Source organism: Prosopis cineraria, unplaced genomic scaffold (assembly GCF_029017545.1).
Source record: "Prosopis cineraria cultivar Desert tree isolate PC_DT_omini unplaced genomic scaffold, ASM2901754v1 PC2, whole genome shotgun sequence".
Taxonomy (NCBI): domain Eukaryota; kingdom Viridiplantae; phylum Streptophyta; class Magnoliopsida; order Fabales; family Fabaceae; genus Prosopis; species Prosopis cineraria.
In genome coordinates this window covers 14,260,907-14,332,995 of record NW_026555333.1, presented here as the reverse complement: position 1 = coordinate 14,332,995, position 72,089 = coordinate 14,260,907, and the positions used below count along the sequence as shown (strand labels likewise).

Genomic DNA, 72,089 nt, shown 5'->3' with positions numbered 1-72,089 from the left:
ATGAAAGTGACGCAATATAAGTAAAATTACATTTAAATATATGAAAATCATGGACATGTAGTCCAAACATTTGAAATGTAAAATTATTGTAAATATTTATGTGAAAATTATTATGAGATATATGACCATTTATGTAAAAATAAAGATTTTTACAATGGTCTAATAATGATTGTGATCATGTATATTATCTTGTGGTGAATTTTTTTGTATATCATTAATCTAATAGTGTATGAAATTAAAACATGATATGTCTATTGGATGTTATAGTATATGCATATGATCCACTGAATAGTGAAATTTATATGAGAATTTTTAAAAGATAAACAAATGCTAGAAACATGACTGAGACAATTATTTATTGTATTAATTAAAATCATCTGAGTAGATATAATTAACTCAGTAGATATGCATTAAAAAAATATGTATAATTTTACAAATTTTATTATTAAACATCCTATTGACTTCAAAATCATTGTATTTCTATGATAATTTTGTCTTCAAAATATATCAAATTTAATGTTTTATAAGTACCATATATTCTATGATAATATCTACATATTTTTCTAATGTTGCATGTACTATAATTTTGTAAGAAAAATTAAGTTTTTGTACGTGCATAAATGGATATTGAAATATAGATTAGGTCTAGTTCTATAAAATCATTATATCATATCATTTTGTTCAAAGTAGCAAGATATACCATGGTAATTGTAACATTTTAAGTTTTAAATTTGGATGCTAATAGCTGATTAAATGATAAATTAGTAAATTAATTAAATTAATAATGTTCTCAGGTTATTAATTGATGTTTTGGTCATTGGCCAACTTTAAGATCAGGCTAGGATGGATGTGGAGTAGTTTAGGATCAGAAAGGGGGAGCTGTAGCTGGGAGTATCTCACTGTATGACGCATGAAGCAAAAAGTTGCCAAATTAAAAAGGGGACCAGCTAGAAAATTTGAGAAAAAAGAGGAAAGAAGGACTAAAATGATGAAGAAGAGAGTCTCTGTGCTAGTGCATTGATTTTTGAGTACTTAAAAGTTAGTTTCGACATATCATCTTCTGAGTAAGCTTCATATCCCTTTTCTCTTCTGGTCTACCCAATTTTCTTTTGGTTTGAGAGGCTAAGAAATTTATTTTTTGAGTTTATAAGGGGTTATTTTTTGGCCCAATACTTGTTATAGGATTGTTAGAAGTTAAATTAAAAATTTACAATAAATTTGGTGGTTGTTGATGGAATTTTAAGGTTTTGGTTGAGTTTTAACCTCAACTAGAAGGTTTAAAATTGTGAGAATCTTATATGAATCTTAATTGGATTAGTAGAAGTTGTATGGAGCTTGTAATGATTGAGTAGAACTTAGAATTGTCTTATGATAAAAGTTAAAAGTTTAGGCTAGTTTAATAGTGTTAATAAGTACTTGTAATGAGTTGAAAATTGGCCTATAATGCTTAATATTATATATTTTAATGACTTGAAACCTCTCTGAGGTTGAAGGAAACTTGAAGTTCTAAGAGTTTCTATAGGTAACCCTTCTAATAATAAAAGTATTAAGGTAACCGGATAATTCATACTATTTATTAATTTGTTTAACTATTTATAAGTTGTTTGTTAAATTAAACATGATATTATTTGTTGTGTGATTTAGAACTTGTAAAGTGAGAAAGGAAAATGATTTTTGAGAAATAATATATATATCTCATTAATTGTATTTGTAATTAAAAATAATTAATAAAAAATGTGAATATGACAAAATGAGTTGATTGCATTTTATGTTAAAAGTATAATCATGATAGCAAAGGTGAGAATTCACCTTAGGTGGAGTAGTGTTGAAATTCATGTGGTTGGGAATTTGTTATGGACTGTTACTATAAGACATTTGGATAATTATAATATGATTATGTGCTCCTTAGCACTCGAAAGAGTGTGGTATTAGAGTAAATAACACCTCAATTGTATGTGTAATAGGGGGTTTGTAGTTCAAAAGTAAGATAAAATAGTTTTGGTTGGGTAGTTCTCCGATGGAAGGTGAATTTGAATCTGCTTAATCAAAGTTGGTTTAGTATTGTAGCGTATGGATTCAGTCTGAGGTTGATACAGAGGTGCGAATAGATTGTATATTCATGCATGTGATATTGATTATATGTATTATAATATGGTGGTTTAGAGTTCTGCTTTACATACTTGTTTGTAGTTATACATGTTAATAGATAGATGTGAATTATTTCAGTTATTGAAACTTTATCTTACCCCATGGTTATTATTTTTCAAGTACAGAGATTGATAGAAGTTGAGGGAAAAAGCTAGGTTAGGAATAGTCAGATCACTATTGTAATGCCCTGTTACATGATATTGAGTAGTGAATTTGTATATATGTTTATATTTATAACTTGCTAAGTAGGAACGCATGAATATTTTGGTTGCAAGTCTGAGTTTATGTGGTGTGTATCATAGCTCAGTTACATGTGTTTGTGGCATATCTGGTAGAGGGCTTACTAGTACAAGTGCATAACTAATGTGTTTTGAATGGATAAAATGTAAAGTATTTGGCCAAGAAGTAAATTATATGAGAATGTGAGAAGTGGCCCTATTTTGTAGGAATTTGGACATTTATATGGCCAAATTTAATTTGAAATATGTGATTATTGTAATAATTGCTTAATTAAGTACATGTTAGTCCATTAGATGTGACTGAAGCCTTAATTGTAAGTAATGACACAGGTTCGGTGTTTGAGACGCTAGTTTGCTTGAAAATGACATATAAGTGGTCATTTGGCATTTGGGTTTTCAAATTTTAAGCAAAATATTGGATTAAAGTGAAACTCGTGTCATTAATTAGATTGTGACATAAGCTACACGTAAGCACTTAAATTATTCCAATTAGAAATTATATGTGGAAATGATGCACATAAAAAAATCATTTATAGTGAGCCATCATGACAATGTGTCATGGTGTATCATAACATGCCGCGATGCATAACACAGAGCGAGAATTATCTTCTCAGCAAGCCATGGCAGATGTGTTCAAATGGGTAAAATGACCTTTTTTCCCTTATTGTCTTGTGTGGTTTTTTTTTTTTTTGTTAATTAATGCTCTCATTGTTTTAAACATGTATCGGTTTGAGCTCAAACCAATGATTTGAAGGGTTTTGGGATCCCAAACAATTTTCAAAGTTTTTAATTATTTATTTTTTTAACCTTTCAGTGATTAAGGTAAGCCTTGTAGTTTAATAACTTCTAATTATTAATGTGGATTAAGTAGTGAAATGTTGGTAATGTTAAAGCGACATTACAATGATTTTCATAATAACATTTCTTTCATGATCTTTTCATTTCATAAGACAAATAGAATATATATTGATAATTCAACATATCCAAAATATATGTTAAAAGAATATGTATGATGAAAATACATCATGAATAATTTAGCTAAAAAGAATATTTGCAACAATCAAATTTGAGAAATTAGTATTCTTTATTAAGATGCAATAACAAGAAGTGATGTTATTATTGAGGGGAGTTAAATTGATGTCATCGTTAGAGTAAATAAAGTTCATGTTGTACTCCTTTTTCTTTAACAAAGGTTTTATTTCATAGGATTTTCTTGATAAGGTTTTAATGAGACAATTGGAATATATATTAGATACTCTTTTTCCTTGATTAGGTTTTTGTCCAATTGAGTTTTTTTCAAATAAGGTTTTAACAAGGTATAGTATTTGTTTATGGATTTCCAAGGGAGATTATTATGAATATTATAATTTGTGGATGTTCATAACTTCGTAGTCTTTCAGGATTTCATCTCATAGTTAATGCCATTTACCATATTGCTCTTAAATAGGTGGTTAGGTGGTTTTTTAATATTTATTCATATAACCTTCAATTGTTTCATGTCATACCATCATGTAGAATAATTCTTTTGTTTATAAAATTATAATTTTTGTATAGAGTTAGAGACCTATAAATAGATATTATCTACTACATATTTGTGATATTTAAGTGAATGAATATTATTTCTCCTTTTTCTATAATTCTCTCGTGTTCTTCTTCTTTTTTTCATCTCAATTTGTTATATTTTTCTTATTTTCATAACAAAATCCCACTTCTCTACTTTTTTAAAATTTAATAGAATTGATCTACAAATAAGGCTTTAGTCAAAATCAAGGTTTGGCAAAATTGAGGTTGGCCCAAAGCAAAGCACGCACTGTTACTTCTTTCATAAATGCTAATGGTTTTTGGGCTTAAACATGGTTTGAAAGGGGGGAAACCACTATTTAGTTTTAAAGTCTTCAATTATGGCTTTAGAATTTGGTCAAAAAAAAATTGTGGTTTTAAAAATTGTACTGTTTGATGATTACTCTCAGCAAAACATAGTTTGAACTTTAAAATCATAGTTCCCAGCCCTTCAACGCAAAAATCAAATAGGTCCTCATGCGTTTTGATTAAATTAATTTTACTAAAATCATGCTTAAGAATCAATTTTATCCAAACTCTATTTTACCCAACATTAATCCAAACACACCTGATTTAAACTGAGATCGAAATTGTAAACGACAAGATATTATAGTACTAGAGTAGTGGAGTATGTAGCAAGCACTGTTCCGCAAAAAAAAAAAAGGAATATATACCTTATATATTTTAAATTATTTTGATATACATTTAAAAAGAAGAAGAAATTGAATTGAACTCTCAAATGCGTGCTCATATAAATAGACAATAGTTAGTTGCGTGTTCTCCATGAAGATTATCGAGATAACTTTTTACATTAGATTCCAACAATTATTTATAAATTTTCACTTATCTTTTAGTTTGAATGGATATGTATACAAAATAAAAATAACAAAATATTTTTTAACAGAAAAAATAGTAAAATATTAAAAAAAACATCATTAGTCAAACTCAGCATCTGAATTTCATAGCATTTCGATGCTGTTGTGGATCGACCAATAGTATCAAAGGTTGGTTCGGCATTAAAAGATATATGGATGGAGAGAATGACCCAAGTCACGTGCCCATTTGCAGGGGGGGAAGTCTTAAGTAGAGGAGGTGTGCCCAAATCAATGAAATATAATAACTACTTTGAGGGAAAATTGCCTAACTAACCAACAACAATTAGTCTAAGAATTTAGTTTATAATCTATGAGATCATCAAATCAAATCTCATTGTCAATGTAAGAATCTAATCTTGTTAATATATGATTTATAAATATCTTTATAAGTATTTTTTAAATTTGAAGGCATGCCCTAATCTTAATGAGTCATTAACACCCAATTCATTTAAATTTTTTTTTTATAAAGTTTTTTTGTGTAAGTAGGTCAAAGCCAAGAAGAGTAGGTGGACTTTGGTGTACCAATTAAAAGCTATATAAAAATGGGCTTCTATTTTCTTAGCAAATTATGATTATATTTTTTAAAAAATAATCAATTTAATATTTATACCTCATCACCACACCAAAAAAGGCAATAGAGTACGATTGTCTTTCTCAATAGAAGATCGTTGACAACGATCCTCTATGACACCGTCCTATATTGTGGAAATAGATACTTGAAGACAATTGTAAAAACCGTCATGTATGTGTGATACCTATGTAACTTTGTTATTATTAAAAAAAAACAAAAACAATTCAGCATATTGCCTAGTATTTTTTTTTTAAAAAATTGCAATATGCAATTCCAAGTAGGCACATGTCATTTATAAGGTTTTCTATCAAAGTAGCATCATTACATTCCAAGTCATTGAGTAGGCCACTAGCTGTACTCTTCAGTCAAGTTATGTTCCCATCCATATCACTCAAGAATATTAACTATAAAAGCAAGAAATAGCTTGAATGAAGAATACTGATATAATATAGCAAGCATATATTTAGAAATTCAAAAGTAGGTCTCATCTGTCATATTACCCAGGAAAACTATTATAGTTAGCAGCAAAACGAACAACAGCTCGCGGTAAAATATATATTCCAACAGCAATGCTCGCTACAAGTATCCTAATAGACTCATAAATTAAGGGTTAAAATATACAAAACTCTCCTGAACTTTGAGAAAGTTGCATGTAACCCCCTCAATTTTAAAAGTTTAAAATTAACCCTCATAATATTTAATTTTATTTTCAGAATTCCCTATTATTAATTATGTTATTTTTTCATGAGAGTTAAAATGTGATTCAACTAAAAATGTCATTAAACAAAAATATTATATTATATAACTATTTATAATAATTTTTTTATATTTTTTGGATAGTTGAGGCATTGATAGCATAAAAAATGTTATTATAACTATATAAAACTTTAAATATTTATATTTATATTAGTTTTATCCATGCTTTTTTGTTATCAATGGTTTATGATTTTATTATTTTAAAAGATAAAGTTTTATTTATTTTTCATGTTAGATTAATGTAATGCACATGACTAAAATATTTAAAATTTTAAATATTAAATATTTAAATATTAGATAAATTTTAAAATTAATCTAACATGGTAATATTAGATTAAATTATAATATTTTTTAATTGAATGACATTTTAACCTTCATGAAAAAATAACATAATTAATAATAAGGAGTTTTGAAAAATAAAATTAAAGGTTAGGGGGTTAATTTTAAACTTTTAAAGGTGAAAAGAGTTATATGTAATTATCTCAAAATTCAGGAGAGTTTTACGCATTTTAGGCTAAAATAAATATTCCCTATCCTTGTCCAAAATAATCAATAATAAAATAAATATCAAACACAATATATGTTTCCAAGTAAAAAGACCAAGCATAACTTACGAGCCATTTCTAGAATCACAAAATTAATTATTTCAACCTTTGGTCCATGTGTTATAGATCTGTAGGCATTAGCTTCAAAATTCTAAATAAATCAAGCAACATTCTTGATAAAAGAAATTATCAAATACAACTAAACCTTTTATTACCTATTCTTTATGTAACTTATGTTTTCAAAATAAATGGAATAATCAACGCGAACAATCACAATTGTAGTGGATTCAAAAGCAACTAAGTAAATCATAAGCTAACTACTTTTTACATAGAGCCAATTTTCAATGTCTTATTTCATCAATATAAACTCAACCATGAAGAAGGTCTATACTGAAAATTTAAACCAATGAGCATTCAAGCTATAAGATCAACAACAATAATAATAGGTCTTATCCTAATAATACATGAAACCAACTCCACCAAATCTAATCTCCATCAACACGTTTCAAGTTGAAAACATTTTACCAATAATCCAAGTTCCCATAATTTGAAAATGATTCTGTACATACATAAAAATCATTTTTATAGTATTTCCCTCACTTTACTTGAGCAGAATAGAATCCAACCACCACCACAAGACAATAACACAGAAAGTAAAGTAAACAAAAACTATAATGCAATCCGCATGAAAAAATATAAAAGCACTAAAAGGTGTTAGCATGTGCAGAAAAGATGAATGATCATCAACAAACATGCATTGAATATAGACAATAGCCTCCACTTCTTTATCTACACCAAAAAAAAAAAAATAGCAAGCAAGGTTCTAGACAACGATTGACCAATAAAAATATAGACAAGATATTTTAATAAAACAATAGTAAATCACAATTAATATGAAACAAGCGAAATCTATATAAAAACAATCAAGACCATCATTATAACCACTCGTGACATCATTATAGTAAATTATAAAAGTCTCATTCATAGATGAAATTGTGATATTCCACTTGCGACATGTGCGACTCCCTTCATAATCCACCATTACTTCATTATAACCATTCAAGTCCATCAATTGCTCATCTCGTCCATACTCAATAGTCCTAACTCCTACCAAATAAATTAATTATTTATTGTTGGATAGCAGATATTTTTCACAATAGAGCAAATCATTCTAATCTCCTTTCAAAAATTTTTACAAGCACTAGATCATTTATTTTTCTCATTGAAAAAAAATTAAAAACATTAAAAAAAAAGAGATTACCTCACGTGGCTTCAAGGTAAATTGCTTTTCCTCGCATGTCTATATTTGGTAAAATTTTGGACATTAGGATCAAATCATAAAGAATGGTTCTGAAGTGGTCGGGGGAGGCAAGCTTCGCAAAGTTAGAAGTAGTGAGCAAAAGAAGAAGATGGCAAAGATGTGAAATCGGGGAGCCATTAGAGAGTAAATAAATTTTTTAATTATTAATTGATAATAAAAGAGAAGATTAATGCTCCGTGTGAGTTCATTTAAGGTAAATGTTACCTTGATGCTCCAATATTAAAGTTGACTTCGTAGCACACAATAAAAAAAAGCATAGAAATGAAGAATGTAAGAACGTGTACAAAGAGCAAGATTCAGAGAATAAAAAGTCAGAAATCGATCAAGGAATCAAAGAAGACGCACCTAGTTCAGCAGAATGAAGCCACAATTTAAATCCTATCTCAGATTCCTTCGTAGATTCGAGCTCTCCTCATCATTGCACTCTAAAATCCTAATCTCCATTATCACAAACCTTCTATCTAACCTTAACCATGGGCTTAATGAATCTTTCCACCAGGCTTGAAGTCATATTTTGCTCCAAAATCCTCTTCCTTCGACGAACTAGGCTTTTTCCATGATCATTCAAGGGGAATCTTAATGATAAATTACACTTAGGCCTTCTTCTATTTTATCTGAAGGTTCTGTTTTCAATACCAATGCTGCACGAGCAGGCAGAGGCCATGGCAAGGGAAGAAGACGTGTTTATTCCCTAGATGAATGCTCCTACTGTTACAAGAAGGGCCATAAAAGGGAAACCTGTTATTAACTTATTGGTTTTCCCTTAAATTTTTCTTTTAGTCGTGGTAGGAGGCCATAAGATGATAGTGCTAGCCAGTTAAGTAGAGAAGCTATAACAAAGAACCCCCCTGGACAAGAAGAAAAATTTATTTTTTACTCCGGAACAATACAAACAAATATTGGAGATGCTAAAGAAAGATTCTACTTCTAATGAGGCCATAGTCAGCATCATGGCTACAAATCCAGGTTTGAATTCTAGCATGAGTAATGATGAATGGATCCTTGACTCTGGTGTTAGTTGTCATGTTGTTAGCTTTCTAACTCTCTTAGATAATTGCAAACCCTATTTAGGACCACCTAAATGGGTTAAGATACCAAATAGTCAGCGCGTTCAAATAACCCATATAAGAGATGTTAAAATATCCGATCATATTTTCTTAAAAGGTGTTTTATATGTTAAGAAGTTTTGTTACAATTTGATTTCTATCTCTAGACTAGCCTTGCATAATGCTTGTGTTGTTTCTTCCTTCCTTGATTTCTGCTTATTACAGGATATGTTGAGTGGGATGATCAGAAAGACTGGTAGACTTTCTAGGGGTTTATACTTGTTGAAAGGAGAAAATAAATCACATTTAATGGTTGTTGTGTATAGAAATAATACTGTAACTAGTATATTATGGCATCTCAGATTAAGCCATACATCAATGGATGTTTTGAGACATTTAGAGCTTGTGAAAGCCAATATTCCTTCTGTAATAAATGACAAATGTGAAATATGCATTCAAGCTAAACATAATCAATTGCCATTTGTGCCCAGTGTTTCTAAATCTACTTCTTATTTTCAATTATTACACATGAATGTATAGGGACCCCACAAGACACTTACTCATCAAGGTTATAGGTATTTTTTGACTATTGTTGATGATTTTTCAAAAGGAACTTGGATATTTTTAATGATTAATAAAACTAAGACTTTTAAATACATAAAAACATTTTTGGTTTACATTTGAAACCAATTTTTTGCACAAGTTAAGACACTAAGTACAGACAATGGAACTGAGTTTGTTAATAAAGAAGTACAAACTTTTCTTGATAATAAGGGTATTATTCATAAGAAAACTTGTCCCTACACACCGCTACAGAACAGGGTAATGGAAAGGAAGCATAGACATATCTTAGAAGTTGCTCAAAGCATTATATTTTATTCTAACATGCCTCTTAAATTTTAGGGAGAAAGTATTAGGATAGGTGCTTTTTTAATAAATAGAACTCCTTCAAGATTGTTAGGATTTTTAACACCCTATGAACAACTTTATGGGAGGCCACTTGATTTGACTAACCTTAGAGTTTTTGGTTGTTTAGCTTTTGCTATGAATTTGCATTGTACTAATAAATTTAAACCCAGATCTGATCCTTATATTTTTTTAGGATATCGCACAACACAAAAGGAGTATATACTATGTAATATAAAGACCAAGTCCTTAGTTGTTGGTAGACATGTTACTTCCATAGAAAATAAATTTTCTTTCATGGATAATTTGCATTAAGGGGAAGTAAAGAGTCATATGCGAGATTCTTTTATTTATGATGATGAGGCAAAACCATTGAGAGTTAACACCAAACAGACTCCTACAACACCTCAACTGAGTAGTAACACTAACATGGATAATCAAGAAGAAAACTGCAGTGATGATGATCAATTGGTAGAACCAGAACCTCACTTCAGACCTATTAGACATAGAAAGACTCCCACATGGCTTAATGATTATCAATATAGTCAAATTCCTTCTTTGTCTTGTAATAAAAATGTTTCTCAAATAGAAACAGAAAATAATATTGAGTGCATTCAATTTGATCATCTTTCTCTATCATATCAAAATTTTATTGCTGCTATTGATAATGTGATTGAACCTACATGTTATGGGGATGCTATTAAGCATGATAGATGGGTAAAAGCCATGTAACAGGAAATGAGTTCCTTAGAAGCCAACAGAATATGGAAACCAGTACCTTTACCTAAAGGAACAAAGGTCATAGGTTGTAAATGGGTCTTTAAAGCAAAACACAAGGTAGATAGAAATCTAGATAAACTTAAAGCAATATTAGTTGCAAAAGGATACAACCAGCAAGAGGGTCTAAATTTTTATGAAACCTTTTCACCTGTAATCAAGATGGTTACTGTCAGAGCTGTACTAACTTTAGCTGCTATGAATAATTGGAACATACATCAAATGGATGTTGATAATTCTTTTTTACAAGGAGATTTACATGAGGAATTATATATGTCTGTCCCACAGGGGTTTGAAACAAAACCAGAATATAAATCAAAAGTTTGTAAACTTGAAAAGCCTCTTTATGGGCTAAAACAAGCATCCAGGCAATGGAATCAGAAACTTACTCAATCATTAATAAATGGGGGCTTTGTTTAAAGCAAACATGATTATTCATTGTTTTTAAAACAACATGGCAGTAATTTTGTTTTTGTGTTAGGTTGTGTAGATGACTTGCTGATTATTGAAAATAATCAAGAATATATTGATGAAACCAAGAAATATCTATATAGCTAATTTAAAATAAAAGATCTTGGGGAAATGAAATATTTTCTTAGGATAGAAGTAGTAAGAACAAAAGCTGGAATTCTTCTTAGTCAAAGAAGTATGCTTTAGAACTCGTTGACGAGACAGGTTTGGATGAAGCATATGAAGCAGCAACTCCAATGGAACAAAACCTCAAGCTTACTCTCGATGAGACAAATGAAGACAAGTTCCTTGAAGATGCTGGGGTTTATCAAAGATTGATGGGTAAGTTATTGTGTTTAAGTTTAAGTAAACTTGATATCACCTTTTCTGTGTAGATTTTGCGTCAATACATGCAAACTCCCAAGTCATCACACATGGATGCTGCATTACGGCTGGTTAGATACTTGAAAAACAGTCCTAGATAAGGAATATTTCTCTCATTTACAAGTAAAATGAGGCTTGAATGTTATTGTGACTCTGACCATGGAAGATGTACTGAGTCAAGGGGATCTGTAACAGGATTGATAGTAAAGTTAGGAGAATCATTAATTTCTTGAAAATCTAAAAAGCAGACTACAGTTTCTAGATCATCCGTTAAAGCAGAATATAGAGCTTTTGGGTCAACAGTGGCAAAAACAATTTGGATATTGGGCTTGATGAAAGATTTAAAAGTGAGCAATTTAGAGCTAGTACAAATACATTGTGATAGCAAGGCTACCATTCACATTGCTTCTAATCCTGTCTTCTATGAGCGTACGAAGCATATAGAGATCAATTACCACTTTATTAGAGAAAAGCTTGTACAGGGAATAACTTCCCTTCAACATGTTAGATTTGCACAACAGTTAGCAGATATTCTTACAAAAAGCATTAAGAAGAGAGCAATGTGAATACCTTCTCAGCAAGTTAGGAATTAAGAATTATGGAGTTCCAAACTTGAGGGGGAGTGTAGAACATATGTACTAGGTTGTTTAATGTTATCTGTTGTAACAGCTTGTTATTCTCATGTTACTTGTGCCTATATATATATTGGGCCATATGCCTCATTGTAAAGTTTTTTAGTTATTCAAATTAATAAAGATATTTTTCCCTCATATTGTGTTTTAGGCTCACATGTTCAAGAGTGAATATTTGTGAGGGAAAAAACACATACCTAATGTCCTGAGCAGTTTTGTTGTTTATAAGCCTTTATAAATACTATAACATTTAACTTAGAATCTTCAATACTTACTATTTGCGTTTTCTTTCTTGCCTATGTGAAATACATCTTTATAGGTAATCTTAGTTGCATGATGTAAGATAACATTCTCACACAAAAAAGATCTAATGCATTGCATATTGAGTTTGAACTCCCTTCCTATGTAGACTCAATATTAAAACTAGTCATGAGCCCTACTGATTAAGGTGAAGAGGGTTTAGATTAGGTTAATTGAAAGAGGTCACATTCAAGATTGAGACGCAACTATTTGAAAGAGAAGAAGAAAGAAAGTTATTTTTTATATTTACAGGGCAATTTTGGTAAATTTACATTTGTGAATTTGTTAATTGTTAGATCAAATTAAAATCTATATAGATGGTTCAAAACATTCAATTCATCATTTTAACAATTGAATCATTGATTCATTACCTTAATGTAAGAGTTATTCCATTCACCATTTTGCCTTTGGTTTGAGTGTTTTTCATCTTCTTTTTCCTGCTCTTTTATAAATTTGTTACTTTTATATTTTGGCTAGTTGTTTACACTTGTTAGTACATCTTATTGGGACTTTCTTATGCCTTATTTTGATCATAATAGAGTTGGTTTCATTGGTCTGGATGACCTATGATTTTTACTCATGTATTAGAAGGTTTTCTATGTTAATAAATTGTTGTGTCTTTTGTTAAGTTGTATTATTTAGTGTCTACTATATATTTATTTATTTATTAGAAAAATTAATTATTAGATTTCTATAGTTTTGACTCACTTATAACTCAGTCCTGAACTTTAAATTATTATAACTCAATTCTTATAATTTTAATTTAGTCCCTAAACTTTACCTCTTATAATTTAGTCCCTATAATTTGAAATATTTTGAACCTTTAATGTTTATAATATTTAAAGATTAAAAGATTAAAATTATGATATTTTAAACTTTAAATATTTACAATATTTTGAAACTTTGATATTTATAATAGAAAAAACATACATTTTGATCCCTGCACTTTACTCATGTTTTGCTACAGGTCCCTATATTTTTTTTTTAATATTCTAAATCCTTACACTTTTATTTTTTGGTATTTTATGTTCATTCAAGGTCCCTACACTTTATTCATTTTGTTCATTTAAGGACTTATAATACTAAAAAATAAAAGTGTAAGGACTTAAAATATAGAAAAAAAGTACAATAATCTATAACAAAATATGAGCTGCAGGGACTAAAAGTTATGTTTTTCCTTTATAATATTACTAATAAAATTATAAAGATTAAAATTATTTTAAAATTTATTATTAATATTTTAAATTATTAAACTCTTTTAATCTTTATAAATATTATAAATATTAAAGGTTTAAAATATATTTAATCTTTGTAATTATGTTTTTTAAAATATAAAAATTAATATTTAAGTAGTTAAAATTATAATAACTAACTTGAAAATAATAAAATTCATGGATTAAATTATAACCGAGCTAAAATTATAAGAACTGAATTATAATGAGTTAAAATTTAAAAATTGAATTATAAATGGGTCAAAATTACATAAATTAAATGATTAATTTTTCATTTTTTTTATTTTTACAAGTAATAAGCATTTATTTTTTTCAGTATATAAAATTTTGGATTGTGCCCTTATCGTCATTGCATTCAATCACAAAAAGAAAAGGAATAAAAGACACATGCATGTCTTCCCAAACGAAAGAAGCACAAGTGTGATGAATGACATGACAATAGCGTCCATGTGCATGTTTGTCTTGTCTGCCCTTGCTCGGTTCATTGCATCGCTGTCTATTCCTCCTTTTGCTGGCCCAACATATCTCAATATAATTGTTACCACATGACTCACAATATTCCATCTGTCATGGTTTAATAAAAGACATCGATCATACATTAAAAATTATCCTCTTGCAGCGAATATCTGAAAAAAAATTCTCCCTCTTAACATGTATGATGATTTCTATCAAAGTAACTTTATCACATAATCATCTAATATGCTTCAATCACCTGACATTAACATTTCTTAAAAAACTAACATTAATATTTTAAATTAAAAATTATGAAAAGTTCACCACAAACGTATTTTTACTGAAAACGTTGTTATTAAATCTTCTTTCCTTATATGTGTTAAAACTATTGTGGATCATATTTATAAGTTTTTTTTCTCTTTAAAAGCCTGGTGTAATTGCTTTTTACTTTTTTGTACATATTACATATATAGTTTTTAATGAATTTCCTTTTCATTCAAAAATATAACAATTACCAAGGATAAAAATCTCCAAACGAATTTTAGTTCAATGATTTTAATCGCATACATATATGTCAAATGCTACTAAAAAAAATCATGGCATACAAATATATGTGATAGATTGGACTTTTTAATGTAAATTTAGTTCAATAAACCTCACAATACAATGAGAAAATTTATTGTTCAACAGACCATCTTATATTTGATATAAATAAAAGGGTTTTGTCAGACAGCTAGCTAGGCTCTCAAAAATGATCATTCAATAGCAAAAACAATTATCCTTTTTCTATGAAGCCTATGTATAGTTTGATGGATAAATGAGCATGACATCCCCAAAGGAAAATTTACAAAATTGCTCGCATAACGTTGCGTGGAACTTTCCTAACATTTTCAATTTCACATAGCTGTCATTTTTGTTGAATGCGCTGGCCTTGTTATCTTAACTTAACCTTGCTTTTGGTTGCTACATTTAATAATTGGGGATACGAGCCAACCTTAAACCTGTAAGTTGACTCATATTATTTCAAATCTTACTTATAAGTGACTTTTTACATGTTTTATTATAAAAAAAATTTAAATTTTATTAATTTTATTTTAAAATTTAATAAGTTTTCATTTCTACTCCCAATAAGGACAAAAAAAATTATTTTAAATAACTTTTGGGTTAAATCCCTCTCCATTAATGGATTATTAATGGAGGAAATTTTTGCTCCTCTAAAAATAATTTAGGGAGAAAAATGATATATTTATTAGTACAAAGTACCTAGCACTTTTTGAAAGAAAATATAGGAAAAAATTCAAGCTTAAATTATGCAGTTAATGAATTATGCAAGCCAACCCATCAACTTAAACCATTGTCTCTGAATAAATTTGAATAAATTTAAAATTTTAAATCTAATATATATAAACAAAGGTGAATGAGTAAATTAGTCTTTAAATATAGTTCTAGAACTTATGAAACCCTAAATTTATTTTTTATGTAATATTTTCCTTTAAATTTTAAAAGTGGTACAATCTAACCGTTGCATTTAACAAAAATTAATTTTAGCAGTTAGTTAACCCAAAAAAAAGTCATTAAAAATTAAAAAAAGAATTCAAAAATTATAAACAATGACATAAAAATCAAAGAAAATCAATAATTTTTTTTTGTAATCTTTAAATATTTTTCATCATTTTCTAATTCACTAATTATTAAGATTAATTTTTATTAACAACAGAAATCATATTGTATCGCTTTGTTAGAGGGGTCAATCAATTTAACTGGAGCCGTGTTCATGACTATATTTACATTTTCATTTCACTCCCTCGTGGTGCTTGGGGCTTCATCTTCCGAACGTAAATTTGGTTGTGTCGTTTCGCTCATGTGTCACGTGACACTGCTAAGCTTTTTAATCTTCACTCGGGCCCACTGTCACTCTCACTTTAGCGTCTCATTCAGAAATGGCCAAAAGCAAGGCTGTGACTAATTGACTCGTCGCTAGATGCATTTTTAAGAACGTTAGTGATTTCTGGGTCCACTCTCGACCATACATATATTTTTTTAAGCTTTAAAGCAACGTGAACTCAACGACAAGAAAGATTAGGGATCCACATGGCCACTGTACAGTTTTCTTTGCTGATGGTTCCAAAATAAGGTTGTTATCCGCAAATCATGGAATCCCAGGCATTTGCTCCAAATAATACTCTCTCCGTCTTAGATATTTTTTTGACAAAATTACACGTCTCTTATCTTTTTTATAAATCACATTTTACAATTTTTTATATAAATAAATTTTCTTTTTTAAATTTTGATATATAATTTTAAAAATACCCTTTAGCAAATTCTAAAAAGAAATATGATATTTTAACTTATAATTTTTTTTCCACACATCAAATCACTCTTTTTTAAATATAGGGACAGAATTGAAAAGTGATGTATTTTTAAAATAATTTTTGTAATTTTTACCAACTCACGTTAGTTTTGGTGAGTTAGTTAAAACTTAGAAGTGACTCATAAAAAAAATTGAAGGGAGTGCATATTTTTTGGACAAAAACAAACATATCAACAAACTTTATTAAATACAATTTATAATTTTAATTTTTTTTATAAACTGTTAAAAATACTCTCATTAATAAGAGAGAGGGAATGAAATTAATTTAAGAAGTGAAACAATGAGGAGCAATATTGAAATAATAATCTTTAATTAATTTTTTTAAATAGAATGGAATGAGTAATACATACTAGACGAATGGTATCCCAATATTATCCTAATATATTCTACTCCTTAAATATATTCCATATCTTATTATGAAGAATATTTTTAAAAATTTATAAAAAGTTAAGATTATAAATTATATTTAATAATTTTATTGATATGTATATTTCAATACATGTAGGTGTGAAAAAAGCTCCGAGGGTTACTTCCAACATTTGACAGACACACGTGTAGCTTCACATGTTTATCCTTCAAGTAGCTACAATCCAAACAATATAATAGTGTATCATCAGTGTTATGAATATTATAATAGTGAATTTTCATAACTCTTAATGCTTAAAATTTTTATTTTTAATGACCTTTTAGTAAACAACTTAAAAGGAGTTTTTCATGGTTAATGTCTTATAACCATCAAAAATTACATATTATATTAGCATGCCTTTCTTTATTCTCTTGTAACATTAAGGTTAGATTTTAGGGAGAATTTCATTTAAGGATTTGGGTAACAATATATCTTCTGGTAGGTTTCAAAAAATTTCAAAACCTCAGTTCAGTCCTTAGAGACTAAATTAAAATTAAAAATAAGTTGAATGTAGACAAAACTAAAATACCCTCAATTCAAATATAAAAAACCACTAGCCACCATCGCCAGAGCACCACTACTGATGATCGGAGCCTCGCCGACAACGGCAGCCATTAGATCTTCATCACTAGAGCTCCGACTGTTGACTGGACCATTGTCGATGGTGGCTAGAGAATTATAAAGAATTAATCTCTCTAAAGATGGCCAAAAGTAGGTGTAGAATCCAAGACTTCTTGGTTTACCAAAAAGTTTTGGACTACCAAGCCACTCAACCTATTCAATTATATAATGCATAAAATTATATATCTATATATATATATATATAATAAACCTTATTTCAAATCATTTGATTATTATGTTACTTGTTAATCACATAATTTTATTTGTTAATACCTTAACAAGATTTATTAATTACTTAACTTTTTTTATTAACGCCACGACTCCTGCAATAGAATTAAATTACTTGTTAATCGTTAAACAATATTAGTTAATACCTTAACAGGACTTGTTAATCACTTAACTCTCCTTGTTAAGTTCGTGACTCCCACAATAGAACTACATTACTTGTTAATCGTGTAACTATCATTGTTAATACTTTAACAAAACTTTTTAATTACTTGAATTTACTTGTCAAATGTATGACTTCTTCAACTGAACTACATTACTTGTTAATCATGTAATTTTACTTGTTAACTACGCAGCAATACTTGTTAATTACGCAATTTAACTTGTTAATTATGCAACTTTACTTGTTAATTTCGTTACTCCCTCAAAATTATTTGTGTAATAAATCTTATTTTCATATCTCTTGAGTATTATGATAAAAAGTATACTTGTTAAAAGCCTAGTATAACTTGTCATTTCTTTAATTTTAATTGTTAATATTATATTTGCTTTTTAGGGTACTGCTCTTTCTCTCTCTTTCTATATATATATATGCCTATATAATTGAGTATCTAGTTTGATGAATAGTGATAAGAAAAACTCGACTGTCATCGCTTTTGTTATCTGACAAACTCAATTTTTTATGTAAATTATATATATATATATATATATAACAAGTGATAATAGATAATTAATAAATATTGTTGAGGGATTAACAAGTAAAGTTATGTAATTAATAAGTAATTTAGTTGCTTTTTTGAAAAAACAGTTAAACAAGTCTTATTAATGATATTAATAAGTCAAGCTATGCAACTAACAAGTATTATTGCGTAATTAATAAATAAAGTTACATGATTAACGAGCAATGCAATTTAGTTGAAGGAGTTATAAATTTGACAAGTAAATTCAAGTAATTAATAAGTCCTGTTAAGATATTAACAATTACAGTTACACGATTAATAAGTAATGTAGCTTTGTTGTGGGAGTTATGAACTTAATAAGGAAAGTTAAGTAATTAACAAGTCCTATTAAGTTATGTACTATAAATTAATTTGTTGTGATTCAAAATCTTTTGGTGAACCAAGGGGTCTTGAGTTTTATAGTACCTTGGCCACCTTTGAAGAAATTAATTTTCCATAATTCTTCAATCATTGTCGACAGTGGTCCAGTCGGAGGCCGGAGCTCCAACGATAGAGGTTCAGTGGTTGCCATTGTCGTGAGGCTTCGATTATTGGCGGTGGTGCTTTGGCAACGGTGGCTGATATATTTTTTTTATATTTAAATTGAGGGTATTTTGATCTTTTTTACTTTCAACTTATTTTTAATTTAGTCTCTAAGGACTGAATTGAAATTTTAAAATTTTTTAGGACCCACTAAAAAATATGTTGCTACCCAAGTCCTTCAATAAAATTCTCCCTCAATTTTTTTAGTTGAAAGTATATAAATAAATGTTATATATAAAGCATTAGCCACTTAAGTGAAAAGAAATATACTCCTTTATTTCTTTTTCCAAAGCTTCTCTTACTGATCTCTTTTCTTACTCTCTTCCTCTTTATTTTCATAACAACAATTTTATTCATGATTCATCTTTTTTTGTTTTAAATTAATTTGCACAATGAATAATTAAGCGTCGTGGGTATATATCTAACGTTATTGATATGTACTATCAAAATTATCAATTTTTTCGTAGAATCAATTTACAGTGGTGGTAAATTAATAAATACAAATATTATTGAGATTTTTTTATTGAACAAATGCATTACAAAAATTTGTCAAGAACAATAACGTGACAGCCGTCAAATAATGAAACATGTGTTTTTGGTAATAAGATCAATGGAAGGGCATTTTTTAGCACGGAAAAGTACTATTATTTATTATATTAGCATTAGTATTTAGAAGTAATGGTCGTGATGTGTTATCATTTTTTGTCAAAAGATAAAATATTCTTAAATAATGAAATTATCATTTTATTAATTTATTTGAACGACTAGTGAAACTTGAAAAGCCAAGGCGTCAACAGCTGATGTAAATAAACAAGATGGAGGAGGATCCATCTTCATTAATTAATGGTCTGTGTCAGAATTGTTAAAGTCGCAAGTTTCAATACACTTATAACAAAAATGTAAACCCGTTTCGTAAATTTAAATTATAAATTTGTAGGAGTTTACTTTTATTAATAAATAATTATTAAAATATAATTATAATTTAATTTAAATATATTAAAAATATAAATTATTAAAATTAAACTCATATGCATTAATAAATTATCATATACAAGACATAAAAATTTTAAAGTGAGGGAGCTTATTTTTTGGTTTTTTTTTATTTTTTTTATTAATATTAGTTTTTGCATTTTAAGTTTTTCTTTTTGAACCAAGTTTTATAACTTTTATAAATTGAATTCTTCATGGTATATATTTAATTTGTTCAACTAAAAAAAATGACAAGCTTAACAAGTTTAACCAATTTTGTATTTAGTCCAAATTTATAAATTAGTTGATATGATTTTGTAAATTAAAAATGTAAAAACAGTAAACTTAAAAGTAAACTCGTGAGTTTAATTGAGTTTATATTTAGTCTGAATTTATAAATAAATTAATATAATTTTATAAATTAAAAATATAAAAATATTAAATTTGTAGAGTCAATTTAAAAGTCTGATAACTATGATATATGTAACTCATACTCACTTTGAACCCCATCGTGCCCCAAGCTTGAGTCAATGGTCTATCGCTGCCGAGGAGGTCTTTCTTTAGAGAATTCCCAGGGGGAAAAAATTAGAAGTGTCCCCCAATTATTTACTCACTAGTGTTTAGTATTCTAAATTTTAATATAGTATAATTTTATCTTTTAATTTTAAAAATGGTGTACTAAACATCCTTCCATTAAAATAAATTAATTTTGACTTCAAAAATTATAAAAAATAAATAAAAAATAAAAAAGATATAAAATTACAAATAAATACTTTATAAAAAACTAATGTAAATTAAATTCAAAAAATAATGGTTAGCCAAAATCATATTTTGAGCTTTTAAATGGGTAAGAAATAACATTTTTATGATTTAGGAGGCTTAATTGGTGTTAATTTTTTATAAAGTATTTATGTGTAATTTTATAAGTCATTTTATATAATTTTTGATATCTTTTTGTTAATTTTTAAGCTAAAAGTTAACCTTTTTTTTAATGTAGGGTGACAGTGCACTATTTCAAAAAAATGAAGAGCAAAATTACACCATATAAAAGTTTAAAATAAAAAGCACCTGAGTGAATAATTGGAAGATAAAAATGCTTTCAACCCAAAATTAAAAATATGGAGATGTATAATGTTTAAACTTGAAAATATAAATAAAATCAAAATAATTATTTTTTTAATTTCTTTTTCATTTTAATATACTTCTAAATTGTAATTTTTTAAATCCAATTTGCAAATTAATTTCTGTTTTTTGTGGACTAATGGAACTAGAAGCTTGGCGTTGTTAGATTTCAGATGAAGTTGTGAATTACTTGTTGACTGCTCCTTGAAAAATTAGCGTAGTTGGTTCTATTTATAGAATGAAGAAAAATGATTAATTTTGATCATAGAATATTCATTTTTATTTTTTATTTTTTATTTTTTGTCCTTATTAAATAATACAAAAAAATATTAGAAATACTTTGCTATCCTTGTTAGGGGTATAGAGGTGGAAATTCATTAAAATTTTAATATAAGATGAATGATGTTTAATTTTTTTTTAATTTTAATCAAATATATTAGAAGTGATTTATAAATAAAATTAAATAAAATATATTCTATGCCTGTAAGTACCAAAGTAAATGTTAATCATTTCATGATTTCAACCTAAACTAAAAAAGGTGATGGCAAAAAAAGACCTTAAAATAGGTAATTATTACTATTATCATTATTTTAGTTAGTTATTACTAAAGTTGGTAATTTAGACAGGTCGAGTTTATTTGAGCCAAGCTTAAAATACTCAAATATATAAAAAAAGCCTATATAGCAAAATCGTCTCTAACCCCATGAACTTTCGGGCTTATTTGGATTGGCTGAATATCGAAATTGTTAAAATATTCTTTTATTTTAAATTTTTTATCCAATTCTAATATTATTTTTTTAAAAAATGAATATTTTTAATTTTTATCTTATTTTACTATTATTCTATTAATAATAAAAAAGGACTTTCGGTAGTCGGGTGAAGCACATTTAGATTTAGACTTGGCCTAAATTTTTTTAGATTTACTCGGGTAGCCTAAATAAGGTTGGAGTTGAAAAAATCTTTTAAACTTGATCCTAAGATTTTTTGTGTTTATTTGGATTGGCTTGAATTACTACCTCTAGTTACTACTTTCTTTTGTTCCTATTTATAAGGTAATTTTAGCTTCTTTACTAAGACTAGTGAATGATAGTTAACTTATTAAATATGTCATAAAATATTTTTTTTTTTAGCTTCACCCCTATTGAAAATAGGAAGAGATAAACACACAATATATTTTTGGCCAAAATAAATACATAATATATGATGAGACAAAAAATTAAATTTATAATAGAGGTAAAATTGGGTACTAAATAACCATCCGCATACATTATATTAAAAATCAAAAAATCTTTTTACGAAGTGCCGGTGCTGTGCAATACATAAAAATGTTATAATAAATCTATGCATAAAGATATCTTTAATAAAAAAAATATGCTGTATATAAATTTTTAATTTATCTTTTTATAATAATATTTTTTTCGTTAAAAAATATAATGCATTTTTTTGAGGAATTAAAAGTTAAAAATATAAAGTATTTTTAATATTTTAAGGTATAATCATTGTGTGTTTTTTTTCAATAGTTCTCCTAACGAAAAAAAATTACTTTATATTTATTTTTGAGTGAAACATTCTATTAAATAGAGATAAATATAAAAAAATAATGTTAGTTTAAAAATAAATAACTATTTTATTATGAGTGAAATTAAATTAAAAATTTCTTATATTTTTAAACAGAAACAGTATATAATTTGGTAAATAATAGCTTATGTTTCAAAAAATAATTTATTGTTAAGATAAATATTTTGTTGAAAAAAATTATCAATAAACAACTTGATAAACATGTTCTAAAGCATAAGATTTGCTTTTATTAATTTATGTTTATGAGTGCACTAGACTCAAACTCATTTAATTTTTTATATGCAAGATAAATAAATAAATATTTTACAAAATTAAAAATTTGAGAAATAATAATTTACTTAAGATTCATTTCTCCAATAATAAATATATTTAAATATTTTTCAGAAAAAGTATATCACAGGACAAGATTCGTTAATGGATAATGTTACTCTTCTGATCTCTATGAATGGCTTTAGCAAGTCCTTTGGTCTTTGGTCCAAAAGCTAGCATATCATGATGGCATTGGGCCATTCATCACCTAATATGAACCCTACATTCTTCAAGTTTGAAGGAAGGTCGGTGACAGTGAGATGATCATCAATATATCATGAAAGGTTGAAGATTATTTTTATCCTTCAAACGTGCATAAAAAATTATAAATATTTTTAAATTTAATTATAAATTAATCTTATCTCTCAATTTTAAAAATTTTTTTCATTATCACCTTACTATTAAAAACACTTAACATTTATTAATTATTAATGGGTCTCATTATTTTAAAATATTTTTTTATTAAATTAAGGGCTATTTTGGTCTCTCAACTCAAATGTTTTATAATAAAAAATTTTAAAAAAATAATTTGAGATCCACTAACGATCAATTAATAGTGAAAAAATGGCAGAATAATAAAACAAGAAATATTTAAAATTAAGGGATAAAATTGATTAATAATTAAGTTTAAAAATATTTATAACCTTTTATATATAATTTAAAGATAAAAATGACTTTAAATCTTATCGTGCGCGCGCTTTTTAACATCACATAGTATAATTTTTGACTTGGTCGTCTCGTGTCTGAAAAACACGGCATTTATATCCACCTTCGTTTGAAAACGCCTTCTTTTAATATGATCACGCTACAATATTACAAAGTCATGAATGCTGATTGTGATGGTTACTTCCTACACTACCCTCGACATGTGTCTGACGAGTGACAGCAATATTAAGCCCCACTCAGAACCTTCGTTCTTTAACCTCGTTTGCTTTGGAAACACTTGGAGTATTATAGCCAAAATTAAATCACCATTTTCTGATGAAGAAGAACGTCGAAGACAAGGTACGAAAATCATTGCGATGATTGTAGGGGTGGTATAAGTCCCAATTATGTTTCGCTGAGATACTTCCAATTGCTCGAGGTTATACAGCTCTTGCCCTGCCTTCCTTTCTCGGGTGTAGACTTTTCTCCATGGACGTCCAAATCTTATCACGACTTTATTAACACGCGTTTTGCTTGATTGATGGACAGCATACTCCATACTCCTTGCCAAAAGCTTCTTGGAAAAGTAATTTCTGATGGATTCGATGATTGAAGAAGAAAATGCAGTCACATGGTCCTGTAGAATTTTAGTCTTCCATGTTCTATATAAACCCACATTGCTGTAAGCTTGTTAGGTCAGTACTACTAGACGAACTTCGCAATGGACAGCAAATCTTCTGCTTCTCTGTTGATTTCACTTATTAGCTTTGCTTCTCTTCTGCTCCAATGTCACTCTTCTTCCTCAGATGACCTCAAGGTCAAGCATGTTTTTGTCTCTTTGTCTTGTTTTTTGAATTCCCAGGATTCAGTTTCTGGCTATTAATTATGTCTTCTGATAATGCAGACTTACATTGTCTACACCGGTAACAGCAATTCCGATGAAGCTTCTGCATTGTTACAGTACACAAGCTTGCTGCGAAAAGCTGCCGACAGGTAATATACATCAATCCTGTAAAACTGGGAATTTCAAGGTTGCAAGTACGAGTTTGTCATAAAAGCTTACATTTTTTAAATGTCGCACATAAATAATTTATTATAGTTTTTAACACACCTCACACCATAGGAAAGTTCAACTCACAAGCACGCGCGTGAGAGGAGACTTTTGCGCGCGCGCGCGCATATTTGATGAGAAGTTGACTTTTAAATTTTCAAATGATAAATCACTCTGTGGTTGATTTTATTAAATCTGTATCTGTGATTTCAGCGATGCTGCGGCCAGGTCAGTTCTCCATCAGTACAAAAGGAGTTTCTATGGCTTCGTTGTGAAGCTGACACAGAAAGAAGCTGAAAGAATGTCCGGTGAGCAAGAAGACTATTGGTTTATCTTCTTCAGAACTTAAATGCTCTGTCTTCGATACAGAGTTGTTAACCCGGAAAATTCACAATAATGCAGGACTTGATGGTGTGGTCTCCGTGTTCCCTAATCGAAAGAGACAACTCCACACAACAAGATCTTGGGATTTCATCGGCTTCCCACTGAACGTGCAAAGAGCCACGACCGAAAGTGATGTCATCATCGGAGTTCTCGATTCTGGAATCTGGCCAGAGTCCGAAAGCTTCAGTGACAAAGGATTGGGTTCACCACCTAAGAAATGGAAGGGCACATGTCAATCCTCGTCTAACTTCACCTGCAATAGGTGTATTCTCGTATACATGCAGACTTATTTAGTTTTAGTAAACTCCATTAACAGATTCTGCTGCCATATTTCAGAAAAATCATTGGGGCGAAGTATTACAAATCTGATGGATCATTCGAGGGTGAAGAAAAGTCTCCAAGAGACTATGATGGCCATGGTACTCATATATCATCCACAGCAGCTGGAAACTCAGTTAGCCAGGCAAGCATGTTAGGGTTGGCACCAGGAACAGCAAGAGGAGGTGCTGTATCAGCGCGCATTGCCGTCTACAAAGTTTGCTGGTTCGATGGTTGTTTTGATGCAGACATTCTAGCAGCTTTTGATGATGCCATTGCTGATGGAGTGGACATACTGTCAGTTTCTCTTGGAGGGTTCAGTGATGAGAATTATTTCAGAGATGGACTAGCCATTGGAGCTTTTCATGCCATGAGAAATGGAATATTGACTGTAACTTCTGCAGGAAATTCTGGCCCCAGACCTGGATCACTCGCCAATTTTTCACCTTGGTCTATTTCCGTGGCTGCTAGCACCATTGATAGAAAGTTACTTACCAAGGTTGGATTAGGTGACAACAAAATATTTGAGGTAATGTCACCACTTACCTAGTAACTGTCTCATCTGGAAACATTATCCAAATGTCAAGTTTTATTAATGATCTCCTTGTCCCATGTTTAGGGAGTTTCAATAAATACTTTCGACCTCAAGGGTCAGCAATATCCTATAATTTATGGAGGGGATGCACCAAATACTAAAGAGGGCTTTGATGGATCTTCATCCAGGTGACAGAGCCTTGAAGCTCTCTACATTGTGATAAGTTCTGGTTTTCATTCTAGCTAATGAAATAGTGTGATAAGTGCAGGTTTTGCAGCGGTGGTACATTGGATCCAAATTTGGTCAAAGGGAAAATTGTTCTCTGCGAAGGCAGAAGCCAAGCTTCAGGACCCTTTATAGCAGAAGCTGCTGGTGCATTGACACAAGGTCAAAATTTAAGAGACTCTCCTCTCGCTTTCCCCTTGCCTGCTTCATACATGAACCTGCAAGATGCTTCCAATATTTTCAGCTACATGAATTCCACAAGGTATTAACCATTCATTGAAGCTACAGATATAGATTAACAAAGCTTCTACAGAACTATAGCTTTCTAAAAGAAATTACTCGACGAAATCTTGCAGGAACTCAACTGCGACCATTTATAGAACTAATGCGGAAAAGGATACATTGGCCCCTGTAGTGGCCTCCTTCTCTGCTCGAGGTCCAAACCGTGTTTCACCCGATATTCTCAAGGTAACTATGGCTGATCATGACTTGGTCTCTCGTACATAGATAAAGATTAAAGTCTTATCTGTATCACAAATGTTTTCTTCTTTTTCAATATTGTAGCCGGATTTAGTTGCTCCAGGAGTCAACATTCTGGCCAGTTGGTCTCCAAAAGGCTCTATTTCTGAGGTTGACGGTGACAACAGGACCTTGAAGTTCAACATAATCTCAGGAACATCCATGTCTTGTCCTCATGTTTCTGGGGCAGCAGCTTACGTCAAATCATTCCATCCCAGCTGGTCTCCTTCTGCTATCCAGTCAGCTCTAATGACCTCGGGTGATACATCTTCCATCCTTGAATCACTAAACACCATGTCTGTCAACTTGCGAAAAACTAAAACATATATCATGTTGTGTTTGTTGGTGGTTGCAGCTAGACCATTGAATCCCAGGATCAACCGAGATGCAGAGTTTGCATATGGAGCAGGTCAAATAGATCCTGTAAAGGCAGTGAATCCTGGTTTAGTATACGATGCCGGTGAAATAGACTTTGTGAGATTCTTATGTGGACAAGGGTACAGCACAAGGACATTACAGCTTGTCACAGGGGATAGTAGCAGCTGCTCTGTATCAGCTAAAGCAAGTGATTTAAATTACCCGTCCTTTGCTCTTCCAACTCATCCCTCCAACGTCAATGTAGGTGGCAATTTTAGCAGAACTGTTACTTATGTTGGGTCAGAAAAGTCAACATACAAAGCCACTGTGACTGGTCCTCCTGGGCTGAAAATCCAAGTGAACCCAAACGTTCTTTCCTTCACTTCTCGTGGTGAAAGGCAGAGCTTTGTGCTAAGTGTTGAAGGTAGCTTGGAAGCATCTATAGTGTCAGCATCTTTGGTTTGGAGTGATGGTGATATCCAAGTGAGGAGCCCTATTGTTGTGTTCAATTCACCTTAATAGATTATTATTATTATTACACATTGAATAAGTTGAAGCAGAAGCAAAATTGAGTTGAGGTTGCAAGATATAATTTGCACCATGTATGGTATCGTTCTTTTTTTTTTTTTTGGATATTTGTATGGTATCGTTTTTATAATATATTTGACACCCACTATCCACATATGAAGGAATTAATTACATCACACATTTTGTTATACTTATATCTTAATTACTCTCCAATTTCATTTACGCCTTCCTGGGAATGAAAAAGAAAAAGAATCTTTGAGTTGATGCCATTGTAGAGAATAAGCAAAATTATTTCTCAAGTTGTAATTGTTTTACATAAAAATTTTCCATATAAAATTAAATAATAAAATATATTTAAAAAATTAAAATTATTTTAAACACATAAGGATGTGACTATAAAGGAGAATTTTAAAAAGCAAGAAATGCGCATAATGTTTATAAAATAAAAAATAAATTAAAAACAAGTCCCACTGATAATTTTTTTATATACGTTAAAATATTATATAATTTTTGTATTCCCAATAATCCAAAATTCCATTTTAATAATATCTATTTTTCTAAAAAAATTCAAGTAAAATAAAATTTAAATAGTAACACACTAAACGCACACGCGTATTTTTCAATTTCAGAATATGCAAACACCGAATATGGATCAAAGGTTTTAGTTACAAACTTCTAAATGTTCCACCCAGTATAGCTGAAGTCATAGGAATTATTTATGGTTTAAGTCTCTATTGGCAACTTGGCCACAATAAGATAAATTTATTTTTTAACTACATGGAGGCAATTAATATGTTGACTTGGGGATGCAGGAAAAATCGTTTGTTCAAAGATATTATAGTTAATACACAATCTCTCATCCATAGAGATTGGACAGTAAACGTTTAGCATTTTTAGTATGAAGATGATGTGTATGCTGATTATTTTGATAGAAATGCTTTTAATTTTCATAAAGTTTTTATATCTTTGATCATTCACTAATCCCACTTATAAGTTTGGTGGATGATGAGAAATCAACTCTTGAGATGGACTGTGATAGTATGCAGCTTTTCAGGCTTTTGTTTTCATTGTAATTAAAAAAAAAAAAATGCAAACACCCCAACTTTATGTGAGTTGACTAGTGGAATCATGCCCCCGGGGCAGACCCCGGCGGAGGAGAGAATCCGAGGCATGAAGCTAATCGCACGACCAGTGAACACTCAAATTGCTCTAAATTCTGATCCCTACCTAAAAGGCTAAAAGTAAAACTGTACAAATATATTTTCGATGCCATTTATAAATTAATTTTTTTCATTTAAAAATATAAAATATTTTTTAAAAAATTAAATATTAAAAAAATAAGAAATTTTTAATTTTTTGAGATATATTTATTATTTTTTTTAAAGTATCTCTATTAATAATAGCTTTATATTTATTATAAAGTGTTTAATGTGGATGAATATGAAAAGATAGGGTTAATTTAAAAGTAGGTAACTACTTTATTGAGGATGAGATTTGATTAAAAATATCTTATATTTTTGAATGTAGAGAGTATGATTTAAAATATTCATTTGATCTCATTTATAAATTATGATATAATTTTTTAAGTAATATTTAAAAAATATTTTTAAAATTATTTTTTATAAGAGAGAAAAAATAACATAATATTATTTTTTATATTTATTATATAGAAATATATTTAAAATTTTATATACTTTTAATTTTTAATTTTTTTATGTTGATATTAATAAAATTAAAAATAATTTATAAAGGAGATTGGAGGACTAGGTTTCTTGCGCATCAGTATTAATTTGACATGGATCGCTGTGACTACGTGCATGGGCAAGTAATATGAATTATTGGTGCTTGTCAAAGACTTGGCAGTCACCAGTCACAGTCAGTGTGAGAACACGAGGAAGCCCATTCGTCGGACTTGGTCTACTCTGACCTTTTCCTTCATTTCTTTTTTACTGACCTAAAATCAAATTTGGATTGCTTAAATTTGAACAAATTAAATTTGGATGATTTAAATTTAAATTGTTTATTTTTATTTTTATTTAATATTTATTAAATAAAAATAATGAAATAAAAAATAAAAAAATTAAATAAGTTTACTTTATTTTCAATCTGAACATAGATATATATGATTTAGTTTAATATTAAATTTTTTTATAATTTTTATAAATTAACTATCAAGATTTATTTTAGAAAATTCAGATTTAATACTAATTTTTTTATAATTTTTATAAATTTTTATTTTTATAAATATAATATTAAAAGTGAAGATAATCTCTCAATTGACACTTTCAAAAAAATATAATTTTATAAAAAATATTAGTTAAAATTTAAATCAGAACCATTTAGAGTAAATTTTGATAATCAATTTATAAAAATTTAATATTAATTTTTAGACCTTTAAAATTATATCTAAATTATTTTAATTGGTGATAAAATAGATTTATTAAAAATTTTATTTTTATTTTAATAATATAAAATATAAATGTAAATAAAAAAATTTTAAATTCGGACCATCCGAATTTAATCTAAACCAAATTTAGATAGTTTAAATTTATTTTAGATTAGTGAAGAGAAAATAAAAAAAATGTTAGTAAAAAGAAGCCAAGTCCCTATTTGTTAATGTCAAATTTTGAACATAATTAATTAAAAAAAAAGACTCATGTGATGCACGAGAGCATGAATCTATATTATTTAAAAGAAATAGAGAAGACAATACTAAAAATTAAATTTTATTAATTTTTTAAAAAGAAAAATTTAAAATAATTATATTTTTTAATTTCTTCAGCAACTACTATTCACTATATTTTTTAATTCCTAGTACAATATAATCATTTTTTTAGTTATTAGAATATAAAAATACAAAAATACTTTATCTTATTTCCACATAATTTGTCTTAGAATATATGAAAAATAAGAGTAACATTTTAAAATATAAAGTATTTTTAATTGAATATCACCCTAATAAAGTAATCAATAGTCTTCAAATTAATATGATTTTTTCATATTTACTTTTATTTAATAAGATGCTTTATTTTAAAATAAATATAAAATAATTTATTTATTATAAACACTTTTGGAAAAAAACACACTAATTAAATCTTGGAATACCAAAAGGGTCTTATATTTTTTTTAATATCTAACCTTTTATAAAAATGACTTACATTTTTAAACTGAATGAGTATAATTTAAATTTAAAAAACAAAAAACATAATTTTAATTTTAATTTTTGTTACTCCCTCCATTAAAAAATATAAGGCATTTTTTAAGGAGTTGAATGTTAAAAAATGTAAGACATTTTTAGTCTTTCAAGATGTAATCATTGTCTTTTTTTTCAAAAATGTCCCTATTAATAATGACTTTATATTTATTGTAAGGTGTTTAATAGGGGTAAATATAAAAAGATAGAGTTAGTTTAAAATTAAATAATTACTTTATTGAGGTAAAATTTAATTAAAAATGTATTACATTTTTGAACGAAAGAAGTATATAAAAAATTAATTTTTTAAAACAATTGTAATTTATAAAAATAATGATAATTCAATCGGATGGAACTACAGTGTCAATCCGACACAAATTACAAAGGAAGGAGATTTGGGTTCATACTTCAATCTAAAGATAAAAATGGATACCGAATATTTGATTTGGGTCATACTTAAGAGGTTGTGAAGAGTTTGAATTTTAGAAATACAACAACATTGATAATAGCATTTCCACTTGAAAACATCATGTTCTGGCCTGACTAGAATAAGCTTAACTTCACTAAAATCCCTTCAACTTGACGCGGGATAAGTTTAAGATAAGATAGCTGGCACCCTAGTAAAAGCAAATAGATAGTGAAGAAAGAAGTGAGACTTGTATTAAAAAAATGTACAATCACTCATTCGCCCTGGCTTATACTAAAAATGAATTATATATCATTCACAAGTCGTTTTTTTTGTAAACAACGACAATATTATGTTTAATTAATATAAAAAGAAGTAAATACAAAAAAAAGTTGAGTCCATTAAACAATGGACCCATTATCAAGCATATTACCTACTGCAGGATAATAATTTGAGGACGAAAAGTAAGTTTTCAAAAAGCAGGCTGATCCTTTTAATGTCTTCCAAAATATGATTCTTCTCTCTCACAAATGTTCCTCTTGGATCTTTTTGAAGAAGTTGATTTCCACTGGTACGCGAGGCAGGATATGATTTGCAACATGAATAGCAAGCCAGTGAAGCAAATTTCGAACCCAGACAAGAGATTGAGGTATAGATCTATAAGAACTTGCTTGAATCTTCGTCACCGAGTACAGTGATTCTTGGCCAAGGCAAAAATTAAAATCTCATTCTTTAATTTTACCAGTTTGCCTTTTCCTGACCCAAACTTCCCATCTATGCAGAGATGGGTTTGGATTGGTCATTCACAAGTTGTTGGACATGCCATGTGAACGCAACCCCTAAAGAAATGTTTTCCTTTAGCTCTTAAAAAAAGAAAAAAGCCCACTGGGAATAAATGAAAACGGAGCGATCTCTCTCCTAGTCCCTCCCTCCTGTTCTTGGTTCTGCCTTCACATTATGAGGGTGAGATGGATTTTTAAAAAGAAATTAATCCAAGAACGGGAAGAGAGACCCAGAGGAATGGCAAAGGTACGAAAAATCTTTGGGTTGACTGTAAGAATCTTGTCCTGACTTAATAATCAATTAGTCGGGTCAGGGCTGTATACTGATAGCTAGCTTCCAATGGCTTTCGCCACGTCTTCCTTCAATTTCTAGCGTTGACTATTCTTCTTGGGCGTCCAAATCCTTTCACCGCTTTCTCTCAATACGCGTTTTGGTTCGTTGGTGGACAATATTTCCTACCAAGATCTCCAGTGAAACGCTATCTGAATTGGATATTATTTCACCCTACCATTGTCGTGTACACGAACAAACACACACGCTGTTTAAAGTTTTGTGATTGCTACTACCAAGTTCAGAATGGACAGCATATCATCTGGTCCTCTGTTGTTGATTTCACTTCTTTGCTTTGCTTCTCTACTGCTAAAATGTCACTCTTCTTCCTCAGACGAGCCGAAGGTCAAACTCTGTTCTGTCCGTTTTTCTCGGTTTTCTGATTCCCATGTTTCCGTTTCTGCTAATTAATTGCTAATTATGTCTTCTGAATGCATCAGACTTACATTGTCTACACGGGGAACAGTAAGACTGATGAAGCTTCTGCATTGTCACAGTACACAAGCTTGCTGCAAAAAGTCTCTGATAGGTACTATCATTCCACTAAAACTAAAAATTTCAAGAACTTGAAAGCTTAAACTTTTAAATGTACATACATAAAATAATTTCGTTGTAGTTTTTCACACTTCTCTTTCACTCCAAGGAAGAGGTCAACGATTTACATCCATGGGTAATTTTATTTGTATATCCGACAATAAATTGCTTCCGTTAAATTTGCCTGATAAATATTAAAAGGCAAGATTGCGTGTTACAAAAAGTAAGATCCTATTGTGCTAGAGAAATAAGTAGGAAGTCGTGTGTACTCTGTAATTTTGTAGATCCGAAATTGAACATCATGCTTAAACTTTCAATTTGTATCTGTAACTTCAGCGATGCTGTGCCCAAGTCAGTTCTCCATCACTACAAACGGAGTTTCAATGGCTTTGTTGCGAAGCTAACAGAGAAACAAGCAGAAACAATGTAGAGTGAGCGAGAAGACTATTTCTTTATCTTCTTCCATAACTTACTTGCACTGTATTCTATTCACAGTTGTTCACCCAGAAAATTCACAGTGCAGGACTTGATGGTGTGGTCTCCGTGTTCCCCAGTCGAAAGAGACAACTCCACACAACAAGGTCTTGGGATTTCATTGGTTTCCCACTGAACGTGCAAAGAGCCACGACCGAAAGTGATATCATCATCGGAGTTCTCGATTCTGGAATCTGGCCTGAATCCGAAAGCTTCAGTGACAAGGGATTGGGCTCACCACCTAGGAAATGGAAGGGAACATGTCAATCCTCACCTAACTTCACTTGCAACAAGTATATTCTCGTGCACGTGTACAATGTATTCAGTTTTAGTAATCTTCACGTACAATTGTCAAGATGCTAGAGACAGAATATCTTATTTATATTGCATAGCACACACCATCGACTGATTTTGCTGTCACTGCAGTAAAGTCATTGGGGCAAAGTATTACAGAGCTGATGGATCATTTGGTGATGAAGAGAAGTCTCCCAGAGACAATGATGGCCATGGGACTCATATATCATCAACCGTGGCTGGGAACCCAGTGAACCACGCAAGCATGTTAGGGCTGGCAACAGGAACAGCAAGAGGAGGTGCTGTATCAGCACGCATTGCTGTCTACAAAGTTTGCTGGATCGATGGTTGTTATGATGCAGACATTCTCGCAGCTTTTGATGATGCCATTGCTGATGGGGTGGATGTACTTTCAGTTTCTCTTGGAGGGCCAAATGACCAGAATTATTTCAGAGATGGACTAGCTATTGGAGCTTTCCATGCTATGAAAAATGGAATATTGACGGTAACTTCTGCTGGGAATTCTGGCCCAAAACCTGGATCACTCGTAAACTTTTCACCTTGGTCTATTTCCGTGGCTGCTAGCACCATTGATAGAAAGTTTCTTGCCAAGGTTGGTTTAGGTGATAACAGGACATTTGAGGTAATTTTAACTAGTAGCCATAGTTTCAATGAACAAAAACCTAACAGTTTTTCTCAAGTTTAATGATGATCTCCTTGTTTAATGTTCAGGGACTTTCTGTAAATACATTTGACCTTAAGGAACAACAGTACCCTATAATTTATGGAGGAGATGCACCGAATATTAGAGCAGGCTTTGATGGATCTTCATCCAGGTGACAAAGCCTTGAAATCCTTCAAGACAAGACTTGAGACATAATTTATTTTCGTTCATGAAATAGTGTTATAAGTGCAGGTCTTGTGGGGAAGGTTCGTTGAATCCAAATTTAGTCAAGGGTAAAATTGTTCTGTGTGAAGGCAGAAGCAAAGCAGAAGGTGCCTTCGTGGCTAAAGCTATTGGTGCACTTACACAAGGTCAGAATTCCAGAGACTATGGCTGGTCTTTCCCCCTGCCTGCTTCGTACATTGACTTGCAGGATGCTAACAGCATTTTTGTCTACATGAATTCAACTAGGTATTAACCAGTCGCCGAAGTCGCCAACATCTTTTAACAATGTCTTGTGAAGAATATTTTTTTTTTTTAAATAGAATTCCCTAACAAATCTTGCAGGAATCCAACTGCAACCATATTTAGGACTAACGAGGAAAAAGATACATTGGCCCCTGTGGTGGCTTCTTTCTCCGCAAGGGGTCCTAGTCTTGTTTCCCCAGATATTCTCAAGGTACCTTGGCTATGTTTGATCATCACTTTGGTTACTTCAATATATATATATATATATATAAATCAGGGACTTATCTTTATTACAAATGTTCCTCCCTTTCTCTTTAGCCGGATTTAGTGGCCCCGGGAGTCAACATTCTCGCTAGTTGGGCTTCAAATGCCTCTGTTTCTGAGGTTGACGGTGACAACAGAAGTTTGCAATTCAACATACTTTCAGGAACATCCATGTCATGTCCACATGTTTCTGGAGCTGCGGCTTTTGTTAAGTCATTCCATCCTGAATGGTCTCCTTCTGCTATTCAATCGGCTTTGATGACTACTGGTAATACATCTTCTATTCTTTCATGTTAACACTATATTTGCCCACCTGTTATCACAGGTTCCACATAACTTGTTTCAACTTGCAATATGGTAATGCTGAAAACTGATCACATATCATCATGTGTGTTGGTGGTTGCAGCTAGGACATTGAGTCCCAAGATTAACCGAGATGCAGAGTTTGCATATGGAGCAGGTCAAATCGATCCTGTAAAGGCAGTGAATCCTGGATTAGTATACGATGCTAGTGAAGCTGATTTTGTGAGATTCTTATGTGGACAGGGGTACACCACGAGGACATTACAGCTCGTAACAGGAGATAACAGCAGCTGCTCTAAAGCAGCTAAAGCAAGTGATTTAAACTACCCTTCATTTGCTCTTCCAACCCCTCCCTCCAACCTCACTGTGAGTGGTAGTTTTAAAAGAACTGTTACTTATGTTGGGTCGGAAAAGTCAACATACAAAGCCACTGTGAGTGGTCCTCCGGGGCTGAAAATCCAAGTGAACCCAAGTGTTCTTTCCTTCACTTCCTATGGTGAAAAGCAGAGCTTTGTGCTTAGCATTGAAGGAAGCTTGGAAGCATCTATAGTGTCAGCATCTTTGGTTTGGAGTGATGGTATGATCCCAGTGAGAAGCCCTATTGTTGTGTTCAATTCACCTCAATAGATCTTTATTATTTTATGATTACTATTAGACATTGAATAAATTAATGCAGAACAGAAGTATCCAACGTTTTGTTTGAAGAATTGCGTTGGATCATAATGTTGTGGTAAATACAAATGAGAGAGAGGAGGAGGGAGGAGGAGGGGGGGAGTAAATGTCCATTTTGAATTTTCACTCACGTTTTGTGTGGCACCAACAGATTTCGTAGTGAGCGTAATATCACATGCTTTAGGAACAACAGCAATAAGATTGGCTCGGTTTTTGAGCGTTGACGACAGATACAAGTATAGAACGACGTTTCAGAACACACACAATTAGACTTGAAGATCAACATTAAGAAAAGAACGAGAGTGAGATCATCAAAAGGGACCAGCTTAATCCATAATCAAGAAGCATAGACAATCTCTGGAATGCAGATAGTGCATTCATATCAACACACTTTCTGCTGGAAAGGGAACGCGAGGAGGGGGGGGGGGGAGTAGAATTGACCATTATTGTAATCAATTAGCATGACGGATGACAGAGAGAATTGGATGATTAGGAGGGGTTCCGTTGTAGTGAAAATGGAAGAATTGGATGCCGCAGCAAACTCGACCACAATGTAGCAGCTGACCAGATTGCTTTCATGTTCATTAATTGTGCTGAAAATTTTAATTGGATGTGTCGGTTTCCTAATTCCTAAAGACTTTTGAGAGAGAGAGAAGGGGGGGGGGGGTTGAAAGATGACTAAATGTGTGCTGTGTGCGTGTGCGTGCGTTTTTTTTTTTTTTGGAGGGGGGGGGGGACAGTAAAGGCTAGAGCTGTTGACAAGCGTGGGATTTTTCTGACTATCCAATTGAGATTTTATATATACTCCTTTCATTTAAAAATATAAAATATTTTTAAATTTTTAAAATAAAGTTATTATCTTTTTTTTAAAATACTCATATTAATAATGACTTTATATTTATTGTAGGGTATTTAATAAAAATAAATATAAAAATATATAATTAATTTAAAAGTAGATAACTTTTTTATTGAGGGTGAAATTCATTTAATAAATGTTTACATTTTTGAACGGAGGAAATATATTTTTTATTTTTTCCCCTTATAGCAGAAGATTGAAATTGTTAAAAATTATTTTGATTGAAGTTATTAATATTGTAAAATAAGTTGAAATTGTTAGTTTCATTTTATTATTGAATTAATATATGAAAAATAACATAATTTTTAAATTATGTTCAATATAATAATTAGAAATTTAAATCTCGTCCCGGAACCTGTCAGTAAAAACCAAGTTTAAAACATGTCAATTTAAAATATTTTAAATTTTTGAGATTGAGTTCTTAAATGGGATTGCGCAAGCCCAGCTTTGATAAATTTATTTAAAATCATTAGCTAGCCAATCAATACCCTTCATACATACATGAAAGCCGATTCCCTTATAATATTGAGCCACGACATTAATCAGTTTGATTACTATATTAAATAGGGTAAGACTTATGCACGCACTCTCATATACCTAATATATTTATATTTTTTATTATCAAATTTTTTAATTGACTATCAAGTTTATTATTTTTACGCTTATAACTTATAAAATTATGTCAACTTGCTTATAAATTTGAATTAGATATAAACTCAATTAAATTTGTTATTTTTTTATTGAATCAAGTGAGTTAGATATGTGTTATATAGAACTCGGTTTGAAAAAGTGATAGGATCGGATTCAAAGAAAAATAAAACTTAAAAAGCAAAATTAATATTAATAAAAAAAGAAATGTCAAAAATAAGTTTTTTAATTTTAAAACTTCTATATTGAGTATGATAATATATCAATATAGATGGATTTAATTTTTAATTATTTATATTTAAATTAAAATTATAGCCATATTTTATATTTTAATTATTTAATCATATATTTTTAATGACTATTTATTATTAGAGATAAACTCTTATGAGTTTATAATTTAAATTTACAACCTTGTCATGAATTTATATAAACTCATGAGTTTATTCTTATAACCGATCAAATCAACAAGTGAATCTTAATATGTTAATAAAATTAATAATAAGAATTTATTTTAAAATAAATAACATATAAAAAATTTATATATTTTGATTTAATTAAAAGTAAGTATATTAAATATATTATACTAAGTATATAAGTTTTCCTCTATTAAATATAGTTCCTTTTGCCCACTATGATTTTTTATTTTAAAGTATTTTCTTGAAAGAATATTTCCTTTTTAGATATTAAGTGTCTACCTTTTTAACTTGCAATAATGATTTTCAGTTGAAATATACTTTTGATCTTTAGCTTTATATAAAGTTTTAGTTTGGTTTTTTAATTTTATAAAATATTTTTTTAATCCTTTAATTCGAACACCATTAACTTCAAATTATTACTTTTTGTGTTAATCATTACTCTTTTTGTTTAAAAATGTAAGGTATTTTTAACTGAATCTCACTCCCAATAAAATAGTTACCTACTTTTTAACTAACTTTATATTTTTATGTTTATCCCTATGAAACACTCTACAATAAATATAAAGTCATTATTAATAGGGGTACTTTTGAAAAAAGGACAATGATTACACTTCAAAAGACTAAAAATATCTTATATTTTTAAACATCTAACTCTTCAAAAAATGACTTTGTATTTTTGAATGGAGGGAGTATTATTTTACAAAATTAAACTTAATATATAAAAATTTGATAATTCTTTGTCAATATTTAAAAATTTAATGTAGGAGCTTTTTGTTGATGAAACTAAACATTAAATAGTATTAGGATTAAATGACTGAAAAAAATTAAAAAATCAACATAAAATTTTATGTGTGCAGTACAGTTAAAGGATTAAATATGTATTTTAGCTAATATTTTTTTTTATTTTTCCTTGGCTTGGTTCTTTTTTTCCTCCTTTTATACTCATTTTTTATTCAATTGCTTTTCCATTTATTTTTCAAAAAGCTTAAGGAAGTGTTTGACCAAACAAGAAATGCAAGGAAGTGTTTGGATACCGCATCCAACATCCTCAAAAGTCATAATAAAAAGAATATAAATGTTTGGGAGATGACAACTTCTTAAATAATACTTAAATAATTAAAGAATTAATTTTATGATTGCTAGCTGTGGAAATACCTTGATAATAAAAAAAAAAAGCATGTTCTAAAAAATTGTTTGGATAAAAAAATTATTTTGAAAGTCCATTCACAGAGTCTAAAAGCTATTAAAAAATTAGTTTGCCAAATATTAAAAAAGGATTTACTTTTACTATTGTAAAAGTCAGTATGATAAATGTAATTTTAATTTTCTAGAAATAAAAAACACATTAAATATTAATGAAATGAGTATAATCCTCGAAAGAAAAGAAATTAATTTCCTTGAAAATTGTTGCATAATTTTTTTAAGGGAAAATATTGCTTTCATTCCCTGTACTTTGCTCAAATTTTATTATAATACTTCACACTTTTTTTCAATGTTCAAGATTCTTATATTTTTTTTCTGTCTTTAATGTTGGTTTCTATAATTTTAAAGAGACGTTAATGTAGCACAAACGGTCTAAATTGTTGATGTGTCAACTAACGCTAGTGTGTTAAGTAAGTATTGAGTTGAACGTCTTAATAAGTAAAATAAATTAAAAAAGTTACATCAAATAAAAAAAAGGTTGACCTAAAGAAAAAAAAAACTCTCAACTTAAATTATCTATAAAATATATCAAAAAATATTTAAAATATATTTTAATCTTAATTTTTAAACTTTAAGATCTATATATTTTAAGTATCACAAAAATATATTATATATTTTTTGTAATCTAAAAATAATCAATTTTAAATATTTTTTGTAATCTAAAAATAATCAATTTTAAAATAAAAATTAATCTGAATAATCATGGCCCGCGCGAAATTGAACTTAATTTGTCTAGCAACTGCTGACAAAGTCAAGTTGGCTGTGTTCCGTGCCTTTTATCACATTCGACAATTGAACTCGATTCGTCTAGCAACTCATGAAGCTTCCACTTGGACAATTCCATGCAATTTATTTCCCCCAGACCAGAAGAAAGATACATCGCTCTCTGATATGACACAATTGACAAATATGAAGCCAGCCTCTGTACGACACTACCAGCAATTACGTACCACGCTAGTTGCTCTAACGTAACCTGGCCACCAGCTAAAACTATGGATATTTCCTCATCAGTATTCATTTTTCATGTACTCTTGCTTTGTAAGTCAATATCATTAGTACTGAACAGGGGAACCAGCTTTTTTGAACTTCACTTTCAGGGTGAGAACCCAAGGCACACTATTCCTTTTTGTGAAAATATTGAACATAAGAATGGATTCATACTTTCACAGTCTAAATATGTAAATGCATAGTGAGAACAGAGGGAAGTGAGACTTATACTGAATTGTTCCGTACGACATCACTCCCTCCCCACTCTCTCTCTCCCATCATTTACTAGGGTCAATGTAAAAGATTTAGACCATTTAGTCCCTACTAATTGATTACTGTATACCGTTGGACATGTCTCTGATAGCTAATTTCGGTTTCAGCTCCCCAGTTGGGACGAAAGTTTTATGACACACCATGTGAATGCTGCAATCGCGAAACAAATGCTTCCCTTTAACCTGTATGTGCAACCCACTGGGAATAAATGACATTTTACGATAGATGAGTCATTGGGTTGATTTTAGGAACGGAGTTCTTCTCAGTAATCAATGTGATGGATCTGCATACTGATACTGATAGCTTCTAATAACTTTGGCCATGACTACCTTTCTCGTTTAGACTTTTCTCCATGTACATATGTCCAAATCCTTTCACGAATTTATCTCAATACGCGTTTTAGTTCTCTGTATATAAACACGGACACACGCCACCGAGTTATGTCATCGCTACTATAGACGAACTTCAGAATGAACAGCATACTGTCATCTGGTCCTCTCCTGATAATTTCACTCCTTAGCTTTGCTTCTCTTCTGCTTAAATGTCACTCTTCTTCCTCAGATGAACTCAAGGTAAAACATGTTTTTGGGTTTTGAATCCCCGTGATTTAGTTTCTGGTTATTAATTATGTCTTCTGATATTGCAGACTTACATTGTCTACACCGGTAAGACTGATGAAGCTTCTGCTTTGTCCCAGTACACAAACTTGCTGTAAAAAGCCTCTGAGAGGTAATATCAATCCACTTCTAAAGCTAGAAGTTTCTAGGTCACGCGTACGACTTTATCTTAGAACGCTGAAACTTCTACACAAGCAAAATAATATTTTCATTATCGCGTTTCACACTTCTCTTTCACTCCAAGGACAAACTCAACGCCTAAGTACACACATTGATAATTTGGTTTTTATATCCGGCAGTAAATTACTTAATTTCATTAATTTTGCCTGATAAGATTAATAATCAAGATTGCGTGTAACACAGAGTAAGATACTATTGTGCGAGAGAAAGAGGTTAAGTGTAATTTGTCAATCGTCATGCTTAGATTTTCAATTTGTATGTGTACATCAGCGATGCTGTGCCCAAGTCAATTCTCAATCACTACAAACGGAGTTTTAATGGCTTTGTTGCGAAGCTAACAGAGAAAGAAGCAGAAACAATGTCGAGTGAGGGAGAAGACTATTTGATTTTCTTCCTCATATTTTGCATGCTCAGTCTTGGACTCAGAATTGTTAACCCTGCAATTTCACAATGCAGGACTTGATGGTGTGGTCTCCGTCTTCCCTAATCTAAAGAGACAGCTCCACACAACAAGGTCTTGGGATTTCATCGGTTTCCCACAGAACGTGCAAAGAGCCACGACAGAAAGTGATGTCATCATCGGAGTTCTTGACACTGGAATCTGGCCAGAATCCGAAAGCTTCAGTGATCAAGGATTAGGTCCACCACCTAAGAAATGGAAGGGAACTTGTCAATCCTCGTCTAACTTCACCTGCAATAGGTATATTCTCGTACACATGCACAACATATTTAGTTTTAGTAAACTCCACGTCAAACTGTTTTCGCTGTCAATGCAGAAAAATCATTGGGGCAAGGTATTACAAATCTGATGGATCATTCAACGGTGAAGAAATGTCTCCAAGAGACTATGATGGTCATGGGACTCATGTAGCATCCACAGCAGCTGGAAACTCAGTTAGCCAGGCAAGCATGCTGGGGTTGGCAGCAGGAACAGCAAGAGGGGGTGTTGTATCAGCACGCATTTCTGTCTACAAAGTTTGTTGGTCCACTGGTTGTAATGATGCAGACATTCTCGCAGCTTTTGATGATGCCATTGCTGATGGGGTGGACATACTCTCAGTTTCTCTTGGAGGGTTGAATGATAAGAATTATTTCAGAAATGGAATAGCCATTGGAGCTTTTCATGCTAGGAGAAATGGAATATTAACGGTCACTTCTGCTGGGAATTCAGGACCCAGACTTGGATCACTGGGAAATTTTTCACCTTGGTCTATTTCTGTGGCTGCTAGTACCACGGATAGAAAGTTAGTTACAAACGTTGGATTAGGTGACAACAGAACATTTGAGGTAATGTCAGCTAGGAGCCAGATATCAAGTTTTATTAAAAAAATTTGACCCATTTTTCTAATGGTTAACAGTGATCTCCTTGTCCTATGTCTAGGGAGTTTCAATAAATACATTTGACCTTAAGGAACAACAGTATCCCATAATTTATGGAGGAGACGCACCAAATACTCAAGCAGGCTTTGATGCATCTACATCCAGGTGACAAATTCTTGAAATCCTTCAAGTGAAAGAATGAATGGAGACATAATTAGTTATTTTTGTTCACGTGATCGTGTCATAAAGTGCAGGTCTTGCAGTGCGGGTTCATTGGATCCAAATTTGGTGAAAGGCAAAATTGTTCTGTGTGAAGGCAGAAACAGAGCACTAGGTCCCTTCGTGGCAGAAGCTGTTGGTGCGATTACACAAGGTCAGAATTCCAGAGACCATGGCACGTCTTTCCCCTTACCTGCTTCGTACATTGACCTGCAAGATGCTAACAGTATTTTTGTCTACATCAATTCCACTAGGTATTAACCATTAACTGAAGCATTCAGTATCTACTAACAATGTCATCTGAAAAACATGTTTTTTAATAGAATTCATTAATCAAACTTGCAGGAATCCAACTGCAACCATATTTAAAACTAACGAGGAAAAGGATACATTGGCCCCTGTGGTGGTCTCTTTCTCGGCAAGGGGTCCTAGCCATGTTTCCCCAGAGATTCTCAAGGTACCTTGTCTGCCTATGTCTGATCATCACTTGGTCACTTCAATATGTACATAAATTATGGACTTATCTTTATTACACATGTCCCTCCTTCTCTTTTAGCCGGATTTAGTGGCTCCGGGAGTCGACATTCTCGCTGGTTGGTCTCCAAAAGGCTCTATTTCTGGGGTTGGAGGCGACAACAGAAGTTTGCAGTTCAATATAATCTCAGGAACATCCTTGTCTTGTCCCCATGTTTCTGGGGCTGCCGCTTACGTCAAATCATTCCATCCTGAATGGTCTCCTTCCGCTGTTCAATCTGCTCTGATGACCACTGGTAATACATCTTCGGTTATTACATATTTATCATAGGTGCCATATGAGTTGTTGCAACATAGTAATGCAGAAAACTGAACATATATCATGTGTTTGTTGGTGGTCGCAGCAAGGCCATTGAGTCCCAGGTTTAACCGAGAAGCAGAATTTGCATATGGAGCAGGTCAAATCGATCCTATAAAGGCGGTCAATCCTGGTTTAGTATACGATGCCAGTGAAATAGACTTTGTGAGATTCTTATGTGGACAAGGGTACACCACAAGGACATTACAGCTTGTGACGGGGGATGATAGCAGCTGCTCTGGAGCAGCTAAAGCAAGTGATTTAAATTACCCTTCCTTTGCTCTTCCAACCCCTGCCTCCAACGTCACTGTAAGCGGCAGTTTTAGAAGAACTGTTACGCATGTGGGGTCAGAAAAGTCAACATACAACGCCACTGTGAGTGGTCCTCCTGGGCTGAAAATCCAGGTGAACCCAAGTGTTCTTTCCTTCACTTCTTATGGTGAAAAGCAGAGCTTTGTGGTGAGTGTTGAAGGAAGCTTGGAAGCATCTATAGTGTCAACATCTTTGGTTTGGAGTGACGGTAAGATCCAAGTGAGAAGCCCCATTGTCGTGTTCAATTCACCTCAATAGATCATCATTATTGTTACTATTAAACATTGAATAAATTGATGCAGAAGTATCCAGTGTTATGAAGAATTTCGTTGGATCATTATGTTACTGTTTATAGAAAAGAGAGAGATCAAAACCCCACTTTCAATTTTTGAATTTTCACCCACATTGTGTTATACCAAGAGATTTTGGAATGAGAGTAGCATCACAAACTTCAGGAACGACATCAATAATATCAACTCTGTTTTTTTGGGTTAATGTCAGATACAACGTTTTAAAACCAGTTAAATCTGATGTACATATTGTTTATCCTGTGAAGCGTATACAGTTATACACAATCTCCGGAGTCCAGATAGGGCGTTCATATCAACATCCACTATATCCTGTGAAGGCACTGCGGAAAAAAATGTAGAATTTGACCATTATAATCAATTAACCAAGCCGGTGACATACATAGTTAGACAATTAGAAGGAAGGGCTCCCTTGTAAACCATTAACTAGTGCTATAGGGCTACAAATTTTCTTTTTTCCTTTACCAGTACGTTTAAATTCACAAGATTAAAAAAAATTCAAGTTAATTTTACATTATTATATCTTTTAAAATTTAATATCTCTTCTATTATTTAAATCAATTGGGACGGACGGTGACACCCGGCTAACGTCGCATTGGCTTGGTCTTGTTGCCGATTGAATGAAACATGCTAGGTTTAGCATATAGAATTTGAAGCTGATAGAATTAAAATCATATTTTATATAATGAAAATAAAATAATCGAAAATGCCCCCAAAAAGTTTTCTGATAACGCTCTAGAAAGTGATATTTGGCAAGAAGGAAGACATCTAGCAAAGAGACAAGTAGGAATAATATAAACATCTTGCGAGAGAGGATAGTAAAACACAAACTCTACCAATCCCCAGATATTTTCCTAGAGCACAAACTCTATAATATTTTTTTCTTTAAATATTTTCATGGCAAAAACACAAACTCTAACAATATATTCATGGCAAAAATATTTTTTTTTAAAAAAAGAAGTTTAAAAGGACAATTTGGGTTCCATTACTTACAAATTCTAACAGATATTATATGAATTTTCAAGGGCCAGTACTCTGGTGCCATAATGACATATTCTGCTGTTGATGAGTACATATTCTGAATTTGGATAAAGCCATTAGCCATAGATCCTTCTCTTATGAATGCCACTGGAGAGAAGTTGCTTCAAACGCATCAAAACCTCAAGCTCTATCACTCCATTTGGCAGATTCAAACATGCTCACTTCATGTTCGTGGCATCTCCTCTTGTCTCTCTTTTGCAGTGTTCTTGTTATTCAGACACGCTGCCATGATCCAAAGGTAAAATATTATCTCCCTCTCTCTACTACGTACAGACTGATTATTCTAACTGATCTTTGAATATGCAGACGTATATCGTATGCATGGGGGAGCATCCGAAGGGAATGAAAGTCACAAAAAAGCATCACATGAGTTTGGTTCAAAGAGTCCTTGGCAATGGCAGGTTACTTCTTACTACGTTTAAGTGATAGGGCTATTGGGTTTCACTTCTCTTTGTAATTTTTTATAACTAAATTCTTTCAAAGAGAGTTTCATAGGAGACTGACTGTCCCAGATGGCTTTCTTCCATAAAATCTGCATCAGAAGCCTGCTTTACTCCTACAACAAGAATCTCAATGGATTTGCGGTAAGACTAACACAAGAGCAAGCTGAAAGGATGGCCGGCACAGTTCAGACATGTTTTTTCTCTTCATATATAATCCTCTCAAACACACACATACACACACACTGACGCCAAATTTATCATAAATGGATGGCGTGATCTTTGTTTTCCAAAGCAAAACGCACAAGCTCCGAGCAACGAGGTCATGGGACTTCATAGGGTTTGCACAGCAAGTGAAAGGAACAAGTATGGAGAGTGACATCACCGTTGGTGTAATCGATTCCGGAATTTGGCCCGACTGTGACAGCTTCAAGCCTTCAACGACCAAGGACTCAATCCACCGCCCGGGAAATGGAGAGGATCTTGTCAAAACATCTCTTGCAATAGGTAATATCAATACATTTTCACCATGCACCATAATATAACTTGAAAAGAATGCTTGTTTCTCAATGTTTGTATATATGTGTAGCAAGATAATTGGAGCAAAATACTTTCGAATGGGTTGTTTAGCAAGGATGGTATTATATCTTCAAGGGACTCGAATGGCCACGAGACTCATTGTGCATCCGTAATTGCTGGAAACTTGATTAGCTCAGCGAGTCTATTTCGGCCAGGCTCAGGCATTGCAAGAGGGGGAGTACTATCTGCTCATATTGCTGTGTACAAAATTTGTTGGTCATCTGGTTGTCAATGATGCTGACGTTCTCGCAGCTTTTGATGAAGCAATCTCTGATGACGTTGACATACTTTCTGTGTCACTTGGTTCTCACACACTCATATACCGTGACTTGTTTCAAGACACATTTGCAATAGGAGCTTTCCATGCAATGAAGAAAGGCAGTCCAACCTCAATCGCTGCCAATAACTTGGGTCCAGGACTTTCCACCATGACCAGTTTTGCGCCTTGATCGCTTACTGTGGTTGCTTCAACAACTGATGGAAAGTTTTTTTTACTAAGGTTCGGTTGGGGAATAGCATGGTTTTTGAGGTGATACTGCTCTTCTTCATTAACACTTATGCTATGAAATTAATAAGAATGGTTAAAACTTACGTGAACTCCTATAACTGCAGCGTGTTTCAGTGAAGAAGTACCCGTTGATTTACTCTGAAGATGCAACCAATATCACTGGTGGGTTTAACAGTTCCATATCAAGTTATTAGATATATTATTATTTTTTATTTAAAATATTTTTGGGTAATGACATAAATGATTCATTACAATGGAATCTAGCTATCAACTGTTGAACAGGTCTTGCCTTATAAACTCTTCGGATGAAGCCATGTTGAAGGGGAAGATTGTTGTGTGTGATAGGTTTTCAAGAGAGAATGCAGGAATAGCGTCAAGGGTAGATGGTGGTGTTGTTCCAGTCATTTCATCAAAAGATGTGGCATCTGTGCTTGCTCTTCCTGTCACCTTGCTTACTCTAAAAGATGGCACACCCATACGTTATCACTTAAATTCAACAAGGTACAGATTCATTAAACACCATAGAACAAGAGATTCATCTGAAATCTAGTTATTGTTTGTTCTGAAATTTGTTTTTTGTTCTACACATGATCTAAAAATTTCTTCAGTAACCCAATGGCTACTATTTTTAAGAGCAATGAAGGCACAGATTCTTTGTCCCGTTACATAGCTTAATTTTCATCAAGATGTCCAAATCCAGCTACTCCTGACATTGTCAAGGTGGGGGTCATCACAACTAGTTATAAATGCTTCTTGTATTTCCCTTCAAAGACATTAGAGGTTATTTTGATGTTTATGTTGTTAATGACAGCCTGGTATAGCTGCTCCTGGAATTGAAATCATAGCTGCATGGTCTCCTATTTCTCCTGCTTCAAAGGTGAGAGGCGACTAGAGAGCATCAAACTTCAATATAAGATCTGGCACTTCCATGGCTTGCCCTCATGTTGCTGCTGTAGCTGCTTATATTAAATCATTTCATCCCGCATGGTCCCCAGCAGCAATTAAGTCTGCCCTAATGACCACTGGTAATTAATTAATATTAATCCATCAATGTCAACTTAGGTTTAAGAATCATTGTAAACCTGCCTTGGTTTTTGTTTATGAACATGCATATATTTATTGCAGCAACTCCTATGAGTTCCATGCTCAACCCTGAAGCTGAATGCACATGGATCTGGACAAATCAATCCCATTAAGGCAGTGACTCCTGGTTTGGTATATGATATCAGTGAAGCAGATTATGTGAGGTTCTTGTGTGGACAAGGTCATAAGACAATTTCTACAATACATTATGGATGGTCACATCAATTGTAAGAAAACAAAGAATGAAACAGTGTGGGACCTCAATCTGGCATCCTTCACACTTAAGAGAAACACATCAGTATCTTTTAGCAGTGTGTTTCATAGAACCGTGACAAATGTGGGAGCAGCTGCATCAGTATACGAGGCTAAAGTGATTGCTCCATCTTTGTTATGGATTCAAGTGAGACCAGATGTTTTGTCGTTCTTATCAGTGGGTGAGAAGAAGTCATTCACGATTACAATTGAAGGAAGGATAAATGTGGAGTTAGTCTCTGCTTCTTTAATTTGGCATGAAGGTAATTTCTAAGTGAGAAGTCCCATTGTGGTGTATAGTACTTAATTAGAACCGTACACTGATCATCAAGTATCAGTCAATCCTTTACGAGTTAATGAAGACTCGTTTGTTAAGTATTAGTATTTTTTAAGGAAAAAAATTGCTGAATTAAATCAAGAGTATAAATGTACCCAGGCACGTGTGGCTGCGCACGCGTATGTTGTGTTTGAATAAAGAGGAAAACATATAATTTTTTTTAGAAAGGAAGCGTAATGTATTTTCCATTTCCTTTCAAAAAAGTGCTTTTTATGCATTAAACATGTATTTTTTTGGCTAACAAAAGAAAATATGTTCTAAAATAAACTGCAATGGACTGCGGCCCCTCAAGATTTCAGGACTAATTTTTGGTATTCCCATAATTTAAAGATAATTTTTTTTTTGAAGTGACACGTCGTCTTGAATTATTATTATTATTTTATTTAGAAAGAGGCAACCGTTTTCATTACAGTTTTGGTCATGTTCTTTATTTTTGCATTCCTAGGAGTCTTGTAAATATTAAATAATATGCTAGTGGACATTGAGAGACCTAGCTAAAAAAGTAGATTCCCTTCAATCCAAATTATAAAATTATCTTTTTAACTGAACTTAATTTAAAATATAGAACACTTAATATAGCTTTAGTCAATATTAACCACTACTGAATTAATTAACTAAAGAAAAGTAATAAAATTTGTTCTACTATGCATCGATAACAAGGAAAGTAAACGTTGTAATAGTCATTAGCGTCCATCATAAGATATCCATATCTTTTACTATTATCTTCTTCTCCTTTTTCGTGTAAAGATCTTTTATCTATTTTTCTTGGGGTGAAAATTGAGAAGTCTTTTATCTTTTTTATCTGACAATTAGCACTTAACAGATTTAACAGAATGGTGATTGATGTAGTGAGTCATTTTAAACTCACATGGATTCAAGCACTTTGGACCTGATTCACTTGTTATAGATCTAATCATATCCCTTATGATGATTATGTGATTAAATTACTGTTTCGCTATTGAATTTTTAATTTAAATTGATAACTTAATCTTTTTAAGTTTTGTTATTAAAATTGTGTTTATGCGATGTTAAATTATATTGAGGTAACTAATTATGCAACACCTTAAGGCTAAAGCATCACCTTAACTCTACATATAGGGATAATTCGAGTTAGGGCCCTCAAAAGGAAATTCATCACATGCAAGGCCCAATAAATTTTAAAACTTTTCCATAGGTTCAAAGGCTTTAATTACAATTAAATATTTTGGTCCAATTAGTAAAGTACTCCTCATTTTTTATAAAAGACAAAATCTCATTGTTGCCAACGTTGAAGCCATTGTCGAAGCTTCATTGCCGGCAGACAGACTATAGATGTGTCGGAGGCCGAACCTTTGATGCCTGCCTCGGGCCACCATTGCTCTGGCATGAGCAAGTGGTCAACATGGGTCAATTGATAGAATTTGATCTTTGACCCCTTGAGTGTTTAGAAATAATGCTACCATTAAATTATTAAATACGTTTAATTATATATAGCAAAACATAATATATATTATAACTTATTTTCAAGCATTTATATGACCGACTATTAATTATGGGAGTGTTGTTGAAATCCAAAAAAACCATTTGTAAATATTTAAACATGATTTATTTATATAAAAAAGTTGTCAATTTTTTAAATCTAACTATTTTTCAATTTATTTTAATGATGTGTTCCTTGAATATTGACATCTTATCAATATCACGACAAATAAAAAATATATATGTTATAAATTTAATTTTTATGTATTTTTATGAGCTTTAGTTAATCATAGACATATTGTTGTTCATATCCAAATAAATTACTTATAAATATTCCAACATGACTTGTTTATACCAAAAAAAAAAGTTGCCAATTTTTGAGCCCAATTTCTTCAATTTTTTTTAACAACTTGTTCCTTGAATGTTGACATATTATCAATATAATGCTAAATAAAAAATATATATGTTATAAATTTATTTTTAAGTATTTTCATAGGCTTTAATTAATCATAAATGGATTATTGTTTATAGTCGAATAATTACTTGTAAATATTAGACATGACTTGTTTATATATGAAAAAGTTGCCAATTTTTAAAACCCAAGTTGTTCCTTCAACTATGTTATCAATATTATACTAAATAATATATAAGAAGAATGATAATAAAATTTCTTCGAATTATATAAACGACAATCTAATCTTTTGAAATGTTATAATTTCATTAAAATCCATAGAAATTTCTATATCAATAAATTTTTAAAGTGAAAAGACCAGTTTGCCCTTATTAACAAGCAGTGATTTCTTGTTGAATTCTTGTGATTCTTTAAATAAAAGTTATTATTTTTTAAATAAAAGTTGTTATTTTGAGAACTTATTTTTCAACAATAAAAATTATACTTGACAAGTTATAATTTCTTGTTCAACTCTTATGATTCACAGAATAAAAGTTATTATTCCTTAAATAAAAGTTGTGATTATGGCTTGTTATTTTTTATACAAAAACTACACCTAACAAGTTGTAATTTTTTATTTAATTCTTGCAATTTACGGAATAAAAGTTGTTATTCCTTAAGCAAAAATTATAATTGAGGTTTGTTATTTTTAATAAGAGTTAAATAATATTTTTAATTTAAAATTTATTGAAACAGAAGTTTCTAAAGACTTAAGTAAAAGTATGGCATTTTGAAAGAGCATATTGTCATTTATATAATTTGGATGAATTTTATTATCATTTCCCTAATATATATGTGTATATACATGTTATAAATTTATTTTTCAAGCATTTTTATGAGCTTTGGTTAATCATGAACACATTGTTATTCGTATCCGAATAATCACTTGTAAATATTCAAATACAACTTGTCTATATAAAAAAAGTTATCATATATATTTACAAGTGATTGTTTGGATATGAACAACAACGTGTTTATGATTAACCAAAGCTCATGAAAATACTTGAAAAATAAAATTATAACATTTATATTTTTTATCTAGTATAATCTTGATAACCTATCAAAGTTAAAGGAATAAGTTGTTAAAAAAAATTGAACAAATTGAGTTTTAAAAATTAATAACTTTTCATGTACGAACAAGTCATGTTTCAATATTCACAAGTGATTATTCAAATATGAATAACAATGCATCCATGATTAACCAAAGCCCATGAAAATACTTGAAAAATAAATTTAAAACACACACACACACATATTATTTAACATAATATTGATACCATGTCATATTCAAGGAACAAGTTGTTAAAAAATTAAAAACGTTGGGTTTAAAAAAGGGAGAATATTAATGAAGGACTACTAAAATGATTTAATATTAAATAAGGACTTGAATGGATTGAACACTTGTCAAAACTTGAACTTGCATTTGTCAATTATTAATTTTTACTTGTTACAAGTCCTTGTCTAATTTTAAATCATTTTAAAGGTCCTTAATTGATATTCTCCCTTTAAAAAAATGGGAGAATTTCAAATAAGAACTAGGGATATAACATAATTACTAGTGAGTCTCAAAAAGTTTTAAAATTTCAGTTTAGTTTCAGGGATAAAAGTGAAAATAATTTTAACTGTGAAAAAATTAAAGTACCCTTAACTTATTATATAGAATCACTAGTTATTAATTTTCTTATTTCATTTGTTAAAATACTAATATGAGTTGCAAACCAGTGTTAAGCTTGTCTGTGCATGGTCATGGCTACTGTTTAAATGAAATGCAAACTAAGGATGCCTTTTAATTTGCTTGTACATGTGTGGTTGTGGCCAGTGTTTAAATGAAATGCTTGTGTTTCGCTCTTCCATACCCACACATGGTCGAGCCTGTGTTAAGCTCATTCGCTCATGGTCAACCTCTAGAAGCCCTAATTCTACCCCTTTTTGGCCTAATCCAGCCTAGTTCCTATTTTAGACCCTATTTATTGCGTCTATGAGGTTTTTGGCCTAGTAAAACTCATAATTAATTTCCTAAATAGGTCATTAACTTCAAGCAGCCTTAAGTGTATTTTTATTTTAAAGTTTCACTTCAAAGTAAATTTCAAATCCTAATATTAAATCCTTAAGTTTTTAATTTATTTCTTAAATTAAAAATTAGGGTGTTACAGAAGGCAATTTAAAGAAGGATTAGTAGAAGAATAAAACCAGTAGAAGAATTAGAAATCATTGCTTCTAGGTCAACCTGTATTGCTGCTTCTAGAAATCAACGATGTTGCTTCCAGCTCTACAGGCTTGTGTTCTTGTTCTTGGAGAAGGAGAGGGAAGCGACAATCTCTTAGGATAAAAGGAAGTGTTGGACCATAAGAAGGGCATTGAAGTTGGGATTGGAAGGAATCTAGAAGAGTAGGCAATCCAACAAAGCTTGGTGAATGGAATTTGATAGATTTAAAGGAGAGAAGTGAACGGGGTGAAGGAGGGAAGACACGTGGACATGATATGGCATGCTAATAGGAAGATAACCATCAATTTTTTCAACTTAATAATCGAAGCACTTAAACCTAGCGGTAGCGCCATATTATGCTAAAAAAATCTTAAATTAAAAAAAATGAAGTGCACTTGCATGAAAATTTTGAGGGTAGATTGGTACTCTAACTAATGTGAAACAGGAAAGAGGAGAGGAAAAGAGAGAGAAGGCAGGAGGAACAGAAAAATGTATAATTTTTATTCAAATAAAAAATTAAATATAATTGAAGAACCTTAGGGCTATTTATATTTTATAGAGCCTTGGAAATAATAAAAATAACAATAAACCTAAATCTAAATTAAACCATAATTTAAAAGATGATGATAAGGTATCTAGCTAGTCTAGATATATTATTTTATTTGAGATAATACTTAAAGATAAAATAAATCGAAGATGTTAAATGAATAATACCAATTCTTAGATATTAAATCAAATCTTAATAAACTTTAAATCAAATCAAATATAATTTCCATCATTTCCCTCGATTGAAAGAACTCTCTACTAGAGAGGTAAATAGTTGGTAGCTATTGAACAAAGCGGAGTTAATGGTGTAGAACTCCTCTGCAATGATCCACACAATATTTAAATCAGAATGACCCTTCTATTAGATAGGACTTGCTTGAGTTACAATTGTCTGTTCGTCTATGACAGTATTGATGGTATAGGTGGGTGGTGTAACAATGGACAATGATGAAATTGAGGCATGGTGGGCTATGTACTTGCAAAGTCATTAAAGAGTAAAGGGAATGGCTCAAAGGTACTTTGGTAAGGAGCAAGATCCTCAACATTAAATACTGGATTGATAGATTTATTTGGAGGTAAATATAAAAAACAAGCATTGAGACCTAGTTTTTTAGTAATGTGAAAAGGGCCAGAAGCACGAGCATGTAACTTTGTGAGCAAATTTCTCAAGAAGCACTCTGGATATAAGTGAGCCATAATATAGTCTCTAACATCAAATTCTTGAGAACAATAGTGTGCATTGATAGCTAATTTATATGCATCATTACTCATTACTAACTTACGCATATCTCAGCATGAAGGTTGTGAAGGTGATAGCCAATAGCTTCAGTTAATTTAAATGTATGAGTCATAAGAGGGATAGGTAAGAGGTCAATAGGTTGTTTTGGGTTGTACCCTCGAACAATTTAAAATGGACTCTTACTAATGGACTGATTGATTGAATTATTATAGGAAAACTATATGATCCACAATACCAAATCTTAATTTCCTAGTTTATCACCGATTAAACTCTTGAGCAGGTCACCTAACTTACGATTAGTGACCCAAGTTTGACTATTGGTTTGAGGATGAAAGGTAAATGAGACCTTTAATTAGGTACTAAAGAGTTTCTAAAGGGTTTTTTTTTTTCAAAAATAACTAACAAATTTGACATGCTTATCTAAAACAATAAAAGTAGGTAACTCATGAAGACGAACAATCTTTCTAGAAAATAGCTTTTCAAGATAGAAGGCATCAATGGTCATGCTGCATGATACGAAGTGAGCCATTTTTAAGAATCGATCGATGATGACTAGAACCGAATCGTGCCCTCAAATTATCTTAGGCAAACCTAATACAAAGTCTATACTAATATCCTTCTAGGGTGCTTTAGGAATTGGTAAGGGTGTATACTAACTTGTATTTCTTTTTGTTTTTTCACATTAGTAGTATAGTATATGCGATATTAAGCTATGATCCTAGCAACGTCTTGCTTGAGAGAGGGCCAGTAAAACCTATCTTCTATTAAGGCTATAGTTTTTTAGATACCAAAATGTCTAGCTGACCCACCAGCATGTAATTTTTAGATGAAAAAATCATGCATTGAAGTGCGAGGGATACATAGTCTAGAGCCTTGAAATGGGTACCCATTAAGGGCCAAGAAGTTTGCATGTTCACAATGATGGCTATCATAAACTTCTTGATATATAAGTCCAAATTTAAGGCAAGAGGTGTAATTATCCTTTAATCTTTCAAATCCTACAACACTAACATTTAAGGTGTTCATAAGGTGGATTCTCCTGCTTAAGGCATCAGCTACCTTGTTCTTAACTCTAACTTGATACTTTACAATGAAAGTGAATTCTTGCATAAATTTAACCCATTTAGCATGTTTGGCATTCAAGTGACTTTGAGAGCTTAAGAAGTTAAGCACTTAGTGGTTTGAATACAGAACAAATTGTTGAGGTAAGAGATAGTACTTTCAATGCTCAACTAAACAAACAATGGCATAGAATTTCTTATTGTATGTTAAGTACCTTTGCCTTACCTCATTAAGTTGTTCACTAAAGAATGCTACTAGGTGGCCTTCTTGGCTAAGGACGCCTTGATGGAGGCGGATAGTACACCTATCAAAATAGTACTAGTTCTAACCTTAATATAGCATCGAGTCAACCCTAGATTATCTCTCTAATAAGTGGCTTAATTCAATTATGATGTTATCTAGTGGATAAATTACCCCAAATGTAGAGAGAGGTTAATAACACTAATAAACTAAAATGCTAAAAACCTCGACTAAAGTGTGAATACCTGTTTATTAAAGTGGAATCCTAGAGTTATGATAGTGGAAGAATCATTATCTTTATCAATGTTTATGGCTTCAGTGTGATTTCTCTTCTTGGCCTTTTAGTAGTTTCTTATGAAAACTATCCTAAGAAACATGATCTAACTAGTTCAATTCCCTAAGTCATTAACTAATATCCTTACGTTATTTCTCTAGTTTGATTTTATATTGACTAAGTGTTTAGGTTAGATAAACCCGAGTAAAACCATAGTAAATCAATGTTAGATTGAATTCAAGACTATGGTAATTCTCTCTAGTGTCTCAACCTTACCCACAAGACTATATAAGAGCAAAGTGAGAGATTCATCAATAGAGAAACACAAGATTATGTTGTCTCCTATAGATGGCTGAATTAATCAAGGAAATTCACAAGAATTCAAGTAACTAAACAAGTATCTCTCATTACATTAAGATCCATTCTAACTAGAATTACAAACTAATGATAAAATAACCCTAAACTAAAGTATTAAATGTCAAGTCAATGAGAGAAACTAAGAGAATTAGAAGATCTTCGCTATGTGAAGATCATTGATTCATCTTTCATCCATCTTCCCTCTAGAATCCCTTGAGGAATCTAGCAATCCATCATCATCTTCAAAGTTTTCAAGGAAGAACCAACTTAGTCATGCCTCTTTATCTTTTTCTAATGATGATATGAGCCTTCAATCCTTGATGTGATTAGAGGGTTTGGATGAAAATAAGAAAAGGAGAAGAATTAATGTGGTTTTGTGTGATTTCGATAAGAAATGAGAAAGATATGGGTGATTGATTAGATGGAAAAATTGAAAAACAGTAAGAAAGTGAGAGAAAATATTTGAAGATAGGAAAATTAGTGAGAGATCTGACTTGTGTGTATGGAGCACAAACTTGGCTGAATGAAAATGAGAAAAAAGTGATGGAAACTTCAAAATTGATTGTGGTCTTCAACTAATTACCCAAATGGCCAAAACTACTTGTATTTTGGAGGGAAAATTGGTGATGATTACAATGTAGGCTTGATCCAATACAATATATCATTGTAAGCTTAATTTGGACTCTCCAAGTCTGATTATTCACACCACATATGCCCTTTGGAAGCTCACTTCAATTGCCTTGAGTTATGTCTTCATTTGTCACACTAATTCACCTAAATCACAATTAAATCAAATAATCAAATAACCATAGTGTAACATTTATTTAATTAGACTAAGATAAAAAATATTTAATTCATCCAAAGTATTAAAATGACTAAAAAAATGGAATATGAAAGCCTCACAAGATACAAGTGTAGATAAGCACACGCTTGAACCTAACTTAAAGGCTAAATGGAAACCCTTAGGAAGACAAATTTAAAATATTGTCTTTTGTTAATAATTCTCAACTTAGGATGAATTAATAAAAACTAATTAGACCAATCATCTTAGCCCATTAAAAGACATAAATCTTAGCTTAACCCTAAATTGATGAAAAAGTACATTTTATGACCAAAATACCCTTTATGTATGCAATTAAACACCTAGGCAAAATTGCACTAATAATGTATGTGAGTGCATATAGAGACTCTTAATATGTCTAAAAATGTGTCCTAATTAGCTAAGAAATGTGTATAAATAATATTTCTTATCATGCCTTCAATTTCTACACTCGAGGCATCACATGTAGGCTTGAAGCACTTATGAAAATCAGGTAGTGCGAGAACGAGGGCACCTAATAGCTTTTCTTTAATGGTTTGGAAAGCCTTGGATGCCATAGGGGTCTAACTAAATGTTTCTTTCTTCAGAAAATTAGTTATGGTTGTCATGATGATGCTAAAGTCTTGTATAAAGCGTCTATAGAAGGATACTAAGCCATAAAAGCTTCGTATTTCATAGAGTCCTTGATTCAGACCATTCTTGGATGGCCTTAACTTTTTCTAGATAAGTGGATCGGCCATGTTTAGAAACAATGAATCCATAAAAAGTGACTTGGTTCTGTACGAAGGAACATTTAAGGAGGTTAACATAGAATTGTTCCTCACGAAGAATAAAGAGGACTTGTTGGAGGTGGACCAAGTGGTCATTCTTAGATTTGTTAAATATCAATATGTCATCAAAGTGCATAGCCAAGAATTTTCCCAAGTAAGGTTGAAGTCTGTGGGTCATAACTCTTATAAAGGTGCTAGGAGCATTTGTTAAGCCAAAAGGCATAATTAACCTCTCATATAATCCATCTTAGGTGCAGAATGTGATTTTTCACTCATCCCCAGGCCCAATCTGAATTTGATGATACCCATTTCAGAGATCAATTTTGGAAAACCAAATAGACCCAGAAACTAAGTCTAGCATGTCATTGAGCCTAGGGATTAGAAATCGAGACTTAATGATCATCTTATTAATAGCTCAGCTATCCACACACATCCTTCAAGAACTATTTTTTTTTGTGATTATGAGGGCAGGTATAGCACAGGGGTAAAGACTATACTGGATGTAGCCTTTCTTAAGCAATTCATTAACTTGCCAGTTTAACTTATCTCTATCTTTTGGGTTTGTCCTATAGTGTGATAAGTTAGGAAGTTATGATTCGGGAACTAAGTCTATCGCATGTTAGATATCTCTCATGGGTGGCAATTTTGAAGGTAATTCTTCAGGTGCCACATCTTTAAACTTGTCCAACAATTAGGATACTTCGATAGGTATAGGATTTACTGTAGGTTGGGCAATGCCTTTTGAAACAATCATAAGAATAAGTTAACCTCCTTGCTTTCTCGCACAAACTACTTCTTTGTTAGTAAGTGGAGGTTATGGCATTTTGATTTTAGACTCCTAGAATTAGGAGAACTCTTACCTCTTGTTTTAGGTTTGGTAGGGAGTAAAAGAATAGTCTTGCCATCATGCTTGAATATATGAGTGTTTGCTCGATCATGAATAGTGACATCATGTTCATAGATCCAAGGTCACCTAATAAGATGTGTGACATGTCTACAGGAACAACAATGCAAAGGACTTCCTCTTAATAATTGCCTAAATGAAGAGGTACTCGGCATTATTACGTTATGTACAAGGAAGTGTTATCAATCCAAGCGACATGAAAATGTTTAGGAAGAGGCTTCGTATTAAGTCCAAGCTAAGCAATGTCATGACTGGAGATCACATTTCACTCACTTCTACTGTCTATGACTAACTTGCATAACTTATCACAACACTTTACAAATGTGTGAAAGATACAATTGTTTTATCGTTTTAACTAGCTAGTCTAGATATTTTATTTTGTTTGAGATAATACTTAAAGATAAAATAAATCCAAAATAATAAAAAAATAATATCAATCCTTATATACTAAATCAAATCTTAATAAAACCTAAATCAAATCTTAATGAATCTTAAATCAAATTATATAATTTTCATCACTAACCTTAAAAAGTTTTCATGTGGTCTTTTTTTATTTTCAAGTAAAAATACCATCTCATGACGTTTTTTTTTGATAAACATCTCAGGAATTAATAATGAGTCATACAAGACATAATTATTTAGAAGTTGGTCTATCGTATAGGACTTACGATCGGCACTATGGCTACTTGACACCTTTGTTTTAAGGGATTTTTTTTTTTCAAATCTTATACAAATAGTCCTTTTTTAGCTAAAAAAGATCTTACACAAATAATCTAAATATATAAAAAAAGCTCATGAAATTATAAAATTATTCTTAAATCATATATTCTTTGTTGAAATTGGTCAAATGCTATTTAATAGTTGTTACTTATCGTTGCTTAGTTGTTGACTAAAAAATTCTGCTAACACTTATTCAGTAATAATTGACAACTTTAATAAAAAATTTAAAGTTAAAGGACAAAAATATTTATGGATCTTTTCTCCAAAGATAGCTAGTATTTTTAAGTGAAGGATAGTACAAGAATATCCATAATACTGATGAAGTGGGTGCAAAAATGCTCAAGCCATTATATTTGACTAACGTACGTTAACGTTGATTGTTAAAAAAAAGAAGCAAATATAAAGTGTAAAAATATTAATAATTTTTTTTCTCTATGAACTTATAGTATCCAAAAATCAATTATAGTGCTTAGGTACCTAGTAATTTTATAAAATAGGCTAACTTTTTCTAATCTATTAAGTTCTATTCTTAAAACTTCAAAGTCAACATTAAATTATTTTAATAGATTCAAAAATGTTAGATCCAGTAATTTGGATTAAGCCTGATGTGTCAGTCTGAATAAGCTAAAAATTTTTTAGTACTAGACTTCAAAGTTTAGAAAATTATTTTTACTTTGAGCTTATTTGGACTGCCCAAATAAGTTTAAGTTGAATACATGAATTATATTTTATTATTACTAAAATAAAATTAAAATTAGATAAAATTTATAGGATTTCAAAGTAATTTTATCATTATGTAAGATTCTTTTGTATTATGATTACTTATACCATGTTTGAGACTCGAAAACGATATTTTCTTTCAACTGTACCTTGGAAATCATTTATGAAATGGAAAATTTAAACCCGACCTGCTCCGAAAATAAGTAAATAAATAAATACACACACCGTGATTCAAATTGTCAAATGACACTGATGCACGACCCTGAATTAGTCATTCTTACGACTTTCTGCAACGAGAATTTCGATAATTAATTAATGGCAAGTAGATAAGGAAAATCCATCTCAATAATTAATGACGATGGATATATGTCGCGTACTTTTCCTATATAATTAAAATTAAAATAAATATATATATAATCCATTTATTATGGACAATTTGACACGACCACAACCAAGTTGCGTTTCCTACATCTCAGTAGCATCCAGACCGTGTCCTGATTCATTGGAAAGCAAATTTGACTTTTCTACACTCTCGGATAAGGCAGATCGGATAGGGCAGATCGGCGCGGGGGTGAAAGTGGTTTATTTGAGTTTTTTTTATATAAGATTAAATTTTATGGGATCTCATATATTACATGAAGTTTAAAAATGGGATTAAAATTCTAATTTGTTCATGAACTGTTTTGCCAAGAGCACTAGATATCTTGAAATTAAATATAACACAATATTGCCCTTCATATATTAAAAAAATATAGCAATATCATACATTAAATATTCGTTAATCTAATCATTAGTTGATAAAAAAATTATAGATAATAATCTAAAAAATTGTAAAAAATAACTTAAAAATTTAAAATTTAAGAGCAAATTAGCACTTTAACCCAGCTTCCTTCAATCAAATGTTACAATCATCAATTTAATTACCAGAAAATTTTGCCACAAAAATAATTGAAACACTTGAATCCATCAAAACTGACAAGGGTACAAAGTAATCAACACAACAACACTAGGGGGTGAATTCAAATATTGGTCAATGAAGGTTTAATTAAATTGTTTGTTGATTTAGATTAGTTCTTAATTCACACATCCTCAACCAAATTTCAACCAGAAAATCCACAGCCAAATCAAGCAAGGCAAATGCAAATCAACGTGGTGAGAACAAGAGTGAGAATCATGCATTACAAGCTTAAACGCAATTTCAGCCTCAATCCATTTGAATCAAAAGTGAGATTGATCTATAGAAAGTTTAAACGCACCATGGGTGGGAACACCTGGTCTACTAAATAAAGAGCAAATTGACGTGCTCGATAGGATTGCACCAAGATGAAACTGGGAATGCCTTTGGGAGCTTATAAAACATGTTCTCAATCCTTCCAATCCCTTTGATTCACAAGGCAAGTGCTCGATGATTGGAGATTAATTTTAGAGATTGCTCAATGAAGAACCTAGGGCACGAGTGGCAAAGAATGTTAGGGAGTGAGTTAGGGAGAGAATAAGGTCTTTGGGAGACTAATTCAAGCAATAATTGGTTTGGAGGAGGATGAAATTGCAGACAGTTTGAAGGGATAAGAAATTTCAGAGAATGGGTATTGTGTTATGTTGTTTGAAGTAACGCCTACAACCTTCGAAAGGGGAGTTAAAAAACTATACGTTTGACGGTTATATGTTTAATTGTCAAATTTATCAGTCTAACAATAGTTAAGTTTGATGGTTAAATATATAACCGTTAAATATTTTGCTTTACTTATTTGACAATTAAGGCCGACAACCGTTAAACTTATAAAAATAATTTTTCAAAAATATAAAATTTTGATTTTTAACTCTAAGTTTAATGGTTTAATTTCCCTTGGGACGGTTAAATATTTGAACTTATATATTGATGATTAAGCCATTAACCGTCAAATATTAGCTTCCTCATTCTCCACCTCCCCTTATTCAACATGTTTAATTTTCTTGTAACCGTTAAATATTTATGTATCAAATATTTAAAAATATGTAGAAATGTTTCTTGTTTTCTTCACGTTTTTATCATCAGTGATTGTTATTCTCGCCAATTCTATAAAAATAAGCTCACCATTTTTAATTTTTAATTTTTAATTTTTATTTTAAATCTCAGCTTGTATCTCTTTCACCTTTAATTTTTTTTTTACACCATCCAAATAATGAATTTTGAATGTGAAATTTTAAATTTTAAATTTAATTTTAAATAATCCATCAATCCAAATGCTGTCTAAGCAAATTTATTTGACTTTTTATATAAGATTAAATTTTATGGGATCTCATATATTGCGTGAATTGAAGTTTAAAAAAATGGGATTAAAGTGCTTTGCCTATGAACTTTTTTGCCAAGAAAAATGAGCAGTTTGGAGTTAAAAGTGGTACAATATAGCCTTCATACATTGAAAACCATAGCAATATTGGCCCTACATAGAATAATTGACAAAAAATTGCTGAGAATGACATAAAATTATAGAAAATGACTTTATAAGAAAATTAATATTGACCAAGTCCCTTAAATTAGAAATTAATTCTAATAAACTAATGTTATTTCTTACCTATATAAAATATGAAAATGTCATTTTAACCCACCACTTTGACGGACTACCAAATGATTATTAGATCACCATTGTTAGTAACAACACTTATAAGTAATTAAAAACAACACACTATTAAAATATTAGTACTTTAATATTTGATAGTTCAAATATTATTTTTATTATTTAAAAATCTTCACACACATCTTACACGTCAACTTTTAAGATATTAAATTTTTGAAGGAGGGCTTATTAATTTTGGAGGAAGACTTTTAATTTATCATATTATTTTAATTTACAAATTACTGATAAATTTTAAAAAAATAATTGAACTTTTAATATTTAGAAGATAATTTATAAATTTTGGATTAATATTTATAAATATTTAAATATGAAAATATTTAAAATTTTAATGATATTTTATTAAAATAAATATAATTTTTTTATTTAGTTATCAATGTTTTCAGCATTGGTGCTCTGATAATCACTCGGTTGTTGGTTAAAGTGATTAACCTAAAATGATGTTTTCATAATTTATATGGGTAAAAAATAACAATTAGTCTATTATAATTTATTTGTATTTTAAGTGATTTAATCAATATTGATTTTCTTATAAGGTCATTTTCTGTAATTTTTTGTATTATTTTCTATAATTTGTTAGGTCATTCACTTTTTTTTGTTAACTAGTAGTCAAATTAATGCATATTTAACAGAGGGATGATATTGCCTCATTTTTTAATATGTGAAGGGCAATATTGCACCATCCTTGACTCTAGGATGTCCAGCAATCTAGGAAAAAGATTTAGGAGCCAATTAGTGGCTTGTCATTAATTTTATGGATTGTAATTAATGGCTTGCTATAGTTTTTATATTTTTTATTGATTGATAATTAAAAGAGGAATGATATTAAAGGATAAAAAGATTAAATCAAACATAAATAAGAATAAAAAAAATTTGGAAATCAAAAATAAGGACAAAAGATCCTATAGCCAAAAACCATTAAAATAAGAATTTGCAAGCGAAATTCATTAATTTGTAAAGAATAAACTTGTCAAATATATTATCATTTTCAATGATTTGCTACTCTTCCAAGTGAAATTCATTAATTAGGGTAAATAATAAACTTGTCAATTATATAATCATTTTTAGTTATTTACTACTCTCATACCCTAATTTGCAATCATAAAATAAAAAATTTACAAGTAAAATTCGTTAACATGTGAAGAAAAATGATTTCCAAGTAATAATACATTTGACAAGTTTTATATTTATAATTAAAAAATCGAATCTCAAAAAATGACTATTGCTTTATAAAATTAAAAGGCATGTTTTATAAAAATATTAAAAATACAAAAAATAATTAATTTATGTGATGCCAAAGTCAGCTGCCCTATTTCAAATTGGAGTAGCGTTTGAACTAAATGTCCTTTTGAACAAATCAATTAATTATAATTTAAATTAAAATATGACTGAATATTTAACTCGGTAGGTTAAGGTCTTTTTCCTATATGATTAAAAAAATTAATTGTATATTCATTTTGTGGTTCATGCCACTGTTTCAAATTTTTAAAAAAGAATAAAGTACACATTATAAATTTATTTAAAGTTTTAGTTTGGCGCTTTAATTTTAAGCTAAATATACATTTTTGCTACTCAAATATTCTTCCAAGAGCACCTAATATCTTAAAGTAATTGTTAGAGCATTTTTGCCTTTAAAGTTAATTAAATTTGGAATATCCTCTAGTCTATCATTAAATCTCTAAAAATATCTATTAAGTCAAAGTTTAGTCCAAGTCAGCTTTTTTTAACAAATGTTTCTAGGGATTTAACGACAAGATAGAGGATGTTCTGATTTAATTACTAAGCAAAAATGCTCTAACAAATACTTTAAGGTATTAAGTGTTTCTCAGAGAATACCTTATTAGGGGTAAAAATTTACTCTCACCTTTAGTTTTATAAAATGTCTTTTTAACATTTTAATTCTATCCTTTTAGCATTTTAATTCTAACATCATTAATTTCAAGTGATATTTTCTACATAACTCACTGTTATTTAAAAAAAAATTATAGTATGTTAACATTGAAAATATGAGATGTGCCAATTTATGAATAATATGGCTTCCTCGATTGATAACAAAATTTAAGTACGTGATAAATTAGGGATAAGGATTAATAACAAAATTTAATGATAAATTAGGGATAAGAAAAATAAATTAACATGCCTCAATTTTGATTGCAAATCCATTGTACTGCTCACATGTAACGATACTGTCAAAATTATTTATTTATCTTGTTTGTATAAAAAAATGTAAAATCAGAAACATTTTTCACTATGACTTTTCCAGCAAAAATACCAGCTAATGAAGTTTTGAAACATGCAAGACTTAAAGACGAGCTGGTCAATTGGGCAGTACTTTGGCCCCGCGAAGCTGACCTAGCCTTCTGGCTGCTGGTTGACCTTTTGTATCTTTGGAATCTTGAATCATTCATGAAATAAAAAAGAATGGCTAAAATATACAGATCAATTCGTTTAAACATTGTGGTTTCCTGCAACGGGAATTTGGAAAATATCCGACTAAGTGTCGCACTTTTTTTTTTTGGGAAATTCGACGCGTGTAAGAACATCTTGATCTAGTCGTTAAAAACAAATTCCAATTTTCTACAACAAACGTTTGAGTCGTCTAAATCAAGCTCCAAAGAAGCATAGATCATTGTCCTATATAAATACCATTGGATTGGTCCTGCCTTGAAAAACAGCAAAACTTGCCGGCTACAAAACACACAAACACTACTTGAGGCTCCATCGCTTTTTTAGCAATTTAAACATGTTTTCTCTAAGCTCCTGGCGTCTCCTCTTCTCTCTCCTTTGCAGTCTTCTCGTTCTTCAGGCACATTGCGATGATCCTAAGGTAAAATAATCTCTCTTGATCTATATCTATCTATCTACTTCGGTTGATTATTTTATCTCAGTTTTACTTGTCAAATTTATGGAAGTTTAAGAGTAAAATGCTTAAAATGTTTTTCCTCACACTCTGAAGGCACAGACTTATATCGTGTACATGGGGGATCATTGGAAGGAAATGAAAGTCGCTGAATTACATCACACGAGCATAGTTCAAAGAGTCCTTGGCAGGTTCTTGCATATACGTTTTCAAGATTTCAAGATTTCAACTCATTATTATTCATTTTTATAAAAGGCTTATTAGATGATCACTTTATAAGTTTTATATTCTTTCTCCGTCATTGAGAGAGTCCCACAACAAGCTGACGATCCAAAATGCTTTTGGTTCAGAAACTTTGCCCGAGAAGCTCTGTTCCACAGCTACAAGAAGAGTTTCAACGGATTTGCGGTGAGGCTAACACAAGAGCAAGCTGAAAGAATGGCCGGTAAAGTATACAGATGTGCTTTTTTCTTCCTCTACGACCTCATCAAACATGTACATACAAGAGAGTATATATTTACAAAACATGATGCCATGTTCATCAGAAATGGATGGGGTGATCTCTGTTTTCCGAAGCGAAAAGCACAAGCTCCAAACAACGAGGTCCTTGGACTTCATAGGGTTCCCAAAGCAAGTGAAAAGAACAAGTTTCGAGAGTGACATCGTGGTCGAAGTAATCGATTTTGGAATTTGGCCCGAGGCTGACAGCTTCAACGACCATGGATTTACTTCGCCACCCAAAAAATGGAAAGGATCTTGCCAAAACATCACTTGCAATAAGTATATCATTATATCCTTACTTCGTCAACAGAATGTGCGCGTGTGAGTGCGCGCGCGCGCGCGTGTGCGCGTGTGTGTCATGTCACTCAATACTTGTACAAATATACATGCAGCAAGATTATCGGAGCAAAATACTTTAGAGTGGATGGTACGTTCGACGAAGACGATATTATATCTCCAAGGGATTCAAATGGTCATGGAACTCACTGTGCATCCACAGCTGCAGGAAACTTGGTTAGCTCAGCGAATCTATTTGGTCTAGGTTCGGGCACAGCAAGAGGGGGAGTCCCTTCAGCGCGTATTGCTGTGTATAAACCTTGTTGGTCATCAGGTTGTGAATCCGCTGACATTCTGGCAGCATTTGACGAAGCAATCTATGATGGCGTTGACATACTTTCAGTATCACTTGGTCCTTCTAGGGAGATATACCGTGACTTCTTTGAGGACGTATATGCAATAGGATCTGTCCATGCAATGAAGAAAGGCATTCTAACCTCAAGTGCTGCCAATAACTTGGGTCCAAAGCTCCGGACCATGACTAGTTTTGCGCCCTGGTCGCTTCAAGTGGCTGCTTCCACTATTGATAGAAAGTTTTTCACCAAGGTTCAGCTGGGAAATGGCATGGTTTTTGAGGTTCATACTAATCCCTTTCTTCATTAACACTTTTCATAATCAATTCAATGAGAACGATTATAACTTAGTTTCTCCACTTTATGTGCAGGGGAATCTCGTTGAACACCTTTGATCTTCACAACAAAACTTACCCGTTGATTTATTCTGGTGATGCACCCAATATCACCGGTGGATTTAACAGTTCCATATCAAGATGTTGTTCTTATTACAAGACTACTATTACTAATAGTATAATTATATAATAAAACATGTCTAAGAAATGATCCATCATAATGGTATTCTATTAACTAATTGTTGGATAGGTCTTGCATCGAAAACTCCTTGGACGAAGCAATGGTGAAGGGAAAAATAGTTTTGTGTGACAAGTATTTGCCTGCTCAAACGGGACTAGCATCTGGGGCGGCTGGGATTGTGGTTCCAGGCATTTCCTCCAAAGACTGGGCATCTTTGTTCACTCTTGCTCTTCCTCTTGCTGTGCTTACTCTAAACGATGGCACATCCATTTTCTCTTACTTGAATTCAAGCAGGTATAGATCATCAAACATCTCATATATATATGGTTTCCTTGTTACTACTGATTACTAATCCTTTTTGTTCTCTGAGCTGCCAAAATTCTGCAGTAATCCAACTGCTACTATATATAAGAGTAATGAAGGCAAGGATTCTTTGTCCCCTTACGTGGCTTCCTTTTCTTCAAGGGGTCCAAATGTGATTACTCCCAACATTCTCAAGGTAGGGTCATAGCAAGTTCGAAATTTTTCTGCTAGCTTTTACAAGGCCAAACAGTGAAGTGATTTTGTTTATGTCTTTGTACGTAGCCTGATATCGCTGCCCCGGGAGTAGATATCATAGCCGCATGGTCTCCCATTTCCCCTATTTCACATGCAAAAGGAGACGAGAGACTATCAAACTTCAATATTATATCAGGAACTTCCATGGCTTGCCCTCATGCTACTGCAGCAGCCGCCTATGTCAAGTCATTTCATCCCACGTGGTCTCCAGCAGCAATCAAGTCTGCCTTAATGACCTCCGGTAATTAATTAATCCACCAGTATCAACTTTGTAAAGCTTTCATAAAGCTCTTGTTTTTCTTATGTTTATATGCATTTTCCCCCTCTTGTTTCCATGAACATCTATTCTGACTAATGACTATTCATATATTGCAGCCACGCTAATGAGTTCCGCTCTCAATCCGGAAGCTGAATTTGCATATGGAGCTGGACAAATCAATCCCGTTAAGGCTGTGACTCCTGGTTTGGTATATGATATCAGTGAATCGGATTATGTGAGTTTCTTGTGCGGACAAGGTTATAATATGACAAGCCTACGAATCATTACAGATGATGTCGTCAACTGTGAAAAAGCTAAGAAGGAAACAGTGTGGGACCTGAATCTGCCATCTTTTGCTCTGAAGAGAAACATCTCAGCACCTTTTAGCAATGTGTTTCATAGAACTGTGACAAACTTTGGAGTAGCTGGATCTATATATAAGGCTAGAGTGATTGTTCCTCCATCTTTGTTGAGTATTCAAGTGACACCAAATGTTTTGTCGTTCTCATCTGTGGGTGAGAAGAAGTCGTTTACAGTTACAGTTGAAGGAAGAATAAATGTGGAAATAGTCTCCGCCTCTTTGATTTGGGATGATGGTAATTTCCAAGTGAGGAGCCCCATTGTGATTTACAGTACTCAGTGAGTACTCACTGAGTGTCAGACATGGATTTACAGTCTTGAACTTGCAACAGATCATTATATTCTTTTAGATAATTCTTAAAGCGTGTCAATGTATAATAGTTACTGCATGGTAGAATATTTGAGGGGATTATATATGCGAAGAATAAACATATCAGTCCATATGTTGTAGAAAGACAATTATTTTTTGGACCATTATATATTGCAGTGTCTGAACAATATAAGAAGACCACAAAAGAGAGCTAGCTAATTCGAGATGCCACGAACTTAAGGAAAACATGAAGAGCTAAGGTTTTGATGTGTTTGAATAAACGATCTATGCCTTCATCCAAATTAATCTCGTTATGCGCGACCATGCTTCCTGTAGAAAATTAAATTTGTTATTCATGACGGTGACTTCCTTCGTATTATCGGCTACATGACCCTCATCTGCCAACTGGGTTCAAATATAGTTACAGGATTATTAAGCAGCTGAACACAATTCTCTAAATTATGTTCTCTAAAATAACAAGTGAAGAAGATATACTTCCTCCGATTTTTTTTAATAGAACACTTTTTAAAAATATTTTTTGATATTTAATATAAAACATACTATGAGGTTTTAATTACGTTTTTTCAATATTATTTTTATTTAAACTCATTAACTATAAGAGAAAATATAATGCAAATTTAAAATTCTTTTTATTGAAATAAGGGCAAAACTAGAAGTTTATTATATTGTTAAACAAAGTTAATAATTTAAACACTTCTCATTGTTCCAGTAAGATAGTTGGATAACACATCTTTTGGTGCGTGAAGTGTCTGAAAGTTGATGAATCTAGAGAGAAGAAGTGCATGGAGTCACCAGGAATTGTAGAAGCAACAGCAACCCAGGGCTAAGATGGAAGATTTAAGAAGATTATATATGCCGCAAGGGGTAAAACATTGAAAGCAGCTAGAATACAATGTAGCCATTTGCAAATTTTTATTTTATATATATATATATATATATTGTCATATCTTATGTGAATAAATCATTTCTTAGTTTCTATATATAACATCGGATATATTAAAATTTGTATGTCATAGAAGCCAATAACTTGTCCTTAAACTTCTGTTTTTCTTTTTCTATTTTGGAGAATTACAAATAGGTCATAAATAAGAGATTTACTCATATACAAGTTCATGGATTGGTTGAAACTAAATGAAATCTTAAAATTTTTAGTGCCAGAGAATTAAATTGTCCCTTATTCAAATTTTATATATAGACTTATAACAAATCTAACTTTTAAATTTACAACTGTCACATCCTAAAAATTAAATGTGACTGACACGGGATGTATACATAATCATACATCACTTAAGTCGTGATAAAAAAAATCTTAATTTAATATTTAATATTTATTTTTAAAACATAATTAAACTCAAAATAAAAGTTTTAATGTTTTTATAAAAATTTTGGCAAAACTTTCTCTATAAATAGAATCTTCCGAAAATTCTACAATACAATATTTCTACCAAAAACATCAAGTCAATCAAAAGCAGAGCTCCTTCTAACCAACAGACAAAATGTATAACAGCATAAACAACCTAATCACAAACTATGTGGAGCACCTAACAGTAAGTTTACAAAAATAAAAATTTATAATTAATACTTTACATCAAGAGAAAGTTAAATCCTTAACTTCTCCACTTCTAGCCAATCATAAATTCTTCAATGCCTAGTTGGTGGTTCAGCATCAGCTACACTATCTAAAACCAAAATTATTTTCGGTAAATAACGTTCCAAAAATAATTAATTAATTTATTACACATAAAAAAAAGTTAGAAACACAACGATCGTCCTGAAAATTCAATTAAATTTGGAATAAAAGGATTCTATGTAACCTTAAATGAAATTTTAAATCATTAAACCATCATATCAAATATTATCACCTAATTTCAAAGAAGCAAATAAACAAAATGGATAATTATAAATAGATTACTAATTAAAACCATTAAAATATAAAATCATTAAATAATCAAATTCATGTTTATAGGGACTCTTCAGAACAATTGACAAACGTGGAAACACAATCCACGAGGGTAAGTAATCAGACGTGATCATAGCCATAAAATAGACGTAGGTAGGATACCCACGAATAACAGACGTAAGAACAAAATTCACAAAAATCAAACTAACTAATAATTGACCATGGCATGCCAAGGGGTAACAGAACTGCCGTTAGCAACTAGTGTTCTGTCTAAAATTCCTTTAAAAATTAATTTTCAAATATGCGAGAAAAATAATCATTATCGAATTTAAAATTTTCTCTTCTCTATATCAGACTCGCATAAATTATGTAAACACCCGTTCTTTTAATGTAAAAACTTACAAACACTTTCACAAATTTTCATGATTATCCTTGTCGAATAAAAGATTACAAGAACTTGTAAAAAAAAAAAACAATTTGAACAATGTTATAAGCACATAACATGACTTTGTGAAATAGAGTTATTCAACGAACAGAAATAATCAATGTTTATGAAATATATACATATACACACACATATATAAATAGATAAAATTGTGAATTGTTGAAATCAATATCTTTGATGAAAAGAAACTTTGTTAATAAATTATTTAGAACGTTATCTACTCATCTAAAAATCCCAAAGATGCAAAATTCACCTTTAATTCCTATCAAAATCTTTTTCTTCCACACATCCTATATAAAAAAAATATAAAATAATACAATTTAATTTAATTTCTTTAAATTATAAAGATTTCTTTCCCTTTCTAAGCCAATCCCAGAATTAAATCATAAAGAAATAGTATACTCTAGAAATTAATAACTATAAAATCTTCAAGAATTCACTTCATCTCTCAATAACATAAATAAATTTTTTTGTAATATTTGATTAGTTCACAAATGGACAACACCCCAAGTCAACTCATGTTCCTTGTGAGATCCCACAAAGTTATAGAAAAATTCCTATTTAAGTATCTCCTTTTTCAAATTTTTGAGCTGAATTTATGGATAACACTATTTAAGCCAATTATGTCTTTTAAAAAATTTAATGAAACTTTAATAATTACAATTTCAAGCAAAACTCTGCTGAAATATTTTATCAAACACCTCATATGTATTAAACTTTAAACTAATAATTCAAGTTTTTTTTTATTTCAATAACTTCCTCAATACCTCAATACCAATTTTAAATTCAAAGATAATTAAATCAATTTATTCTTCTGGTAGAACCAATGTAAGTAAGAGAAATTAGCTAACAAAAACCATATTCTTAAGCTTAAATCTTGAATATGATCAGACTCCCTTCTACTACAATCACACACAGCTACAACGAGAAAGGAATAAAAATCTCCAGCCATCACAGAACATCAACAACGCAGAAAGAAAGGGAAGAAAGTCACGAGCTGTACAGGGGAGAAGGGATTCGCTGCAAACAAGCCACAACACAGTCAGAGGAGGAAGATTTTTGTCACTCCTCAGCCACAAGCCACGGACGAACAAGGACAAAAGGCAAGGAAGAATAAGATCTGAGCACTCACCTCCACACGGAAAGCAAAAAAAAAAAAAAAAAACATGAACAGAGGAGGAGAAAGAAAGGGTCGACGGAACAGGGGAGAAGACGACAGCCACACACCAGCCTCCCTTTCATGAATCAGACCTCCAAAACTCTTAGACCAGCTCCTTGCGTGCTCACGATTCTTGAACGGAAAGAATGGAGGAGAAAAAAGAAGATTCAACAGCACAAACAGTAAAAAAATACAGAGATCGACGGAAAATTAAAGGACCATGGATTCACGACCTGAGCTTCTAGCAGTGGAAGACCATAGCACACGTTTACA

The 72,089-nt window shown here is 31.2% G+C and overlaps 5 protein-coding genes and 1 pseudogene across 7 annotated transcripts; all 6 read left to right on the top strand.

Annotated features, from left to right (window-relative positions):
• Positions 1 to 23,989: 23,989 nt before the first annotated feature.
• On the top strand, positions 23,990 to 27,798 carry LOC129301918 (cucumisin-like). 2 transcript variants are annotated; one of them, XM_054940545.1, is made up of 11 exons: positions 23,990 to 24,142; positions 24,253 to 24,520; positions 24,608 to 24,696; positions 24,968 to 25,062; positions 25,157 to 25,400; positions 25,475 to 25,985; positions 26,076 to 26,179; positions 26,260 to 26,478; positions 26,573 to 26,684; positions 26,781 to 26,994; positions 27,091 to 27,798. In XM_054940545.1, the coding sequence occupies exons 2-11, from the start codon at positions 24,425 to 24,427 to the stop codon at positions 27,609 to 27,611; spliced, it is 2,205 nt and encodes a 734-aa protein (XP_054796520.1). In that variant the 5' UTR covers positions 23,990 to 24,142; positions 24,253 to 24,424; the 3' UTR covers positions 27,612 to 27,798. The 2 variants fall into 2 exon arrangements, with proteins under 2 accessions (XP_054796520.1, XP_054796521.1); XM_054940546.1 differs by having other exon boundaries at positions 23,996 to 24,063.
• A 3,943-nt stretch (positions 27,799 to 31,741) lies between these two features.
• On the top strand, positions 31,742 to 36,040 carry LOC129301917 (cucumisin-like). Its single transcript, XM_054940543.1, has 11 exons — positions 31,742 to 31,868; positions 32,002 to 32,677; positions 32,773 to 32,861; positions 33,203 to 33,292; positions 33,385 to 33,633; positions 33,767 to 34,277; positions 34,367 to 34,470; positions 34,551 to 34,769; positions 34,866 to 34,977; positions 35,085 to 35,298; positions 35,437 to 36,040. Exons 2-11 carry the CDS (start codon positions 32,579 to 32,581, stop codon positions 35,958 to 35,960), a joined length of 2,211 nt encoding a protein of 736 aa, XP_054796518.1. The 5' UTR covers positions 31,742 to 31,868; positions 32,002 to 32,578; the 3' UTR covers positions 35,961 to 36,040.
• A 4,301-nt stretch (positions 36,041 to 40,341) lies between these two features.
• LOC129301916 (cucumisin-like) lies at positions 40,342 to 44,261 on the top strand. 2 transcript variants are annotated; one of them, XM_054940542.1, is made up of 10 exons: positions 40,343 to 40,960; positions 41,035 to 41,117; positions 41,456 to 41,550; positions 41,642 to 41,885; positions 41,962 to 42,472; positions 42,567 to 42,670; positions 42,760 to 42,978; positions 43,070 to 43,181; positions 43,281 to 43,494; positions 43,603 to 44,261. In XM_054940542.1, the coding sequence occupies exons 3-10, from the start codon at positions 41,544 to 41,546 to the stop codon at positions 44,124 to 44,126; spliced, it is 1,935 nt and encodes a 644-aa protein (XP_054796517.1). In that variant the 5' UTR covers positions 40,343 to 40,960; positions 41,035 to 41,117; positions 41,456 to 41,543; the 3' UTR covers positions 44,127 to 44,261. The 2 variants fall into 2 exon arrangements, with proteins under 2 accessions (XP_054796516.1, XP_054796517.1); XM_054940541.1 differs by lacking the exon at positions 41,456 to 41,550 and having other exon boundaries at positions 40,342 to 40,960.
• Positions 44,262 to 45,371: 1,110 nt separating this feature from the next.
• LOC129302551 (subtilisin-like protease SBT4.8) lies at positions 45,372 to 46,685 on the top strand. Its single transcript, XM_054941488.1, has 5 exons — positions 45,372 to 45,455; positions 45,524 to 45,618; positions 45,730 to 45,801; positions 45,953 to 46,164; positions 46,369 to 46,685. Exons 1-5 carry the CDS (start codon positions 45,372 to 45,374, stop codon positions 46,683 to 46,685), a joined length of 780 nt encoding a protein of 259 aa, XP_054797463.1.
• A 312-nt stretch (positions 46,686 to 46,997) lies between these two features.
• Positions 46,998 to 48,353, top strand: LOC129302550 (cucumisin-like; annotated as a pseudogene).
• A 16,636-nt stretch (positions 48,354 to 64,989) lies between these two features.
• Positions 64,990 to 68,363, top strand: LOC129304121 (cucumisin-like). Its single transcript, XM_054943772.1, has 10 exons — positions 64,990 to 65,125; positions 65,255 to 65,349; positions 65,509 to 65,603; positions 65,704 to 65,938; positions 66,052 to 66,572; positions 66,662 to 66,764; positions 66,874 to 67,098; positions 67,192 to 67,303; positions 67,390 to 67,603; positions 67,738 to 68,363. The coding sequence occupies exons 1-10, from the start codon at positions 65,042 to 65,044 to the stop codon at positions 68,262 to 68,264; spliced, it is 2,211 nt and encodes a 736-aa protein (XP_054799747.1). The 5' UTR covers positions 64,990 to 65,041; the 3' UTR covers positions 68,265 to 68,363.
• Positions 68,364 to 72,089: the final 3,726 nt, after the last annotated feature.

What these genes read in the sequence shown, in the direction of transcription:
- LOC129301918 (XM_054940545.1), top strand. Translation starts at nt 24,425, where the DNA reads ATGGACAGCAAATCTTCTGCTTCTCTGTTGATTTCACTTATTAGCTTT. An exon ending in AGAAGCTGAAAGAATGTCCG is followed by an intron (nt 25,063 to 25,156) that starts GTGAGCAAGAAG and finishes ACAATAATGCAG; the next exon opens with GACTTGATGGTGTGGTCTCC. An exon ending in GTCAGCTCTAATGACCTCGG is followed by an intron (nt 26,995 to 27,090) that starts GTGATACATCTT and finishes TGGTGGTTGCAG; the next exon opens with CTAGACCATTGAATCCCAGG.
- LOC129301917 (XM_054940543.1), top strand. Translation starts at nt 32,579, where the DNA reads ATGGACAGCATATCATCTGGTCCTCTGTTGTTGATTTCACTTCTTTGC. An exon ending in CTTCCTCAGACGAGCCGAAG is followed by an intron (nt 32,678 to 32,772) that starts GTCAAACTCTGT and finishes TGAATGCATCAG; the next exon opens with ACTTACATTGTCTACACGGG. An exon ending in GTGATAACAGGACATTTGAG is followed by an intron (nt 34,278 to 34,366) that starts GTAATTTTAACT and finishes TTTAATGTTCAG; the next exon opens with GGACTTTCTGTAAATACATT.
- LOC129301916 (XM_054940541.1), top strand. An exon ending in TCTAACTTCACCTGCAATAG is followed by an intron (nt 41,886 to 41,961) that starts GTATATTCTCGT and finishes CTGTCAATGCAG; the next exon opens with AAAAATCATTGGGGCAAGGT. An exon ending in TTTGATGCATCTACATCCAG is followed by an intron (nt 42,671 to 42,759) that starts GTGACAAATTCT and finishes CATAAAGTGCAG; the next exon opens with GTCTTGCAGTGCGGGTTCAT.
- LOC129302551 (XM_054941488.1), top strand. Translation starts at nt 45,372, where the DNA reads ATGCTCACTTCATGTTCGTGGCATCTCCTCTTGTCTCTCTTTTGCAGT. An exon ending in AGAGTCCTTGGCAATGGCAG is followed by an intron (nt 45,619 to 45,729) that starts GTTACTTCTTAC and finishes TGACTGTCCCAG; the next exon opens with ATGGCTTTCTTCCATAAAAT. An exon ending in AGAATCTCAATGGATTTGCG is followed by an intron (nt 45,802 to 45,952) that starts GTAAGACTAACA and finishes TGTTTTCCAAAG; the next exon opens with CAAAACGCACAAGCTCCGAG.
- LOC129304121 (XM_054943772.1), top strand. Translation starts at nt 65,042, where the DNA reads ATGTTTTCTCTAAGCTCCTGGCGTCTCCTCTTCTCTCTCCTTTGCAGT. An exon ending in AAATGGCATGGTTTTTGAGG is followed by an intron (nt 66,573 to 66,661) that starts TTCATACTAATC and finishes TTATGTGCAGGG; the next exon opens with GAATCTCGTTGAACACCTTT. An exon ending in TTACTCCCAACATTCTCAAG is followed by an intron (nt 67,304 to 67,389) that starts GTAGGGTCATAG and finishes CTTTGTACGTAG; the next exon opens with CCTGATATCGCTGCCCCGGG.